The sequence below is a fragment of the Kryptolebias marmoratus genome, linkage group LG16 (genome assembly GCF_001649575.2).
Source record: "Kryptolebias marmoratus isolate JLee-2015 linkage group LG16, ASM164957v2, whole genome shotgun sequence".
Taxonomy (NCBI): domain Eukaryota; kingdom Metazoa; phylum Chordata; class Actinopteri; order Cyprinodontiformes; family Rivulidae; genus Kryptolebias; species Kryptolebias marmoratus.
The window spans coordinates 20,517,558-20,587,952 of NC_051445.1; the positions used below are offsets into that span (position 1 = coordinate 20,517,558).

At 38.4% G+C, this 70,395-nt stretch overlaps 5 protein-coding genes across 8 annotated transcripts in view; 3 read left to right on the forward strand and 2 right to left on the reverse strand.

Annotated features, from left to right (window-relative positions):
* The first annotated feature begins 2,209 nt into the window (after window positions 1-2,209).
* Window positions 2,210-6,025, forward strand: LOC108232260 (cholecystokinin). Its single transcript, XM_017409901.1, has 4 exons — window positions 2,210-2,275; window positions 4,179-4,258; window positions 4,402-4,585; window positions 5,526-6,025. Exons 1-4 carry the CDS (start codon window positions 2,260-2,262, stop codon window positions 5,657-5,659), a joined length of 414 nt encoding a protein of 137 aa, XP_017265390.1. The 5' UTR covers window positions 2,210-2,259; the 3' UTR covers window positions 5,660-6,025.
* A 2,333-nt stretch (window positions 6,026-8,358) lies between these two features.
* Window positions 8,359-32,599, reverse strand: mroh1 (maestro heat-like repeat family member 1). Of its 2 annotated transcripts, XM_017410013.3 has the most exons (45): window positions 32,449-32,599; window positions 31,620-31,698; window positions 31,345-31,490; window positions 28,437-28,568; window positions 28,126-28,288; window positions 27,367-27,465; window positions 26,980-27,131; window positions 26,309-26,449; window positions 25,999-26,091; window positions 25,180-25,258; window positions 24,729-24,842; window positions 24,506-24,579; window positions 24,278-24,400; window positions 23,775-23,882; window positions 23,534-23,678; window positions 23,316-23,356; window positions 22,878-23,019; window positions 22,709-22,761; window positions 22,445-22,552; window positions 20,705-20,824; window positions 20,493-20,615; window positions 20,240-20,386; window positions 19,859-19,885; window positions 17,969-18,091; window positions 17,800-17,879; window positions 17,356-17,497; window positions 17,082-17,177; window positions 16,702-16,806; window positions 16,406-16,541; window positions 16,106-16,218; window positions 15,582-15,734; window positions 15,420-15,476; window positions 14,270-14,367; window positions 13,989-14,154; window positions 13,543-13,712; window positions 13,328-13,465; window positions 12,496-12,610; window positions 12,259-12,405; window positions 12,111-12,177; window positions 11,837-11,958; window positions 11,496-11,645; window positions 11,259-11,393; window positions 11,043-11,145; window positions 10,819-10,884; window positions 8,359-10,737 (listed from the first exon to the last, which is right to left on the reverse strand). In XM_017410013.3, the coding sequence occupies exons 2-45, from the start codon at window positions 31,639-31,641 to the stop codon at window positions 10,661-10,663; spliced, it is 4,911 nt and encodes a 1,636-aa protein (XP_017265502.1). In that variant the 5' UTR covers window positions 31,642-31,698; window positions 32,449-32,599; the 3' UTR covers window positions 8,359-10,660. The 2 variants fall into 2 exon arrangements, with proteins under 2 accessions (XP_017265502.1, XP_017265503.1); XM_017410014.3 differs by lacking the exon at window positions 19,859-19,885.
* A 2,789-nt stretch (window positions 32,600-35,388) lies between these two features.
* On the reverse strand, window positions 35,389-41,865 carry ncam3 (neural cell adhesion molecule 3). Of its 2 annotated transcripts, XM_017409845.3 has the most exons (17): window positions 41,650-41,865; window positions 41,102-41,173; window positions 40,778-40,972; window positions 40,401-40,538; window positions 39,807-39,950; window positions 39,570-39,687; window positions 38,841-38,995; window positions 38,623-38,756; window positions 38,320-38,452; window positions 38,062-38,229; window positions 37,846-37,965; window positions 37,541-37,543; window positions 37,302-37,429; window positions 37,043-37,211; window positions 36,778-36,967; window positions 36,552-36,680; window positions 35,389-36,420 (listed from the first exon to the last, which is right to left on the reverse strand). In XM_017409845.3, the coding sequence occupies exons 1-17, from the start codon at window positions 41,714-41,716 to the stop codon at window positions 36,390-36,392; spliced, it is 2,094 nt and encodes a 697-aa protein (XP_017265334.1). In that variant the 5' UTR covers window positions 41,717-41,865; the 3' UTR covers window positions 35,389-36,389. The 2 variants fall into 2 exon arrangements, with proteins under 2 accessions (XP_017265334.1, XP_017265335.1); XM_017409846.3 differs by lacking the exon at window positions 37,541-37,543.
* Window positions 41,866-57,526: 15,661 nt separating this feature from the next.
* On the forward strand, window positions 57,527-61,780 carry tmem147 (transmembrane protein 147). The gene is made up of 8 exons (XM_017409847.3): window positions 57,527-57,636; window positions 58,070-58,172; window positions 58,585-58,654; window positions 58,778-58,843; window positions 58,971-59,107; window positions 59,223-59,307; window positions 59,506-59,627; window positions 60,964-61,780. Exons 2-8 carry the CDS (start codon window positions 58,096-58,098, stop codon window positions 61,082-61,084), a joined length of 678 nt encoding a protein of 225 aa, XP_017265336.1. The 5' UTR covers window positions 57,527-57,636; window positions 58,070-58,095; the 3' UTR covers window positions 61,085-61,780.
* Window positions 61,781-67,061: 5,281 nt separating this feature from the next.
* Window positions 67,062-70,395, forward strand: part of LOC108232169 (sulfotransferase 2B1) — a 5,056-nt gene continuing 1,722 nt past the window's right edge. The window contains exons 1-4 of one of the 2 annotated variants that reach the window (XM_017409785.3): window positions 67,062-67,336; window positions 69,609-69,817; window positions 69,903-70,029; window positions 70,220-70,314. In XM_017409785.3, coding sequence (XP_017265274.1) covers window positions 67,201-67,336; window positions 69,609-69,817; window positions 69,903-70,029; window positions 70,220-70,314 — 567 coding nt within the window. In that variant the 5' untranslated portion in view covers window positions 67,062-67,200. Of the gene's footprint in view, window positions 67,337-68,616; window positions 68,822-69,608; window positions 69,818-69,902; window positions 70,030-70,219; window positions 70,315-70,395 lie in introns of those variants that run through there. The other variant, XM_017409784.3, reaches the window with a different exon arrangement.

Sequence of the window (70,395 nt, forward strand, 5' to 3'; positions counted from 1 at the left end):
GACTTATATCCAATGATTAGTTTCTAAAAGTTTTGTTAAAATCCATTCAGAAGGTCATGAAATATTTTGCAAACAGACAGACACTCACACACACACACGTGCAGACACGGGCTGCCAAAATGCTAAAGGCGGTGATAATGAATGCAGAGAGAAAAATTTCATTCACACATTGCTGGAATTAAAGATGCCGATTGCAGACGTGACAAACGTGGATTTAAACTCCCCCCTGATGTCAGTCAGCGCCTGTTGCGCCACAACAACAGTATTCTCCAGGGACGTCAGGCAAAAGCACCAATATATAACATAATGTGGGCAACATCTGCATTACTTTGCTCATTCTGTTTCAAAGTCCAAAGCCGCAGCTCCGCTCTCTTTAATGGCATTCAGCATTTTAGAATAACTCCCAGCTCAGTTTTATTTATTCAAGCCTGAGGGTCAGAATCTCTCCTGGGAGGTTAAAGTTTCAGGTCCAACAGTACAAAGAGCTAAAGACAGGAAATGGTTTTCACAAAACACTTCAAAACCTTCCTGTGACCCTCGCAGCAGCTCAACAATTGAATAATAAAAAAAAAAATGATTCCAGCAATCAAGCAAATCTGGATTCAAATGAGCTCAAGAGGAACAGTGATGGACAGCTTTATCAGTTTGGGTTTGGTCCTACATCTTTTTAAGATTTATTTTACCTTTTGAATGCCGCTCTGACTCAAACGGAGGCAGCAGTGCGACTTCACAGTGAAACGTATGAAGTCCATTCATCCCGTTTTTCATGAAAGTCCTTCACGCTGCGACTTTGAGATCCAGAGAACTTTATTGTCCACACAAACTTTCTGTTATTCTGCGTCAACCTTGAAGCTCGCCGGAGCGTTCCTTTATTTCTGTCCAAGCTGTCGAAACTTTTGAGTAACGAGAGCGACTTTTCTTAAAAAACTGCCTAACTCAGACTCGTCAGTCTGTGTTGTCCTCTGTGGATGACAGCTTCACTTGTTGCTTTGTTTTTGGTGATTGGGATTTTTTTGTTATACCCTTCTTCACAATAAGAGCCCTTTATGATGGATTTATCAGGGCTTTATAAGAAGTTATTCACAAGTTCGTAAAGCATTACCAGTCATTTGTAAAATATTGCTCATACATTAAAACAGGCTAGCTGCTCAGCTTAATTTTTAAACTGAACAACTTTTGTTGCTAAAATGAAGTTTGCATCTAAAACTCACTGAGAAATGTTTGGTATTAACAGTCTAAATTATGAAGAAATTATTTAAAGCACTGCACATCATCTTGCCAAATAGTGAGCCTGTTTCGGTGCATAAACAGTGTTTTATAAATGATTAGTAATGCTTTATAAAGTGTTTACAAATGAATAAAGCATTAAAGAATCCTTTATAAAGGACCCTTAGTGTGAACCAGTTTATTTTACAACAAAGTGAAGTTTTTACTGTACTTTAAACACATTAAACCTTACAAACACCCAGAGAAACATTCAGATTGTAGCCAAACACCGAGGAGCTCATCGAACACTGAGGAGCTCGATGTTCGACACTCCTCAGCCTCGATTCGATGAACTGCTTCAGGCCCACAGGTGGAACTCCCACCAGGTCTCCTTGCTTCACATACGAACACGTTGCCCAAACTTCTGGACGCGAACGTAAAAGAAAAGGTTCATTGAGGCTCTCAAAGTTTGATTCTGACGCACTTCACGTTGTTTCTGTGAGAGTCCCACGAGGGATAATTGGTGGTTTGCAGAAAACAAACCCTCAGAAGGAGCCGTTCCTCTGTCATGTCGCTGTGGGGGCCTGTCAGAGGGAAACAAAGGGTTGGAGAAATGAGTTCCACTTTGGACTGAACGGTGCAGCATTATGTTGGAGCTCCGTTTAAAGAGCCTTTCAGCTCCTTTTCATTTGATACGCTGATTTAGTTCATACAGACTGAATGTGTGTGTGTGTTTTCTCACTCAGGTGTGTGAGGTGTGGGCATCACAATTAAAGCTGCCACAGCTGAAGTGAAATCTCTCTGCATGTTGGTGCCTCTGTGTGTGTGTGTGTGTGAGATCTGTGTGTCTTCAGCATGTGTGCACATTTGCGTCTTCATTGGCGTCAGTGCTGGCAGTTTCTGCGCCAGCAGCAGGCTCCTCCCCGCCCAGCTCAGGCTCCTCCCACTTCCTCTCAGTCAGAATAAAACAGGGCCTCCCCTCCCTCTCTGACTCCATCCCAGCCTCCACCTCAGAGCCCGGCTCAGCATCTTCAGATCATCTTCTCCTGGTTAATGCCAACAACTGCAGGTAAGACAAGAAAAATGCTCCACGGCGTCTTACTTCACTCAGTTTCTTTATTATTAGTTTTTAAAAATGATAACAGAATATGGATTGAAGACCTTTTCACCAGAATAATATTTGAGAGTTAAACTGAATCCTTCTTTATCATTTTTATCTATTTAACGGTTTTTATTTTCAAGTTTTATTGTACTTTTTTTTTATTTTTAACACGGTTAACAAAGGCTTTCTTTAGATTTATGAGCATAAAAACACTGAAATTGTAAGTTTCAGAAGGAAAGTTTGAACTTAATTCAGAAAGTCTGTAAAAAAATGCATTTTTTTAAATTGTAAACTGATTTAAAAAATACTTTTAATAAAAATAAGAAACTGAACATTTGAAATTAATTAATTTAAACAAATCTGAAAAAAATAATAACAGAAAAAATACACAATATTTATATTAGAACAACTCAGCTTTTATGTCTGAAATAAAGCTGGTTAAAGTATGAGTAATAATAAGAATAAATAATAATAATAGTAAGTATCCTAATTTCAACAGATAAAAGGCATTAGTGAAAAAGCGACAGACAAATAATTTTTCCATGTTGAGGGTTTAAATGATCACAATATAAAGACACAATATTTGAGTTGCTCTTCATCTTTAGAGGTAGAATTCTGTTTTTATTCTGAATTTATGTCTTATTATTGCTGTTTGTATGTTCTCAAGTCTTTATGAAAACTAAAATGAAAAAAGAAATCTGGTGTAGTTGATCGGAGGAGAGAGGAGAGGAGTTTTCCCTCCCACTGTATCACATCATAAATAATCAATGAGACACAACAACCAGCTGCTGTCAGGAATTATATTAGCATCAGAAGAATGACTGTTTACACCACTGGGCTGATTTCAATGATAATATTGTTAGGAATATTTGTTTTGGTGTGATAGTGATACAGAAAGTAATGTTTGATGTAATTTAGATTCAAACTAGACATTAAAATGGCTCCATCTCAGTTCCATATTCAGATGCTTGATAAGCTGTGAAAACTACCCAACAAGAAGCTGCAGCAGCTGTCTCATTCAGACATTTCAGAGCTGAAACAAAAACATGAAACTTCTGTCCACCAGTAAGAAGTAAAACGCTTAAATTACAGGCTGATACAGTGGAATTTCTGGACAGTCTTTACTTTGTGTCACGCGTGCACCCAGATTAGGTTGAAAACGACAAAAGAGCTCACATTTCTGAGCGTGTTCGCTCACAGGAAGTGTGCAGCAGTCTGAGCAGTAATAATAAAAACCCCTCAGACAGACGGAGACTTTTTCAATTACAGCAGCTCGAAAGCCTCCGAGCAGCTGCTGCTCTTGTTTTTATCTAATTGGATATTTTCCACTGGAAGAATTTCCTCATGTGAATTCATCACATCTTATGAAAAAAAAATTTTTTATTAGTGAATGTTAAAATGATCTGAGCATGAATTTTGTTTTGTCCTTCATGTGAGATAAATGTAAAATGAGAGAAAAGAGCAGTAATTTATCCCCTCGATGTAATCATCCGAATACAATCTGAGCCTTTAAGGCAGATCCAAATAAAGATTTAGAGATAATGCGTGTGCTTCTTTAATGACTTCTTTATTGCTGACCACAGGACTGTTGTGCAGGTGTTTGTGCACCTGTGTGCATGTTGAACCTGAACCCTGTAACGTCTCATCACTCTGTGGCAGATCACAAGTCAGACACACAAAATGATGTTTGCCGTAGGCTTCATCAAACGTTAATCTTCTCCCTGTTGCTACATGATGATTTATTGCTGCTTTCAGCAAAACTCTAATTACTTGTATTTTTTTTTTCTTGCTCCACAAGCTCAGATCAGCTGGAGGCAATTTGTTTTAATTTTCTTGTAATTTTTTTCCTCATTTTTCCCTTTCTCTACAGTCATGAATGTAGGTATCTATGTGTGCGTTATCCTGGCTGCTCTGTCCAACGGCTCCCTAAGTCTGCCTTCACACTCCATGGTAAGACACACACACATACACACACAAAGTAAGGGATGTTGATGAGTTTGTGTAACATATTTTAATGTCAGGAATTACATTCATTTATGACTTTTATTTTTACCCATTACAAGTTGTAATAAAGCCTCTGTTTCGTCTCCCAGAGAGCTGAGAGTGAAGCTCTTGGAACAGAAAGCCTGTCTCCATCGTCACCCCTCCACACACGCCAGGCCCGCTCGGCTCCAGCGCCCCCCTCAGACCAGTTCGCCCATTACAGCCAGCTCCACGGGGACCCAGACGCTCCCAGCAGCCTGAGCCAGCTCCTGGCCAGACTCCTCCCCAGAAAAGGTGAGGGGGCTGTGAGCAGGGGCGCCACTAAGGGGGAGTCACAGGGGGGCAATGGCTACCCCTAAAAATATGCTGCCCCCCCCCCCACGGCCAGACAGACTTACCCTCCTGAATCTTGAGCTTTTGTTTGGTGTGCAGTTTGAATTTTCCACAGCTATTCATGATTTATAGGAATTCGCAAACATAAAAAAGACAAACACTGATCTTCAACAACCAAGAGGTAAAATTGAAAGAAATATCCAAATATATAGATATTGAACAGAATAAATTTGTTGTCATATAAAGATGTAGGACATATTTTTAAATTAATTTAAGAGACAAGACAACAAGCTTCCATAAAAACCCAAAATAACCCTTTATCGGAAGTCGATTCCCTAACTACCATAGCATGGGGTCTTTCAAATAACACATATATCAGTAGAATAAAACTCCTGATGTTTTGTATTTTAAAGATTATTAGTGGCCCCCCTTTAAAACCTTCTGGACGCACCCCTGGCTCTAAAGTGTGAAAGCACAAATCTAAACAGGGGTAAATGTCCTCGCCCTTCACCCATGTCACGTATCATTCTCCTGGTGTTGTTTTTTCCTTTCTTTCGTCCGTCTGTGGTCTGCTGTCATTCACGCTGCGCCCGTGTCCCGCCATCTGGCGTTTCCCACCTCCCTCCTGCGTCCGCTCCCCTTCGTCCCGTGACTCCTCCCTGTCCCTTACATTTCTGTTTCCTCCTCCCCCTCCATCGTTGCTCCACTCGTCTCCTTCCACGCTGCTGTCATCCGTGTGACTGGGAGACCTGCTGAGCTCACTGGTCCTGCACAAAGACCGAAATAGAAACCAGTCAGAATAAGTTACTTCAAGCTCCAGGAAGTCATAGAGCAGCATGAACAGAACGAACAAGTGGAAGATGCTTTACCAGCATCCCATGATCTGTCCCATCTCTTCCAGGCTCTTCCTTCCAGAGCAGATCCTCCCTCAGCAGCAGAGCCGTGGCCCCCAGCCACAGGATAAAGGACAGAGATTACCTCGGCTGGATGGACTTTGGACGGCGGAGTGCAGAGGAGTACGAATACTCCCCGTGAAGGCACAGTTTGCTTTCTTCCATCCCTGATCTAACCTCCCCCCATAATGCCTCAGAAATCATAGCCGACAGCACCACTCAGCCCTTTTCACTCTGACTTTAGAAACACCAAGATGAGTCTCTCATCACCTCATAGGAAATCAGTGAACAGAGATGCTAAGATTGAACCGGCAAACCGTTTCTCACGGTGTACCAAAAACTTTACAGGATTAATGAGACAGTATGGAATATTTTTGTTGATAATGAGAAGTCTTGCAGACATTCATGTATTTTTTTTTTTGGTTTTAATCTCTCAGTGCATTCTTTCCTCTCCATAAAAAGTTAAAATACATCATTTTATTAAAGAGAAAAACTCTAACGTCTTGAATCATCCGAGTCCTGCAGTTTTTTTTTAAACATTACTAAGATTTGTGCATTTATTTGGGCTTAATTTGAGTATTGAGCAGATTTAGCGCTCTAATACATTTTTTCTGCAGCAGGAGGGCTTATTTAAATCTGACAGACTAAACCATAACGAAGTGACTGATGCTCACTGAAAATGAGCTTGAGCTGCACACGCAGCGCTGGAATGATTCATTCTTGATTTATTTTTTCCTCATGGGATTCATGACAATCAGATAAATGTTGCTATATTTAGTTTGTGTTAACAGATGAACAGAAATGCAAAAGAAATGTCCTGTTGTCCAAGACTGACTGTGAGAAAAGTTAAAGCATCTGATTTATCTCACATGAAGTACTGAGTTTTCTCCTTTTACTAAAAAACTTTGAAGCATTTTATCGGCTTACAGCCTCACTTTACTTCACACTAAAAACATCCTTTTATAGAAATACCATCAGCAAAATAATGTTGACAATATTTACCATCTTAGTTTCAAACAATATGAAAAGTCAAGAATGATGAAAAATGGGGTTAAACTGTTCAGTTTTCGTTCTGCCTCCAGAAAGTAAACCCTGCAGAAATGTGTAATGAGAAAAGTCCAAAATAAGATGCTGGTTTTTGTCTCTCAATCAGCACGAGGACATTCAGACCAGCATTACTAGTTTTTAAACATTAGCTGTACAGATTCAATGTTAATATTGTTTCTCTCTGAAAGACTTGGAAGTTAAATCTCTGTAATAAATTTACCCACATCTCTGCTGACTTTCAGATTAAAGATTGATCCAAAAGAAAGCTTGCATAGATTCCAGCGTGAAATGCCGAGGAACGTGTTTGATAGTTGTTCTCCGAAGGCAAAAAACACAGAACGTATTCTTTATGAGCATTAGGTTGTCTTCATTAGTCGCTAAAACATGAAAGCAAACACTCATTTTGTACAAGATGAACAAAAAGGAAGTTTTTCTGTTTTTTCAAGCACAACATGCTTCTGAAGGTCTAAAATCTTGGCTGTGAAAGACATCTGGGTCTTTTACTGGACTGCTGAAGAGGACTGACATCAGCCTCCATCATCAGAAACTAAAGTAAGGTTCTTAAAGAACATTATTGTCAAATAAACTTCATTTATAGAGTATATTTAAAACAACTAAAGTGCTGTACAATGAAACCATAACACAAATATAACAGATGTGAAGCCACAAACGTCAAAACAGAAAAAAAACGATAAAACATAAAACCAAATAAAAAGGAAAAATTACTGAAAAGCCCAAAACCATAAAGTGCAATTGAAAGCCAAAGAAAGAGACAGTAAGTTCAGGTGAATATTCTGGTGTTCCACCATGTGAAAATTTAATACATAGTTTTTAAAATCAGTAGTTTTTAACAGAAAGCCAGTGGAGCGATGCTAAAACTGGTCCCTGTTAGACGTCCAGCAGAGTCCTGAACCAGCTGTAGACAAGATAAAATATACCAAAATAAAGAGTTACAGTAATCCAACATAAAAGGTGATTAAAACTGTCTTTACGTTGTTATTGGAGAGAACGATTTTAATGTTTCTGAGTTGTAGCAAACAGCTTTTTACTGCAGAGTTACTGTTTATTAAAATCTGACTCTAAAATGATGCCTACATTCCTGATGTGATAAAGGCTTTTAGACAAAGATGCGGCTACAGAAATGTTTGGAGGAGCAAAATATAATCTCAGACTTGTTATTTAAAGAGAAGTCATCCAACATTTCACCTCTTTAATACGGTTCAGTCGTAACAGATGCTGGGTCGTCTGTATTGAAGGCCACATAAAGCAGCACATCGTCTGCGTATCGATTAAAGGGAAATGTGTACAAAGACAATAAAATTGGACCCAAAATGGCTCCATTTACTAAGAATGAAGTTTCACATATTATTGTGCGAGTGCTCTTCATGTAGCTGCCGCATGAAGAGTTTAAGATAATTACGTTTTAGTCTTTTCAGCTCTCATCAGAAAGTCCAGAGGGTGGACTCCTGTCATCACAAACACACGTTACAAGTCAGAATATGGACATTTATACTGGGAACATGATGAAAAGCAAACAATCTTATTAAAAAGCGTAACCTATTGTTCCTGTCCATTTAAATGTGGTGACATGAAAGGAACACCTACAGACTCAAAGTTACACAGAATTACTGATGTTTTAAGAGTCGTACACAATTTTATTCTTTTTTTTAACCTCAACCTAATTAAAGAGCCTTTTAAAAATGATAAAAATTAATTTTCCTTTTCTTAAACAAGCAAATCAAAGGATGTGATGTGCAATCAACAACGCAAAGAAACAAGAATTTGAAAACTGCAGATAGTTTAACCTGTTTTTTTATTTTTACAGACATGAAAGTATAGATTGTGAAGTTTGAACCAAGATGCAACAGCAAGTTTGTAATTTTTTTTGTTAAAAAAGAAAAAAAGGAAGTAAATGTAAAAAAAAAAAAAAAACATCAGTTAAACTTAAAAATGTTTATTTCTTTATTTTAAATACACCGTTTGCCATTCTCCTCACTTTCTTCTGGTTCGCACACATCGGCACATTTATCCATTTGAAAAAACTCACATCATTCTACACACATTTTACAACATTCATTAAAAAAAATTACATGAAAAAAAATCATACCATTAATTACAGATGTCAAAAATAAAGAAATACAATCAGTAATAATCGTTGATCGTTCATCCTGAAGCAGGTCATAGTGTTAAAAATATTATTAGACATGAGTCCCTGCTGGGTGAGCTTTAAGACTAATGCAGATTAAAGAACAGCTGCAAAAATAAAGGGTGGAAAAAGGGTTTGCCTCATAATTAAACACTGAATCCAGAGGTTTGCTGACTGCACGTTGGGGTCATTTGGACTCAAATTGTCTTCTTTTAATACAACTATTATTATAACGCTTTTATGAAGGAAATTCTTTCAGAGTCACATTTGATTATCAAGACTTTATTAGTGCAAGTGAACTTTTATTTTGTTTGTTTTTGGCCAAATCTGAAAACGTTTCCTCGAGGCATTCCTGAGATAACTCGCTCACAAGAAGGAGACGGATCCGAGAAGGAACAATCTCAGAACGTGACGCATTCAGCTGCAGCTGTGGCACGAAACAAAACCTACGACTGGGTAAGAAAGATGTTTGGAAGCTCTCAGATCAGGGACTGCGTGTCTGAGCTAAAAAGTGCAACAAAGATTTAGGAGGTATTATTCACAAACCAACAAACTTACTGCTGTATCACAATTTTTATATATTTTTTAAATTTATTACTTTTGATACCGTCGTTCCATCTAACTCGAAAAATTTCAAAATTCATTCATACACATAAATAAAAAGCTAAAAGGAGAGATGATCCTAGAAATTGCACCCCTCACACATATTTACACAAACACCCATGAAGCTCTTCCCTGAAACCACACACGCATTTCAATGTATCGTTAAATATTACCAGCATGAAAACATATTATAATCAGTGATAAACCACTTTTGGCACTGGTTAGAGCTTCTCACTCTCAACACTGGTAAGGATAGTTAGGTCTCATCTAAGCTGATTCAAATAATGACCACATTTACCTCTCTCAAAACAAAAACAAGCAAACAAACAAAAAGCCTCATGGCACTGGTACCAGATTTATGACACGGCCATTTCAAAGGGCTAAAACGAACTAATGGTAAGGATGTTTTCTAATCTGAACTTTACTGGTAACAGGTTGAAATGCAGAACAATTTGTAAGAAACCATCCTGCCTGTTTTCAAAATAAAAGTAATTATTGTTAAGTTCTTGCTGGAAGATGTGATGCATTAATGAAAGCCTTCAAGCACTTATACTTCAAGTTTTACTTTTGTTGTAGTTCTGGTGAAATTAATTTCGGCTAATGCTACGACTTCCACCTGGACTCAGATGTAAACATGTTTCATTCATTAAGTCTATTTTAAGACTAGATGAGTGTAAAGCTGACTGATTAAAGAGGGGATCAGCTGAAACCAGGCCAACTACACCAGATCCGTCTGTAACAGAGTGTCTTACACTAAACCTGAATCCACTGTTTTTATTTTAAAAGCTGATATGATCTCTCACTCACTCACTCACACCCATCAGCTACGAGCTACACTGAGGTGAGATCATAATGTACACCCGTATGCACATTAAATATTTAAAGAAGCTACATTTACCCTAAAACAAAAAAAATACCCAAGATTAATCGTATAACCTTTGTGATAGAAACTTGTAGATATATTGTATATTTAACAGAACACAGTATATTTCTGGCATTGACACACTGAACAGTAAGCTCTACAAACACAGTCGTTGGTCACTAAAATATAGCTAAGAATGACTTCTTTCAAGTAACAAAGTGAAATGTTGAAGAAGCTGGTCCAAGCTGCAAACGGTTCACTGCATGTCATTCTCATTGGTCTGATGCATTACGAATAATAAAAAGTGATCATTTGGCATGTGGAAACCATTTCTCCTGTCTTGGTCCATTTTGGTTTTAATCAATGTTGACAGCTGCACATTTTACCATAATGTGCTTTTTTTAATAAAGTCAAATTTAAATCAAACGTTTACCAGTTTATGTAGTGACTAACCACTATAGTTCCCGTGTCTGAAGGGACACGCGTCAGCGGAAGTGGCCCATCGCCTCGGCAGCCTTCACTCTCACCACAGGGTCTGGGTCTTGGAGCAGCATCACTAAACCTGGAAATGAGCACAACATTAAAACCGTCACACACAGACTACGATCTTCTTGTGGAAGAGAATGAAGGCTGTGCTTGTTACCTTTGGTGATGGTGCCCATGTTGAGGTGAGAGCGGTGCTCCTGTGTGAGGTTCCCCAGCAGGAAGCCTGTTGATGATTTGTCAATAACACCAGGCAACAGCAGACTTACAAATTCCTTACAAAATACTCAACGTCTACCATCATTTGCTCCATGAAAACTGGGTTTGTGTTTTAAATGTGCAAACAATTTATGGTGTGAATGAGGCTCCAAAGTGCTGTCGTACCTATAAACATGGCAGCTGCTGCTCTGACCTCAGGCCAGTTGCTCTTGAAGAACTGCATGACTGAGATGTGGTAGAAGTTCAGCATGCTGGGAAAGTCCTGAATCTGCAGCCAGCAAAACATTTACTGAGCATCTCACAAGAACAACATGTGGTTTAACACTAAATCTGAGTGGGTGAATTAAAATAAAAGAACCCATTCAAGTGGCTTTTTCTCACCAGGTATTTTGTGAGGTCATTGATAAACTCTCCATAGTGTAAGCTCTTGTCATCGAGCAGGTGGTTCTGAAACATGCCTGTTATCTGCTCAGATCCCACCACAGGAGCGCACACTCTCATCGCATACTTACACGCCTGGAAAATTCAAAACCAAAGTGCAGATTGGCACGACACACGATGGAGACTTAACAACAAAAGATGCTTTGAACGCTTGAACTCTCAGGTGTGCTCCTGTACCTTGACCACCTGTGGGTTCGGGTCCACCAGGTGCAGCAGTAAGCTGACAAGAACGTTGTGGATCTGATCTTTGAATACTTGTTCCCCTGAGCCAAACTTGGAGAGGTTCCCCATCAGAAGGATGGAAGCACATCGGATTTCATCATGATCCTGGACAAGCACAACATCAGACGGTGACGTTAGCCTAATGTCTGGATAAGAAAATAAACCTTCTCCTCTCTCAGGACTGAACATGACTATAGGACAATAAATAACCTCAGGTCTGAATAAAACATCAAATCAAACTCTTCTCCTGTGAGATAGAAAATATCCTGAAACTAAAGACTTCATGTTAAACTTACACTTTCCAGGAACGGTTTGATCTTCATGAAGATATAGACTACAAGTAAGTGGACGTTCTTCTTGTCCAGGTGGAGGAGAACTTTAGACAGACCAGACATGGCTTCAAGGGTAATCAGTTTACCTGCAGATAACGCCATCATAATAAATCAACTGTAACTTTTGTCAATGAAAACAAATTTAAGGTTTACAATAAAAAATTGTTGTTGTGAATCCCAAACCAGTCGACTTTTAGCCTATAAGAATCAACAGAATGAACGAATTGAGCTAATATACCTGGATCATCTTTCTCCTCCATTCCTGAACTCATGGCTGCCAGCAGCTCTTTGGCATATTTATTCACCTTAAAGGAGAAAGATGTGAGCGCGTGAACAGTGACTACATCTAGTAAGTTGTGTTATCTTTTAAGTGTGTGTGTGTGTACCTTCTCAGGTGATCCTTCTGCTATGTTTCCCAGTCCACGCACAGCCAACATGCGGACAGTGCAGCACTGATCCGAGATCCTCTCCATCATGTTGTTCATCAACACATCTATTAACATCAGCTCTGTCACCACATGGTGGTTCAACAGCTGGAGTCCGGGGATGAAAACAGAAAATAAACGTCAAATATTTGAGTTGTTGTCCTGCTGGTCTTTTACTCCGTACAATGCTTTTATCACCTCTGAGAAGAAGGCTGTGACAGTGATTCTCTGACATTCATAGATGTTGTTCAGGGATGGACAAAGACACTCTACGATCGCAGGCAACCTGGGACCAGCATGCTTTGCCATAGCCCTATAGAGAGGACAAACACACTCATATTTACATTCTAGGATATACTGAGTGGAATAAAATCCTACAGGTGGCATCTCACTGGGCTGTGACTGTTGGAAGACTAGTTAGTGAATTAAAACCGTGACAAAGCTGTGATAAAAAAGGCAGATTTTTCTTTGCAGCCTCACTGAATTGAGTGTTTGCAACCAAGCAAACAGCAAGCAGGGTGGCCACAATATGAGCAGCCAGTTTCTCAATTATTTATCATCAACATTGCTTTTTAGAGCTGGACATTCAAGGCTGTAGTCTCAGATGTTTTCTGTCATAGAGGAGCCCAATAAGCAGGTGTCAAAATACAGCTTTAGCACTCTAAACTTCACAGAAGCTAAACTGAGAAGGACTTGAGACGTCCAGGACAACTGACTAATTTGAGAGAAAATTTGTCGCACAAATTCCTTGAAGATGTTCAAAGTTCATGCGACGGGACTGCCAGCCTCTGGTACTTGCAAAGTAATCGAGAACCCCTGCTAACATTTCGAGACATTTTGGAAACTCCCTCTTGAATGCCATTTCCCAAATAGTCACAGCTCAGTGAGGTACTACTTAATTTTTATTGTGTAGAAACTTCATCAGTGTTTGAGTTTAATTCTCCATTCTTAATTAAGCTTCTTGGTTTCTGAGCATTTTCAGTATTTTAAATAGTATAGCATGTAGCTAAATTCACGTGTGCATCTTTACCTGGCTAATAGTGTTACTCCCTTTGTGTGTGTACTTTGTTCCTTTATGGCGTCCCAAGCATTCTCTTCATCCAGACTTTTCATCACTTCATCTAACTTAGCTCGCGCTAACAAAATTCTCAGAGCGTCACCTGCTACCCTGAAACAGAAAAGAAAATATCAGTACGTGGCTGAGCAAATCTATGTTATCTGAAACACTGAAACGAAGATACAAACCCTGCTACGTGGATGGAGGCAGGGTGTTTCTGAGTGTTGTCCTTCGGTGCCAGGACTCCAACACTCGCTCCCAGTCTGACGGTGAGACAGGAGAAGATCTGAGGGAACAGACTGACTGCTGGCTCCTGACTCTGCCCATTTAATAACAGCTCTTTGAGACCGCATGTCATCTGAAACAAAGAGTACACAGACACACAAACAGAAGCAGTCACGTGGCATTTATCTTCCATCCACTGAGACGGCATTAGCTTCCTCTGTAGTAAATCAAGTTTAACAGCTCCTAACCTGAGGACAACAGAAAGGAAGCTTCACTTTATAAACGCCAACCAAATTACTAACAATTTAAGTAAAATTACCACATGTCTGATGTAACTTACGGTAATGTCTGAATGTAATCTCACTCAGTTAATACGACTGACTCGAGTAAGTTAATATGAGTGACTCACAGCCAGCGGCTGATTGGTGGCCACCTTTGTTGTCCCTGCCCTCATCATTGACTCCTTCTTGTCCACATATGGCGTTGAGATTGCGAGTTTCTCCATCACCATCTCTATGATCTGACTGGCTACAATAGGATCCGCTCCCAAAGCCATCCACATCTCACTGGTCCAGCTGCGCAATGAAACAATATCCACCATTAAAAAAAGTGAAACGAAAATCAACAATAAGTAGACTGAAGGTGTTAGATTAAACATTTTGCGACCAGTAGGTGTATGTATTTATGTACCTGTCATAAGGAAGAGGCTGGTCAACTAGTGCATTAATAACAGTCTGCAGATGCTGAGAGGCCAGGATTAGTACAGTTTGTCCCACCGCTACTCTCACCTATAAATGCAATAAAAAAGTTATTTACCTGGTTATAACCAAATCAGTTAAAGGGGACCTATTATGCAAAATTCACTTTTTGCATTTTTTTGTACCTCCATTTGGGTATCTCCTGCTTCTAGAAACAGTCCAAGTGCAAAAAAATAAAAACACCCAGCTGTTTTTTGACAATAAGTAAATGTTTTCTGGTGTCTGCAAAACAACCTATTTCAAAAACATCAGGATTGTTGCATCACAATCCCTGTTACCTAGCAACTCAAAAACATTTTTGATGGCAATGTCTCTGTGATATTACCAAAGAAAGCTGTAGTTTGAACAGCTCACCTGTCTGTTAAAGTCTCGGCAGGTTTGTCTAAACTAACATTAGAACTATGTTAATAAAAGAGAAGAAAAGTTGGGGGGGGGGGGGGGNAAGGTGGTCGTCTGGACACTGTTTGGGTTTGGACCTGCTGATTGCCGGTGTCCCGACCCGCTACCAGTCGGGGTTCGGACCGCTGATAAAATTACCGAACACCCATCTCCTTGGATGTAACGCCCTTTAGACTCAGTAAAAACAGTCAGACACACAAAGCTTCGCAGGTTAACTCGGCGCCCATCCACCGTTACTTCCGGGGCGCCCGGAGGAGGAGGTGGAGGAGAGGAGAACTGTGGCGGGGCAAACTGCTGAGCCATCAGAGGCTGCGGGCCCACTGATGGAGGAGGAGGAGGAGTCTGACTAAACTGACCCTGGACCTAAAACAGTTTATTCTGACATGAGCTCAAAACAGACAGAACTGATCAGGTGAAATCTCAGTATCTGAGAATGATTTTGTGTATTAAATGTAATGAAGATATTTTGTACAGCCCACAGACCTATCCTGACATGTTCAAGTAAAGATAATAGGTCCCCTTTAAAAATAATAATAAACAGACGTGTTAGGTACATAAAATACAAACACTATGAACATTATTGGTAAAATAAAAGTTCCCAATGGTCATTAAAATCTGAACTACTTTACTATAATTATATTTATAAATAAATACATTATTTATGAATATTGTGGGTTTTGTACCTGCTCATCTGTGATGCTTTGCAGACGCACATGCAAGACCTCTAACATCTCTGGGACCTACAACATAAAACCAGATGAAATGAGAGAATCCTGAACCCAGCAGCTGCAACACAATGACCATGCAAACGCGCGTGTGTGTGTGTGTGTGTGAGAGAGAGATACCAGATCCTGTAGTCCTGCTCCTCTGTTCTTCAGCAGAGTATTTAAGATGACAGATGAAGCTCTGCAGCAGTTTGTCTGACTGTCAGCCAGCACTTCAAACAGCATGAACACCAACGTCGTGAGCTGCTGCTGAGGCAGACGCTTACTCATCACCTGACACACGCAGGAAGAGATGGAGTTGTTGTTCTTACACCCATTAGGTCACAGAACATTATGAGTTTATGATCATATTGTTTGAGATGAACGCTGTAAAATATGTTTGTTGTCGAGTACCACAAAAGTGAAAAAAATTTAGCAAATTCATTTAACCCAACCAAATGATAACATTCAACTATGGCGTGTTTTATTCTATTATAATTGCTGATATTTTGATTGTATGAATGTGTTTTTATCTTATGGTTGGAGAGCCGAAGGAAAATTTCCACCTTGGTGGACAATAAAGTTTTATCTTATCTTATATTAAAAGATGACAAACTATAAAACCTGCATTGATAACAGTTACAATCTGAGGCAAAAATAAAAACCTTGGTGAGGTCTGAGCAGGTCTTGTAAAGAACTGAATGGTCAGGGTTCTCCAGTTGATCTTTTAAATCCAGCAGACCTTCAACACCGTCATCTTGATAATCCAAAGAGAAGCCTGGAAAACATAAAACGGTAAAAACACATTAACCCTGTGAACAAATAGTTCGATGGATAGGCAGTTTTCTTATTCAAAGAACAGATTATATGCTGTGCAATCACAAAGTTGTTAAAAGAAGATTTTAACTGTTATTCATTAGAACCATTTCTCATGTTGAAAAGGTCAGAGTCGTGCACCAACATACCCTCATATCGTAGCTGTATGCAAAGTAGTGTGTATATACAGTCGACAGCAGCAGCACGAACAGCGGGGTGAGGGTCAGAACAACGAGGAGACAATCGACCCAGCAGAGCTCCAAGGTTGTGAAAAGACACCATACTCTGAAAGTTATAAATTGAGAAATACTGAAATGTGCAACATGATATCCACAACTAATTCTGCTCTTGCCAAGAAAATCTTTAGGAATATTAGTATTACTAAGAATTAACTTAAGACTTGTTTGATATGATCTGCAGGATCTGTGTTACCATGCCTGCGTACCTTCACACTGAGGTTATCCAGGTAGTAAGACAGCATGTGTGCGGTGGTTATGATGGCCCTCTCCCTCTCGTGGTCGTGTACGGAGCCCAGCCATGATTCAATGTGCTGCAAAAACCATGAAATCATCATCAAAGTTTTATAGCTGGATCTGCTAAGACAAAAAACCCAAACAAATCTAAACCCTAAAGAATCAGAAACCGCCCCCCCCAAAAAAACAACTACATTTTTATGGAATTGAAAAGAGGAAAAAAAAAAAAATTGTTGTAATATTTAAATTGGATGGCGATGACTGCAAGCATTTGTGCAACAAACATTCAGACATTTAAAACTGAACATTGGCCTCATAATAACAGCTCTCAGTTTTAAACACCAGGCCTCACCTTGAAGACACTCTGCAAGCCATCAGGCGTGGGATCTCTGGCCAGGATGCTCTTCAGCAGCTCCTGCAGGGCAGCCAGTGTGTCTCTGTACAAAGCCTGGACAGATACGCCAGAGTATATTTGGTTCAACACATCACTGTCTTTAAAAACTGTCATGCATGAGTTTATAAAAAATTTAAGATTTTCTATTTAGTTAAACAAGTAGAAGATTAGGACACAGAGATACTATATGATATAGAGCAGTAAAGCAGCAACACACACACACACTTCTCACCTTTCGCTGCTTGGGGTCAAGTACCTCTTCTTCTTTGGTTTTCTCTGGAGTGTGTGTCTCAGGTGGAAGAGAAAACACACCATTCACACACACTTTTAGCAAATCAAAGCTCTCATTCTCGCTCAGTGGTGGGTCCAGGTGTCTGAAGTACTCCTGGTCAAAGGTTAAAACTGTGGAAACGCAGTCTAGTGCTACAACAGAGTAGTGCGTGTAAAATGACTAGTAATCATTTTATTTCAGCCACATATTGGTGCCTCTTAATCCATCTCTGTGGTCCTTTAAATCCATGTGAGTTTGAGAAGTCATGGTGAAATAAACACTGGGCTACTTAGTGTTTCAAATTCAACGTTTTGTACATATTACATGAAAATGTGTATAATCCTTAAACCTCATTTATGTAACGATGTAATAAAAATATATTTGTTTTATTAGCAAGAAGGATACATAAGGTTAGCACAAGTGGTCATCACCAGAGGGCGCAGCGGAGTCCTCAATGAATCAGCTGGTTCGGACTTGATAAAATCCTGAAGTTTCCAAATAAGTGCAGGAAGAGAAATGAAGTTCATGATTGACTTGCCTGCAGAGGCATTAAATTAGAGATCGTGCCACTGACCAGCATGACAGTAATGAGCTCCTGCTTGCGAGAGAAGATGTAGCCTTGGTTCTTTCCACAATTGCTGATGGCTTTGGCGATGAGTCCAACACTCTGGATCAGACTGAGCTTCATCGTGAGGTCCTGAATCAGGACAACATGCAGAAGTGACGATGAACAAAAGAGAAAGAGGAAAAAAAAGACAAGATGAAGAGAAAAATACTAAAGAGGTTTTTTTTGTTTTTCGAAAGAAAGAAGTGGTTAACGAAAACAAAAAGGCACTTCTATGCTAAAGCAAACCGAATCACCCAGCTAAACAATCAATCCAGAAGTGATATTGTAGATTGATCCTCCATGCCTATGGATGGAGACAAAGTTACAGGATTAGAAAAAAATGGTGCAAAAGCTAAATCTCTGCAGGGACAGAACCAAAAAAAGCATCAGAAGAGCCAGAAACTTTAAGACAGTGTTAGAAATTAGTGAGAAATTACTGAAAAGCCCTTTCACACTGATTATGAGTCACTGGCGAGCATTTGAAGAAAAATCCACCGCAAAGCAACAAAATAAGACAAGGAAGAGCAGAACCTACAAGGAAAATCATAATGAGATATCTGAGAATGAAGACATCATTTTTCACTGACTGGACTATGAATGGAATGAAAATCGCTTTTAGAAAGCTCGGTTTTTGCACTACTTGCAGACAAAACTAAATTTAAAAACAGTAATAAATGGAAGAATAATTCATCACTGTTGTGTACCCCCCAGAGCATAATGTGGAGATTACAAATACTCTGAACATAAAGTAAATAAATAATGCTCCAGGTCTGATTGCTTTTTTTTTTTTTTTAAATTACCTGCCGACTCCTGGTGAAAGTTAGCACAAATGCAAATAATAGAAATAACTGCATTTATTAATAGCCAGAAGAAAGACCAAAACTGTAATGAAAATTTGGAAACTACACTTTCCAAAACCAAAGACACTGATGTTACCAGAGGAGTACAAAAATAAAACACCCAAAAACTAAAAAAGATGAAATACTCAGACCGTGTTGACTATACAAGTGCCTATACAATCCTTTCAGGTTTCTCATAAATAAAGTGATTTAAGAAACTCCACAGTAATTCTTTTTAATTTTGGCTGCTCTCAGTTATTGTTATCAATTAGATGAGCTAATGATCTATTGCTGCTTCCTGTAGGGGTCACTGAGCGGATTCTCTTCCAATCCCAGCATCCTCCTCTGTCACACCAACCCTCTGCATCTCCTCCTTCACTGCATCTATTAACCTCCTCTGTGGTCTTCCTCTTTTCCTCCTCCCTGGTGGCTCCATATTCAACATCCTTTGCCTAATACAGTGATTCCCAACTCCAGTCCTCGAGGAACACTGTCCTGCATGTTTTAGTTGTTTCTCTGCTCTTCAGCAGGTCTTAAGGTTCTGCAGAAGCTTGTTAATCGCTCACTCACTCAAAGCAGGTGTGTCAAAGTCTAATATATCCACCATCCCTCCTCTGCACACGTGCAAACCATCTCAGCCTTGGCCCTCTAATTTTGTCTGGTTCATTTCTAATCAACAGAATATAACCAGCTTCAATTATCACCCTGTCAGCTTAGTAAATAATAACTGTCTATTTGAAAAATAAACTGCATTCTCAAAATCAATGAAGTCCACAACTGCATTAGGTTCACAAGCATGAAACTTAACAAAGATGCAACTTAGCTTCAAAAGCTTAAAAAAAGATTCTGCTTGATTAGTCTCAGTCTGCACTTTCTTAACTTTAAGACTTTCCTGAAAATTTTGGTGACACTAAAACAAGTGTTGGGAACTGAGAGCAAAATTAAGTCAGAAGAGCAAGATGAAACTGAAATATGACAAGGATAAGAAACCCAAAGTCCCCTTTTCCTATAACAATACCTTTGTCTCTACTTTAATCCCCAGAACCTGTATAAAGAAAGAGGTGACAACGTAATGAGCTCCTATACAAACACTGTACAATCATGACATCTGTACGTTTGACAGTGACAAGGAGAAGACGGACATACGATGGGTTGAATTTAGTCCCGTTTTAAATTAAAATGTTGAAAGAGATCAAAGAGAATAAAAAATAAAAAGTACAGCTGTATGTGTGTACACAGACTGGTTTATCACAAACTGATCTATTCAAATATTCAGTAGAGACGTCAGCAGCTAACACAGGGACAACTGCATGTTTAATACAAAGTGTCAAACAGTGGGGAAATTATTTGCTGGTAGTATAATTGATATGAACAGTGTATGTAGTCCTCACACAGTTACCTTGGTATTGAAGTGTTTACTGATGCAGCGTAAGATGTCTTGATCAATGCGGTTCAGAATCTTTTCTGGTGGTGCATTCAGGGCCACCTGACCATAGCACAAAATTAATGTGCTTTTCACTTTCTCCACCTCAACTTCATTACGTTCCTGTGGTGAGGACAAGAGGAGAGGGAAGCTGTTTTAACATGAACTCCTGAAGAAACTGGGTATTTAAAAGGTTATACTTGAAATGCTGAAAAGCAGGTGTTTGTACCTTCAGCAGGTTGAAGATGCTTGGTGACTTTTTGAAGGCGTCCGACTTACCAAACTCATCGAGTTTGGCTAAAGTTCCCTCTAAATGACTGTTGGCACACAGACCGACGGCCATTGCAACTCCCTGAAGTCAGAAATTACAAGTTAGACCAACATAACGCACACAATATAGATTTTGTTTTTAATTTAAAACATGTTTTATGCTTCAGTTACCTCTCTTTCCACAGCATCATTGTGTCGTGCTGTGAGGAGGACTTCCTGCAGTTGCTTCTTTACAACCTCCTTATTGAAACAATGCTGGAGAGTCACTCCAACGCATTGGTACAGAAAGTTCTAAGGATGGAAACAAAACAAAACAATCATACTAGTATTTGTAGATCTATATTTACACTGTGTCAGAGTGTCCACAGCACCAGAGACATTGTTTACAACCACAGATGTTCGTCTCTGACCACTGGCAGTTCTAGCATTAATGGTGCTTAGGAATGATCCTCCTTCTGCACCCCTTTCCCCTAACACACACACACACACACACTCCCAATGGACACACTTCAACTACAAACACCAACCCCCTTATACGAGTAGGAAAAGTGGCATCAGATAAATCTTTGTGATTTCTGAAATATTTATTGTGGGTGGGAAGAAAGACATTCTGGATATTGAGATGTTAATTTTACAAAAAAAGCATGGTTATCTGCAAAACATTCAATTTGATTATTTAATTATACTTAAAAAAAATCCATCTACAAATCTTTCAAATGCTTATTAGTACAGCTGGAAATGTAGATATTTAATATTCCAATTTATTAGCCTAATAAAGTAATTGAAGACGTTTCGCTTCTCATCCGAGGAGTTTTATCAGTTCGTAAAGTCTTCAGCTACAGAACAGAAGTCCAGTTGTTCATGTTTTTTTTTTTTTAATCTTTTTAGGATTCACCATGTCCTGGATGACTGAGATTGCAGATATTTTTAATTTCAATCCTGACCACTGAAAATGTGACTGTCACCAAAAGGAACACCATTACTGAGATCTGAAATAGTAAGGAGAGCGAGCAGTGTGATTTCATTATAGGGTAAATTGGCCTGCCATAAACTTTGCCAACTCAAGCATGTTGAGTGCACAGGAGATGATATTGTTTGCTCAAATTAGTTGGCACAGGCACATCAGTTTCAGGGCCTGCTCAACTATGTGACACTAATATAACACTATAGCATCTCTTGTTTGTTAGAATGTAAATAAAGTTATTTTGATGTTAAAAGTGATTAAAATTACATTTATAAAACAATCTAAATATAAAACAAATGTTAAAATTTGCTTTAATTTAGGGATATTTGTTAAAGGTTTTATTTTTTGTCATGATTCTGCCTCTGCTGACCGCACATCTCTGTCCACTTCCCTCTTCACCTTAACCTCCTTCCACTTCTTGTGAGACACTTTCTGCAGCAAGTAGGAGCGCCCACACTCAAAATTAACTGGACACCCAAATAAGCGACAGAAAACCTGATTGGGTGCAAATGATATAATTGGATTGGAGGTCTTTATTAGTTAATTTGTGCATTTTTCTGACATTTTTCAAAAAAGCGAAGAACAGCGTACTGTCCCATGGGCACAGGAAATGGATTTAATTTTATTAGTTTTGTATACGATTAAGAAACATTAAATTATGTTAGATTTTTCAAAGCTAGGTCAAGTGAATTAAATTTGGTGTTTTTTTAGTTTACTTGAAGTAATTTAAGTTTCGTAATTATGAACACCTTTAAAAAGTATTTTTCAAGGCTGCATCTACTATCATTTCACAAATACTTATAAAAAACTATAAGACTATTATTCTAATAACCATTTAAGTTATCTGTTTGTAGTCTGGTTATTTACAGAGGGATGATTCAATCTCCTAATTACAGGGATGCTTAAATGAAATCTTGAGAAGCGCTAACTGTTAATAAAGCTCTTACCTTCTCCTCTAGGGCATTGTTGTATGTAGAGAGGTATCCCGTTGATTCAGCAGCCAGCTGACACACCCACTTGTCATCTTGAATTGATGTCAAGGTTTTAGACAAGAGCTGAGGACAATGACAGTCACATCCAGATTAATGTGAGCAAACTAACATTCAGACAACACAATCTTCTCTCTCTCTCCTTACTTAAACAGCCTAATAGTTGTAATGAACGTTTACACATAAATGAGAAACAGCTCTATAAAAAGATAAAAAGCTTACTTTCAGCAGCCTCTCATCCCACTCCTTCTTATCCAGACTCTCTGGTGTTGACTCTGATAAACAACAACACAAAGCCAGAGTGTAAACTCTGATGTTACAAGAAGAAAGCTAGGCTTCCTCTGAAACCATCACTTTATCAGAATGAACTCATAAAAATAGGTTTCCGTACCTTCTAACAGTGAAATCAGAGGAGGTATTTCTTTTTCCCAGACTTTCTCTATATTGGGGTGAATATTAATACTGAGAATATGGAGGAGAGATAAGGACGGAGCTCCGTGACTTCTGCTGTTAAACGGGAACGCTGCATTGACCTGCAGGAGTTTGTTTACAAACCAGGACAAAAAGGCAAACAATCACACAGCATGTCTTTAAATAAAGCAGCAGGAAATGGATAACACTTAAGTTACTATGTGTTACTGCTTTCTCCCACCTACACTGAACAAACCATAAAAATCAGGAATAAAAATTGTTAATAATCTTTAATTAATTGCAGAGATTTGCAAAATCCACTTAGGGCCTTCTCTTATCATAGTGGACTATATTTGGGTCTGACGTCAAATAAATTCCCTGTAGTTTGCAATGAGCCAAGTAATGTGAGTTTTCTTACCAGGAGTCTAATCATTAGAGTTTGAGGAGATGGCAGATTAGCTGATGGACAAAGATAAGAGAACAATGTGTTAACAAGATTATTTTAAACAAATGGTGACAAATAAATGTTATAATTTATTCCTCTTTATATACACCAGTTTGCTGAAGGATAGCTGATTCCCTTCATGTTTTAACAAATAACACAAAAGTCTCCAGTCTGCAAGGCATTTTTCTAACCTTCTTGTTTAAAGTTTATGCTGAAGCTGGGCTCCTGGTTACTTTTCTTCTTGTTTCCCAGCACGATGAGATTCTTACAGAGAGGTGTGGTGGCATTGTTGTATTGTGAAGGGGTCAGATAGTACAGCAGCTTGGGCCATAGTACCTTCAAACACAAAAATACACACATTAAATCCATTAGCCATTATTATCATCTGCTAACAAATCCCACAAAGAGACTGGTAGACACGCAGACATTTACATCAGCTAGTCGTCCAACAGTGGTGGTCAGGAGATGGAGTGTGTTGTCACACATCCCCCTTAGTGCCTCATTAGTTACTTCCTCTGGATCGGGGGGCTTCTGACCTCTCTAACACACAGGGAGAAAGACAACACATTTTACTGCCCAGATTGTCAACAGTGCAACGTAATAAAATGTGAGAAAATGCCATTTTGGGAGACAGAGTTGGCTTCTGCAGACATAAAACCAGCTTTAATCTCAGCTGCTGCTGAACTACAAGCTCCCCAAGTGTATTTTATACAACATATTGTCTGCTGACCTCATATCCTTAATATTACAGTTAGGGACATATGACTGCAGTTTCATACAGCTTAACTGTCTGGTTTTGGTTAAATAAAATATTAGTTTTATACATTACTGTTCACTATAAATACACAGCAGTACAAGTGATCAGCAAACAATATACATAAATTAAACTGAATCAATTAACAACCTTCATAAAACAACAACAAAGGATGGTTTACCTGATGTGTGTCAGGTAAAGCACAGTTCTGAACTATGAATCTAACGAGTAACTCTCCTCCCTCTAGCTCCAGGTAGCCATGATGAGCCATGGCACTGACTACTTGGACCACACGCTTCTTCACCTAGGAAACAGAAATATCAATATGAATATGTGATGAAATACCATGTTGAGGAGGAAACAAAGAGCAGACAGTCTCACAAACCTTATCTTTGTACAAGTGTGTTACCTTGTTACTGTGGTCAGCCATTGGCTGTCTAATGCTGGCCAGAATAAGAAGCTTTTTGCTCTCCATTGTAGAAGCTGAAACACACACACACACACACACACACATATCTTAAAAAAGGTGTATTGAACAGTCAGATAATTGAAAAAACAAAATCTCTGATGTGAACTCAGTAACTGATAAATTACAAAAAGCACATGTTGGATCAGTTATTGTGTTTCCTCACTGGAGGAGTTGATGAGGTGACGGAGGACAGCCAGGGAGCCCAACCTGCTTCGTTCATTACTGTTCTCCAACTTTTGAAGCACAAACATGACCATCCGGTCAGGGAAAGAATTGGCTAAAGGGAACAAGAGAGGAAATAAAACTGTGTGAACAAAAATCTAAGATCTGCAAGTTGCTGAATAACATAAAAAAATAGAAATCACAAGGTCAAAAACAGGAACAACAAGTAAGAAATGAGGTGGGGTGGGGCTGCAGAGCAGCTTTCAGACTTAACATGATTATCTTGAGGAGGAGACAGAGTCCAACACATGATCTGATTACTGCACATGTGACTCCATACAATTACACAAACTCTGTCCAACAGGCTGCTCTGTTACCATTCATTCAACCGGATTAACTCCTTTTCATTTTATTGTAAATACATTCACTAATGAACAAGAAAAAAAATGTACCGAGCAAGCTGAAGCAGCGCAGGACCTCATTGTGGTTCTTGACAGTAGGGGGGTCACTGTAATCAACAGGGGCAGACACCTGAAGGAGACGAAGGAAAGATTGTTTGTTTTTATAGAAACATTTTAGTTTGGAGAGGTTGTTGGGAAATGAATGTCATTTAAAGAGTGAAGCTATTCATTTGAACAAGATTTTCTACACATAAAGTCCTAAAAACCAAAGTCAATAGTACAAATGGTGTAGATCACATGTGGCATTTATGCGGCCTGACTCCTGCTTGGACCACATTCTAACTTAAAAAAAGCTTATTTATAAGCAGCTCTTTAGTAAATTGATCCTGCAACTCAAAGATATAATGCAAGTGATTTTTACAAGTGCAGGACTAATACAGGGCTAAGATATTCTTATTCCCCAGCAGGCAGATTTGCAAAATTTATAGAGAGCATGAAATATTAGTCTTTCTTTGGGAATTTTTGAAACATCAATTGTTGTGTAAAATGTCCACTAAGTCATAAGCTCTTGTGATAGTCATTTGACAACTCCAGGAAAGTGATGACGGTGAATGACACCAAAGAAACAATCCAAAGCAAAAGCTCCAAAGGTGACAATTAAACCCATCCTTTGACAATCACAACCAGAAAGCCACATCTAGACTAAAGTTTAAATGATCTGTTTTGTTTCACAGTAAATTAGAGAAATGTATGATCATGTTGTTTTTTTAAAGACTGGGTTTACTCTGTTTGCCACTGTTGCATCATAGTGTCAGGTGTCTTATTCAACATAAAGCTGCAGTATTTACTTCATCGTGTCATTAAGTGTACCTGCTGATGCAGGACAAACAGAAGGCCTTCCAGTTGTGTTTCCAGCACTCTGCTGCCCATGTTGACAGATGCGTCCAGGACTTGGCACAGGCTCTGGTCAACAACAAAACAAACTGATCAATTTTAAACAAAGTTCAAGCTTGTCCATGCTGCAATTATTAAGAAATTAAAAGCACTGCTGCAACATCAAATCTGACAGAAACAACAGTTTATTACTCTGAAACCAACTTGCAGCAGGTCAGAAACACAAGGAGAGTCTGTCTTTAATGTTTAACCTGACCACAGTTTGTTCTGGGCTGTTTTTACCCACCTTGCTAATGATGTAGTGCTCGGTGTTTTTCTTGTACAGGGACATGATGGCTGGGATGATTCTGGGGATCTGTTCTTCCAGTTTGTCACTGGGCATCAGATGACACATCGAGCCCACGGCCTCAGCCACTGTCAGCCTCAGCTGAAGGAGACGCAAAGACAGGCAGGATATGAGGTGACAGACACGACAAAGACTGAGTGATGTGCTGTAGCAACAACAACTATTTATGGACGGGGAGGAGAGCAGAAGGGAGCAACAACATTTTAACCATTTGATAAAACTTGTAAATAAAAAAAATGCTTAGTACTTTTTTTTTTTTTAAATAAAACAGAACAGCACACCTAACATTGATTCAGTAAACACTGTTTAGTGCCACTCAATACAAATGTTTAACATTAATGTTTCTCCATAGGTTTAAAACAACTTTTCCCATTTTTATCTCAGACGTGGACCATTTTCAGGAAATTTCTTTTGAATTCATTGTTTTATTTTAAACTCAAATTATCAGGATTTAAAAGAAATTTTCACCCTAACGTCACTACCAACTAAGTTTTCTTCATTACTGCCTAAAACACACAACTTAACAGATGATGAACTGTGTTTCAGGTTGTACGATCCACTGTATTCTGAGCCATCACATTTAACCCACAACATCAACAAAGTGACTTTACCTTGGACTCTCTGCTCTGTAGCCAGTTATTGAAGAGGACATCGAAAGCAGAATAGATTTCATTGGAGAATGTGTCTTTTCTGACGGTGGGATCTGGCGCTTTGTCCAGATTGGCCAAATACTCCAAGATGCTGTCACTAAAATGACACAGAGCTGGAGGGAGAAAGGCAAAATAAAAACAAAAAAACGGGGAAATGACAGGAGAGAGGAGAAAACCTGATAAATTAAAAAAGGATTGATAATATCTGTATATCATTAAACGTGTAATTGTCTTGTACACATTTATTTTTTAATTTTTCTCAACAAAACAAATTAAAACAAAATAGACAACGAACAAAATAATGTGTTTCAGAAAGAGGGTAATAAAAGCACTTTATGAGGTTCCTACCAGATGAAAAGACCCATTTCATGTTGTCCTGTTTGGCCATGCCCAGCATTGGCAACATGGTGCCCATGATAGCGTTCAGGAACGGTACCATCCCATAAACTAGAGAACAATGAGACAACAGAATTAGTGGCACTTTGCGGGTTAGAACTTCCTCTTTAAGTGAGAATTGCACACATAGCATTGAAAGTTATACCAGTGTATCCGTTTTTTCAAACACTGAAATAAAACTATGACTGAAAAACACCAAATAAATCTCAATGTTCTTTATTAACGCTTGAAGGCTTATCAGTGTTTCTTTTTTTATGGCTGGACGTTTGGACAAACACTGAGAATTTATGAACCAATAAAACTCACATCATTGCTTCTGACATGCAGGCAGGGCACACTGCGAGGAGAAAAGGCTTCAACTAAGATTTCTGAGCCTGCTTTGCTGCCCAACCTACAGTCTATATAGGTTAAGTTTCTTAAATTTCTTACTGATAAATCAAAATAACTTCAGTTAGGGTAAAACCCCACGTGTAATCATGCAAAAATGTTGACAGTTACTAAGGAAATACAGTCTTTGACCTGCAAATGCTGTCTGAGCAGGTTTATCAGGTTCCTGTTTTTACTCAGCAGTTACAAACTTTCTAAACCACATTTGAACTTCCCGGTCATAATGTGAGCATGTTCGGTGTGCGTCCATGTGGTCTTTGCCTTGTTGTAAAAATAAATGCAGGTTTCCTTTCTTTAGCTTGTTAGTAGCATTGGTTTTCTTACCGTTTGAGTCAGAGAGGTTGGCTAGTGTTTGAACCACAAAGAAGTGAGGCAGGACCCCTGGCTGGAACTTGCTTAGTATCTCCTCCATGATTTCATTGATGTGTTTGTTTCCTACAGCTACCAAGATGTTACTGGCTGCCTTCTGCCAATTAGGAATGACCTCCTGTGTCAACCAACAAGACAGAACAACAGTAAAACATTGTGCTGCAGGCGAAAATGTTACCACATACAAAAGATTAAATAGGTCACAACATCCAAAACTATAATAATTGGATACCATGTTCACAAAAACCAAAGTGGCATTGATTTACCTTTGATCGAGTCATTTCATCCGAGGCCAGAGAGATGATGCTCTTTATCTTGGGAGCGCTTAGATCTTCTATACTGCAGCTGACAATCAGCTCAATGGTCTGAAGAATCACAATTCTGTGGGTCACTACCAGCTACAGGAGGACGAGATGAAGAGCAGAACATGAGTGTTGAAAAAACAACAACAACGACAAGGAAAAGACAGAAACAATACCAGATTTAAAATGTAAAGAATTAAGTAAAAGAAATACATTTACACCTAAAAACAAAAAAAAGTTTTAGTTTTAAAGCTCTAAATGTTTTCAACCAGTTCTCAAACCCTCTGGTAAAGAGGAGACAACATCTCTTCTCAGGTGTTTTCTAAGCCAGTGGCTCCCAACCTTTTTCATTGGGAGCTCTCTTCTTGTACTGACAAAAACTCTCTACTCACAATCTGTGCCCACAAGCACACACACAATGACAATATAGCTATTTGCAAATGTATTTATTGCAAGATATTAATATAGTTGTTTTTTTCTTCCCACAGCTAGTGCTTGGTCTTTCATCCCTCTGTTCAGAAATGAGTTGTCAGGATGTTCGCAGCAGCTGGTTACAGTCTGCTGTTTTTAATTATACCAAGGAGCTGGAGACTCCGATGGGGCAAATAGGTTAAAAACCAGTCCGACTACATCAACTTGTCCTTTGAAATCCAAAACTTTAAGACAGGTGAGTTCATAACTAATGAAGTAATGTATGGTCTCTATGAATAAAAATGTAAAAATGCAACCCATGTAAACATTTTTAAAATGTGAAATAATTTCCTCCCAAAGCAAGTTCTATTGGCTGCTCCCTTCTTCAGGGGTTGCCACAGCGAGCAAACTTGCACAAACGATTTGGCAATTGTTTTACACCAGATGTCCTTCCTGCTGCAACCTGGGCTCCACCTGTAACCTCAGGATTACAAGACCGCAGCACTGACCACCGAGCCACCGCAGCCCCCAGCGGTGTGTTGAATTACTATATTAAAGACAAACAGACAGGACTATTTGATTGGCCCACAAATGTATAAAGAAAAAGACAATAATTAGCCATTTAATAATGTTACCAGAAAAGTTTTTGGCATTAACAAAAGACTGAAAAGATTTTGGGAAATTTGAAAATTGTAGAAAAATAAATAAATAATTGTGCCAGTCAAAAAACAAACAGACATGTGCTGACCTCTGAGTAGAAGTTACTAATCAGAGGTTTAATTAACTTCATCCACATTCACAATTTGTACAAAAGTGAACATAAACAAAAAGCAGATTTAGTGAAGTGATGAGTTTAACTTGAATAAAATAAACTTTTTATAATTTCTGTAGAACAACCAAATTTGTGATTTAGTTTCTATCCTGCTGTCGTCCCTGAAGCAGCTGTTGGAAACAGTTTCATTTCCCTATTGAAACCACATTATGTGCAACAGACACACACCAAAACCCAAGAGGCAGCTGATCTGTGCCAAAATTTTCAATACTGCTTAGAAATTAGTTCATGATGAAAGTGTTGAACATTGTGAGGACGGATACAGCAAAAAGTGAACATTGTTGAGTCATCATGAGCTAGATGAATACAGCTTCCTGTTGTGTGACACTGGGACTTGTCTGTATTAAAAAAAATGTCAGGTTGTAAACACGTTTTCTGGAACTTAAACATTTAGTAAACATGACTGAGGTAAAATAAACAATCTACAAAAAACTTCCACCACACAACACTAAACCAACTACAATTCATCATAATGCAATGAACATTCCCGTCATAGCTGGCATGTTAGATCTGAGATAAACTAGTTATTTCTTAGTGAGGATGGTTATAGAGCAGCCAAGATTCAAAAACTGGAATCCTTGTAGTTTAAAGGAGATTTTGAATAAAGGTTGCATAAAGTGTTAAGTGTGTTTTTGCGAGAGGTAAATGTTGGAACACTAACAGGGCTCTTAAATACAGATATTTTACGCAACTGAGGAAGACTTTCAAATCTCCAGAGAAAACTCTTGAGTGGAGGCAGCAACACTTGCTTATGTAATTGTGGATTATTCATAAATCAATGTGAAAATGCTCAGTTCACTTTTCTTTTTTATAAACAAAGTCTTAAAATCTTTCATCTTTGAGTTAATCAATTCTTATTTTATTAAAAGCCATTTCTGGAACAGGTCTGAGGAATTGTTTTGAATCCAGACTAGGAGCTCTGAAAGACTTATTTACTGCCTGGCAATGAATAAAAAAAAACAGACAAGAGTTACCGTGTATTTGAATTGCCTGATGAATTGCAACACCGTAACTGTGCAGAATGACATTATCTGTTTTGCAAACCGAATGTTCAAAAGAGCCTCAGTGAGATTAGGATCTGGAGTCGATCGGGGTTGATTCGCATGTAAAAAATGGTGTCTTGTGGTTCCCATACTACTCGGTGCCATCTCAAAAACACTTAGTGCCATCAGGGGAAAAACAAAAACCTACTGACCGAAAAGGCTGGCCGAACACATACAGTATTGTTGCGAAACTTCAACCGGACCAAGTGAAGCAGGAATGATCATTACTCTGCCTCCACAGGTCTGAATGGTAGCTACTAAACATAATGTCTGCATCATGTCTTTTGTCACTTTTTGAACTCTTAGGCATCCATCTCTATGGAGCAGACAAAATCTGGATTCAGAATAAAAGACTTTTCTCCAGAGTTCAATCTTTATAGTCCTTTGAATCCCCACCACCCACTTTTATATCTTCTTTCACTAAAGTAGTAGTTTGACACAACATCATTTTAGGTTTTAATATGACTTGTTGCACTATGAAACAGGATCACTGATAAAGAGTGATAAACCATGTATTATAAAGACAGCTCAGTGTTGTAGATGACTCTAAACTTGAGATAATCAAGGTGTATTGTGGCCTTTTTACCTTAGGATTCTTCAGGAGGTAGTCCTGACACATGGCCAACACTCGGTCTGGCTGCTGCTTTCCCAAAGTCAGCATAGACTTTCTGACCTGCTCCTGGACCTCCGAGTCCTTATCATTGGCTGCATCCAGTAGAGCCAGTGTCACTTCTAGAGGGGGGGATAAAAACACATACGTGTTTAAGAGGGGGGCCTAAATGAACAGTAGATAGGTGTAAAATGTTGGGGAAGCTTTTAAACAAAAGTGACCAAAGCCTTCAAGAGGAGAAGAAAACTCACGCTCTACATCCGAGTCATCCATGGCTGCTTCCTGATTCAACTTTTCTCCTGGGGACAGATCAGCAGAGGCTCCCTGGAGCTGAGAAACAGAGTTTAAAATGTGAACTCAATATTACAAAATAGTGCAAAAGACCTCAAACACTCATTGTCACATTCAAAGTGAGCTGTTTGTGTTGAATTTATGTATTTTACAGATTATTTCTCTGAGTAGTATATAAATAAGACTTTTTCTTCTATTAAATTGTGAATAGGTTGTGTTAGGATGCATCTAAACTGAGTAACTAGTTTGTACCAAAGCAGGAAAATCAACCTGAACAAATGTTTTTCCACAGGTGCTGCAAATTAGTCATCAGATGCCAAAAAACCTGCTGACAAGGATGTCCTGGTACTAACCTGCTTGGTAGCTTTAAAAAGCATTAAACACAACTATTATTATACATTCTTACTGAGATCTGGTGAAAACCTATCACAGTGTGCCTACAATTTTAATTGTCAGTCACAGCTGTCACACCTGTTTGTTTTCTCTGTTTAAACAAGAAGCTAACCTTGTTCAGTCATTTATCTCCTTGCCGAGGCTGAAAACATGCATGTCACTGGGGACAAAAACACCTTGCGGTGGCGGCCAACTAAAACAGACAGAATGCCGGCTTTTGAGGCTGAAATTATCATTCAGGATTAGTTAACTTGGTGGCGAAGGTGCAGCAGCGACCAAAACCCACTGAGACGCGTTAGCATGCTAAGCTAGCAGCTGCTGCTACGGAAGAGCCGCTAACAGAGAGCCAAAACAACACCACAGCTAATGAGGCTAATGAGGCTAATTCAGACTCACCGACTGCCGGACAGCAGTGTCTCAATAACAACACAAGGTCAGGTCTCGTCCTGGTTCGAGAGGCTGACAACGGCACAGCTGCGGTGTGAGTGCGTGTCCGCAGGTGTAAACACGCCTGGTCATGTGCTTCCTGTCAGCAGGGAGAAATCAGGCTGACTGAGATGGGGGCGTTTCCACCGAGCCGCACTGAGGCCGACAGACACAACGTGGGGCTGCTGACAGGCGAGGGGCGGGCAACACTGTTTTTATCATCCTAACCCGTCCTCAGACGGGATGTATGATGGCATGGCGCCATGCCACCGTCCGTCTGTCTGTAGGCAGTCTCTTGCCCGTGCTCTAACTCAACCCTGTCAATCTGCACAGCCAGACACCTCATGGGGCAAGGATGATCCCTATTAATTTTAAGGTCATGATGTTAAAGGTCAAGGCCACAGGTGATCCCTTTATGAAAACCTTGTCTATGCTCTAACTCAGTAATTGTGCAATATGACTGTCATTCTGCTTGGTTGGACACCTCATGGGTCAAGGATGATCCCTATTGATTTCAAAATCACAGGGTCAAAGGTGAAGGTCACTGGTGACCCTTTTTTGAAAACCTTGTCTCTATTCCAGCTCTAGACATGTGTTCAGGATTGTTGTGTGAGGGAATTCATGCTTTAGATTTTGATTATTCTGACAATTTTCTGACAGGCATATTATGTACCATTTACGTGTGTGTGTGTGTTCATGTGTCTTTCTTACCAAAATGTTTCATGAACCACTGAACAGCTTGTTATGAAACTTGCAGGAAGTATGAATGTGCATTTACAATTGACTAACTTTTGTAGCCAGCCTAAGTCAAGATGGCCACAACAGACAACTCACCTTAGAATACATAAATGTCTATAACTCCTATTTCTAGGCATCGTGCTAAAGGTTGATGTTATTGTAGCTGAGAGTCGTCAAACATCCTGCAAGTGCTGTGCAACTTTTATAAAATAATCAGTGGATATACATTTAGAACTGATTATCTTTTGGAGTCAATACATTTCAACATGGTTGCCACAATTAATCAACATTATTGTTAGGACCCAGCAGTTTCTGGTTAAAATTAGATTCCACTATAAACTATACGACAGACAAAACTTCCCTTTATGCCATGCAGTGAAATATGTTCTTTTGTATTGTGGTAGCCAATGTGTTATTTTGCCAGCGCTTGTCATTCCAAAATTGTTACAATGTTTTTGCGTTTTCTACCCTAATGAAATTAATAAAAATAAATTTTTATAACAAAATTAACCATTTATAATAAAATACAGAGCTGTTTTCTTGGACTTATTTCTGCACAAGAAAAACATTTGTGTATTCCAAAATATAAAATCTCATCTCTGAATCTTGAATAAAATACTAAAAGATCACTTCTTTTACATAAATTATTGTGTAGGAGAAATCAGGTACAAAAGAAAGTCGTGTTGGAAGATAAATCCAATAATGTTAAAGTTTTATCTAAAACTACATTTGGTCTATAGAAAGAGCATTATATTTAAAACTAGAAAAATATTAAAAGTGAACAAAACATGTAAAAGGCATGTTCTACACAGTATGGATCAATCAACACATTCAGAGTCCTGATTGGCACACTGTTTGTCAGCAAGCCTGTCATAAGAATTTAACTCAATAATCCCTCCAACTAAACACTCATTCTCCTCCTAGTGTTAATGTAAAATAAAAATAAAAAATAAAAACTGCCAAAAACTCTTTAAGAACTGGTTCATAATCCCCACATGTGAAACCACAATCTTGCAGCGTGAAAGCATTTGCAAACTGGAACATGACAGGATGTTAGATAACCTTGAGTCCCGCGTTCATTAATCTCCACTTTTATTCAGATGATAAGAAAAAGAAATAATATGTTTTTTTTTTAATGGAAAGAGACCTCCACCAGATTGAAACTCATCAGGACCACCGTCTGCGTCTCAAACTTCAACAACTTGTTTTTGCTTTGTTATTGTAAAGAAATGTAGACATTTAACTGTATCCATTACAAAATGAGTTTGAACCTGAAAAGCTCTGCAGACACATAGTCTGATTGGTTGGTTCATCTATAGATAATAAAATAATGAATATATCATTTCTTTCGTCTGTTTCTTGTAATTATTACCAATACAAGCATCTACAAGCAGTTTTGACCACATCCTAAATTCCTGTTTTGCTCTTTGTTTTCTTTTTGATGTCGTCAGATCCAACACACAGTTTGTGTGCAGCCCTTCCTGCACAGCAGTTGGCAACTATTTACGAGACTGATTTCATCTATTTCATGCTGCTCAAACACGATACGATCAAACCAAAACACTGTTTACCCAATTTGTAAGCAGATGCAAGGATTAACATTAGGACAAAAAAAGTTTGGTACAAGTAATTTCCTGAGGAAATTCAGTGCGGATGCTTCAAAAGGCCAACGTAAGCTCACTGTTCCTGGAATAAGTGTTGCAATTAGAGGTTTATATAAAAGTACAATCAAAACCCAGCCTTTGCTGCTAAGATCTGAGTAAATCTGAGATAAAAGTTGACAGCTTGCCAGTTTTATTAGATCTTAAGTAACTACCCAGTTTGAGTCATAGGTTTGGGTATTTTTGTTTTGCAGTCAGTGGAACAGAATTACGTGGGACAACACCTGACTTTCAAAATAACAAATATAAGGAACAGTGACTTAAATTTGTGTGATAGGTTTGACTGGATTTGGGTATGACGTGCAGTGAACCGTGAAACCACTGCGAGGCTTTGAATCACAGGTTTCAGTGAACATGATCAGAAAACGTCCCTGTACTGCATCGAAATGTAGCTTAATTTTACTGTTCTCACTTTCCCTGAGTAAAATGAATATAACAGGACTTCAATGTCTTTGACCTCGAAAGAAAAGGAAAACATTGTTTTTCCATTTATAATTTTACTGTTTGCCAGAGAAATCTAAAAACCTTAAAAAAGTGAGCAGAAAAACAACACGTAAAGTTATTTTACAAGTTTATAAAACACAAATATGAAAAATGCAGCATGTGTATACACACCCATGTACAGTGTGAAACAGGAACTTCAGTGATATAGTCAGAATCTGTAAGAACACATTTTCTTTACATTAAATCATGCAAAAACATAAAACATTTTACGGATAATTAGCTGATTTATTATGAAAACCATAGAATTGAAAAATATTTTACATTCTGTTAAATGTAATGTACACGTGATTGGTCGTAAATGCACTTTGAAGAATGTTCTCATGACAAGAAAGACTTAATTACAATACTCTTAAGTGGCCAGTGCTCACAAACTTTTAAAAAACATTTTCTCAAAAAGTGCTAAAAACTGCAAAATTGAATATAGTTTTAGATCGATTTCAGATCATTTTATGAGAAACATTTTTTGCTTTTGACTATGGTGTGGCTGAAAAACAAAAATGGGCACATATTTTACATTAAGATTCACTGTTGAGTGATTAGAAATTCAGATAATAGGTCATCAGTTTTAACTGGAGCTGCCATATGTAATGTTAGTGGCACTTAAATAACAGCGTAAGTGTGTCGGTAAAGCATTCAAACATAGCAGGTAAACCTTTGATGCGCCATGTATATCAACTTGTCAATGCCATTGTCACTGACTTTATCTTGTTGTTATCTTGGAACAACAATTTACCCTGTAACACACGTACAGTATATCAATATTACCCTGTAGAAGGACATTGGTGCAATCTTAATTAAATATATATATTTAAAAACACACTAAAAACAGAGGCTACACGCAGGCTCATGTTCCCTTAACAGCACGAAGGGCTGGATCAACACAGTTTAACACACTTTGACCAAATCTGTCCATTTCCTACAGTGTGCCAGCATGTTTGACCTTTCCCATGGCAGATAGTTGACTTCTTGTTTTGTCGTCAACTTTAAACTCTTTTTCAGTTTCAGGTCTCACGCATCAGCAGCAGGAGGCTGTATTTTCCTGTGAAAAAAGTAAATATGATGAAATAAAATGCTAAATATTACAATGTAAACAAGAAGATCATCAGGACTTTGGCTTCCACTCAATGGCGTATGTATGTAGAGTTACAGCATCTAGGAGAGTGAACGTACTCGTGTTTGGTGAGAGGGGCTTTGTCGGAGGTGACCTCTGTGAGCTGACCGCTCTCCTTGCCGAGCGTCTGAGTCCCTGTCTGCTGTAGACTGCCTCTTGGTTTGGACATACCCTTCAGCTTGACTTCTCTGCAGCAACAGTACACATAAATATTTGAACTATGGTGTCACATAAACAAATTTTTCTTGCAGACTGTTTTTTTTTAATTTTTTTCCAGCTGCTTACCCATTAGTGTTCCCCTCTCCCTCCTCCATCATTTTAAGGCCTGGAACCTTCTGTCCAAACAGTTTCACAGCGATGGACATGAGCAGACCACAGCGGTTTCTGTAGCAGCAGGTGGCATCTACCACCAGGAACACAACCACGAAGATAAACAAGACGATGCCAACCACGCTGCCTTTGGTCATGCTGCTCACTTCAATGAGAAAGGAAAAACTGGAATCATTTCATATTCAATCTGATATATAAATGTAGCAGAAGGGCACCTTACCAGGCTGTTCTGCAATGGTGAAGTTGAATACAGCAGGCAAGGAGGAACCATTTGCATTGACCGCTTTTACTTCCAGTTGATAGTCTGAGCCATAGGCAAGATCTTTAAGACTGACAGCATCAGCGTCAGACGGCAGCTCACTTTCCTTCCACTCAGACCCTTCTGTTTCCTGGTTACAGGGAGCCCAGGAAGGTAGAAATTAAATAGGAAGAAGCAGCATGATGGAGGTACACACAGGCTAATTCACATCAAGTCATACCTGTTTGTATCGGACATCAAAGTGCAGCAGGGGGGATCCACCATTATAGATCTGTCTTACCGGAACAGAGAAGGTGTTGCTCTCAATTTTCATCTCGCTAGTCGACAAAACTGGGCTGTCTGGTTCTCCTAAAGGCAGAGGGGGCAATTTACAACCAACATTTACAACAGGGGAACATCCATAGAAATATAGTTTATCTTTGTAATTTTTAGTTCTGTTACTGACTGTGAGTACGCTACCTTCTGCGAGTGGATGGCAGTGGATTACATGGATAACAGAAGCAGGATCAGCAAACAGCAGGCAGCAGAGAATGATGGCATGGAAATGTTAGAATGTCGATTGCATGAGAAATGAACAAGGGAAACTCAGTGATGGCGGATGAAAACAAAAGGTTCGCAGTTTTCTTGTATGAAAACAGAAATTTGTAAATTTCTTTATAACTTCTAAACACTCCAAGATGTAAACACACACACATCTTGTAACCACATAATGCATTAAAGGTTTTATGAGTGTCTCGTTATGTTTTTAGTGAGTTAAAACTTACGTATTCCCTCGGTGCGAACGCTGCTTTCTATTGAAAACTGTCCCTGTCCCACTACATTCAAAGCAGCCATACGGACTGTATAGGTTGTGTATGGCTTAAGGCTGGTGATGACCAAAGGATCTACAAAAAAGAAAAAGAAACAGCATCCTTTTCTGTGCTGTATTTCTTTAATGTTGATAGTTTAATCAACTGCAGAGTCTTGACCAAATGTTTTACCTGAAGTTGAAACAATGGTCCCTTGCCACTCTTCTGCTGGACTTGTCCTGCACTGCAGGACGAAACTTGTGATCGGCGTTCCTCCACTGATGGGGAGAGTTTTGAGTGAGAAAAGGACAGAGGTTGGACCCGGAGAGATTGTCAGGTAATGAGGTGGTCCAGGCGGGGCTGTGGATGGAGGCAAGGTGGGTGAAAAATATATTTTAAATGTGCATCAAAGACAACTTTTACTTATTTAGGTAAAGACAAAACTCTTACTATGCACTGCAACATCTCTTGACGCATTCCCAGAAGAGCTGACTGCCATGCAGGAGTACAACCCGCCATCAGAGGGCACTACATCATCGATCTCCAGCACACCATCCACAGAACGAACACGTCCGGTTGAATCCTGAAAAAAAAAAGGATAGAGGAGAGTTTAAAAAAAAAATACTGTACATCTAGATTATCATGCACCAAGTCAAAAAAAGTGGGAGAGTGTTTATGCAAAATCCAGCTTTTATAGCTGTATTTTAGGAGTCTTTAGAGTCTTTAGGAGTCTTTAGAGTCAGATATTCTTACCAGTGTCTGGCCATTTTGCTTGTTGAGCCAGTGCAGCTCAGGCTGAGGATGGCCAGTCACATTACAGGACACAGATACACGCTCACCCACTGTCACACACTGCTGATTGACTGACACAAACACCTCCGGGGCCTCTGAAGTAAAACATCACCATGTTGTCACTACTGTGCCATACAACAGGATAAACTAACTTGGACATAATGGAAAATCATACCAACCAAACACATGTAGCATGATGGTAGCACTGCTCTCTGCGATCTTATTGGTGGCGGTGCAGATGTACTCCCCATAGTCAGTCCTGGTGATAGACTGGATCAAGAGCTGGCTGCGATCTGAGTTGAACTGGTGTTGAGAGGGGTCAAATGTCACCGGCCTTGAAATGGAGAACAAAGAGTCAAATAGATTTAAGTCTTCCAGTAATCTGGTGCTTGTGTAGAATTGAAATATGCAACAAAAAGATGTAAACATTTAAAAGGACAGAAGAGGAAGACAGAGAGAAAGCTGGATGTAAACCAAACAAGACCACGGAACATTAACAAAGCTGATAAGGACACACACACACACACACACCAAGTTCCTCAATGGACACATATACATTGTTCTCCACCCACAGAGATTCAGACTGAATGTTTACATTAGAGATTCAGATAATGTTGCTGATAATAAACTGCCAAGAAATGGTCCGATACCCCACCCCCACCTGCCCAAAACAAAGAATTGTTTTAGTTAAAAAAAAAAAAATCATTAGATGAGCCCACTTTAAAAAAAAAACAAAACAAAGAAAAAAACAAAAAAACCCAAAAAGCTACACCCCGATGAAAAGGCATTTTCAACATTTCCTGTCGTGTGAATTTTAAGATTTATTGAGAGAACTGGATAATATCATCTCTGGTGTCCAAATTACACTTGTTCACTATTGAAACAATCTGTTTAGACATGTGGCTTACATGGTCCAGGTGATGTTGGGTTTTGGCAGACCGTCCACCAAACACAACAAGGTCACATTGGCTTCGGGACCGGCAATGACTTTTTTCACCTCCTCTCTAAGCCTCACAGTAGGAGGAGCTGCAAAAGGAAGCCAGAGTTGACTAAATTGAAAAGTAAAGAAAGTTCTAATTTCTTCTCATGACTTGTTTTTTAACTTTTGGAGACCACAAAACAACGGATGTGAGAAAGTTACTAACCATTGACAACAACAGAGACAGAGAGCTGCTGATAGATGGGTCTTCCTCTGATCTGGGCCTGACACACATATACTCCTGCATCGTCTCTCCGAACTTTCTCAATAGAAAGCGAGTTATCGGGCTTCTTACGAACACGCCTTCCTCCTTAAGAACAAACAGACAAAATCAGACAAAGTCGTGCTCCTTTTTAAGTCCATATTTCAGTGGTGAAAGTGAAGCTTAGGATGATAATGCACGAAAAAGAATTTGTAACTTTTATTTTATCTTCATTTATATATGGATTTGGAGATAAATATTTCAGCTTTTACAACATGAATCTCCTGCTTATTTTCCAAACACTTACACAATAATTTTCCACGGTTTCTACAAATGATTTTCCAGTGCACAGAATGTGTCTTAGATATTTGATTTGTTTAAATACATGCATTATAAACTAAATCATGCATAAAATAACTCGAAGGAAACTCGATCTGGAAACTGCATTTGTTGGACAGCACCAATCAAAAAGTAAACGAGTTTACAAAAAGCAGAAAACATTGTAAATCCACCCCTCATGATGTAGGGGTGGATGTAGGCCATGAACGCTGCTCTCACCAATAGAAGGGATGTCTTGCATGTCTCTGAGCCAGTGAACGTCCACCGCCGGCTGCCCTTTCACCTGACATGGCACCACTCCGTCCGTGCCCTCCAGAAACTCGTGGTAAGTGTTGGTGCTGCCAAATGATGGACCGTCTGACAAACGAGGACAAGGCAGGGACACCTACTTTTAGTGAGCTGAACAAATACCAGTTTTTGCTGTTTCTATTCAAGAAAAATGAGCACTAGACAGGTTTATCAAACCAAAATGTTTATATATATATATATATATATATATATATATATATATATATATATATATATATATATATATATATATATATATATATATATATATGATGTATTTAGTGTGAGTGTGACCAGTTGTTACTTACTATAAACATATAGAATGATGCTGGTGTCGGAGTTGGATCCGTTGTCATATTCACACTGGCAGGTATACTTCCCTGCATGCTGCATCTTAGCTTTCTTTATGTTTAGTTTAGAGGAGGTGTAGTCCACCTTTGTCACAATATCACTGTCTACTTCCTCTCCATCCTTGTACCACGTGATCTCTCCATCTCCTCCAGCTGCAGGAGACGAGACAAGTAAAAGGAGAAGGAAGGGTTAAACTTATGTCATCTTTGTTCATTTAAAACTACACATGGGTGAATACAGTGCACATTTATTCAGAAGCTATCAGATAAAGTGTTGCTCACCTTTACATAGCATTAAGATCTCTTCTCCCACTTGATAATCTTGTATACCTGAAACGATTTCCAGTTTTGCATCTGAATGGGACAAGAGGGGAATTATTTCTTTTACAGCTTAAATACATTCAAAACAAACTAGTCTGTGCATCATTACTGAATCCAAATTATTATTATTAAGAGTTTAGATTCCTAATAAAGCAGCAGTCTGTAATGTTTATGTAGCAAAACCATTTTCACAAAAAAACAAAACAACAAACACAAAACAAATATCTGTGACTAGTCTCAATTAGTTCACTAATTCTTTGTCACCTCCTGGTGTCTATTAGGAAAAAATGCTTAGGAAATTTCTCTTTATCTCTGTGTGACGGATTGATAAATTTGTGCTTTTTCATCACAGCTTTCAAATATTGGCTGTTTTGTAATTTTTTCCAACCTTACACCATATCAGCATGTGTTCAACTAAAAGTAATTTAGAATTCTGACACATACTGAAACATTTCCCTACAACACAATAAGTCTCTCCTAATTTTTTTTGGTTTGCGAGCAGGCCTTACCTGTGCCACACACGAGCAGTAGGACCAGTGAGGTAATCCTCAGGACGATGGTGGATTGGTTCAACATGGAGCCAGTTTACAGATCCTTTAAATCACAACTCTGCTTGCTGTCAGCTCTATTTAAATTTAGATGTTTGCAGTTAAAAGAAGTACACTTCAAGTCTTGGTACCAGATGGACACCTGCCGTTTCCTATCCTCCTCTGCTTGCGTCGCGGTCTGTGTCAGAGGTTATATAGGAGCACAGGAGCAGATGAAATGAGAGGAAATGAGAACGGGGTGGGTGGGGGGACAGAAAGAACAAGCTGTCATCCCCCACCCTTCCTTACAGCTTCTGTTGGTCATTCATGTAGAAAAATGAGAAGTGATGATTGAAAGATGTCCATCTCTTGTTTCATGCTCCTCTGTTTGTTTTGTTTTCTCAGAAGTAATCTCACTTTTTGTTTTCATTTCAATTCTTTGAAGTTTGTAATCTATTTTGTGTCACCTCCGTCTCCTCCCTTTTCTCCTTGCCACCCTCTTCACTTTGTCCCCAACCTCCAAAGGCAACTGGATAAATGCAAGGAAGGCAGCCTTACAGGGACTGAAGAGATAAGGATCGATATATATATATATATATATATTTGTCATTCTTTATTTTTGTTTCTTTAGCATTTTTTTCCTGTTTCATTTCCAAAAGGTCATATTCCTGTCAAGTACAGGTAGTAACCTTGTAACCTACATCATTACATGATGTAAGACTTAAATCAACAAAAGGCACCAATGCCTGCGTCACTTTTAATGAAAGGGAAAAAAAGAAAATCAGAACAGGTCTATCTCTATAATTGTGAAAGAAAAATTAATTGAACATGTCAGTTACTAGCAAAATATATTTAATCATCTAAATAAAAAAAGGTTTTGGGGCCAAATTCCAACCAAAATTGACTTTGGGGACTTTAATCAAAGTTGTACTTTTGTAGTTGAGCGAGAAAGCTGCTATTTCAGCATAATTTCAATAAATATGTTCTAATTAAAGAGATGTTTGTGAGTTATCATGGTAAAACACGCCGCTTAGCAAAATATGTTTGGTATAGTATAATTGTTTTAATCCAAGCTTGTAAACACTTTTGAGAACCCAAAGGAGTTTTAGTAAGCCCTAAAAATAAATGAAATAAATTAAATAAGTAAGGGAAGAAATAATTCTTGAACATAAGCATATTTAACACATTTCATGCCAGTTTTAATTTAGGATGATTCTATGTTGAGAAATTTCAGAGTTGTACGTATTTTGGTCAAATCTTGAAAATAATGTTATGCGTGATCTCAATTTGCAAGATCTTCTGCAATCTGTTAGCGCTCAGAGTATGTGTTGGGAATAACTCTCAGCTATCAAAGTTTAGCTCATTTGCTGAGTAATATTTATTTTTGTGTTTTCTATGGTCAGTTGACTGTGGCGACCATCTTGAAATGTGGTTGACTCCAAGTGTTAATCAGTTGTAGAAGAATCCAATGATATAACCACTGTTTTGCCTATAATGAGAATAAAAATAATAATTTTGAATAAAAAGAGCAAACATGAAGCCTACAGTATGTGAGCAACGGAGTAAAAACTAAACGTGCGGAGTCGTATGGAAAGAGGGAGTTTGGCACAGTGGACAAACGTCAAACAGAACTTTCACCCAGAAAACTAGGGTTCATGTCCTCACGGGGCCGCTCATTGTAGCTGTCTTTTCAAGCATTTATTTTATTTTTTGTTTGGGTTTGGAAAAAAGATCAAGATCCGGGTTCAGCCTAGGCCATAGATATCGAATCTCTGACTTTATCAGAAGGTGGTGTCACTATCATTCTATAGGACAAGCCTTTTGTCCGCTGTGCTAACACAAACACTGGACGAGAAGCACATTCCATGAGTGCAGACTCGTAATCCTAATGTTTTGCCTCAACAATGTAAATCGATGGAAAACAATGTCTCGAGGATGAAGTCATTTCTGGCATTTGTGTGGGACTGAGCTGGGAATTGTCTGCATATGGTTTGTAGTTTTTAGCAACGAGTCAAAATCTCTGTGAAAAAGACCTTTGCATGTCATTGCTTGTCTTTAATAAAATGCTTCAACTTTTCTTAGAATCAATTTTTTATTTTCTCTTTTACGAACGTCTCCCTAACATAAATAACAGAGGCTAACAAATTATCAACAAACTCAAGATCTGACCAGAGTGCAGGGTTTTGATGAAGACCATCCTATGGCTTACTGAAGTGTTTGCTATGAGCATCAAGGCTGACACAAAGATTTTGATGATACAGTATTAGAAAACACAACTGAACAGGCTGAGCAGTCAGGCCCAACTAAATCATCTGGTAATTCTTTACATAAAATATTAAAATGATATAGAATGTCAGTGTTTCACAGTAAGTTAAAAAACAATCAGATCATTTATCTGCTAGGATAAAAACCAATGAAACATTTTTACAAATATCTATGGAACTATAACACAATATATACCGGGATTTTCTTTACCTGGAAATTATGTAACCTAAAATGATAATTGATGTTTCACATGTAACTATGACAGAAGGGTCAACCAATTGACCTTCAGTTACTGAAACACCCAAACGCACACAGATTACCACCCTTTCATCTCTGTGGTGCAAATGTCCACCCCGCCAGTCAAGTTTCGTCCTTCTGGGTCTTATCACTTCCACTGGCGAGCTGCCAGCCCGCCCCTTCCCCCATGATAGCCTATCAGTGTCTCCACACCAACATCCAGGCAGCCAGTTTAAAGACTGGCAAGTCCAAAGGGTCCACCTATCAGGTTGTTCATCAGGAGGTGTTATTATGGCTCATTAGATCGGAGTGTGCTCTGTAATGAGGACCATTAACGAGGGTGGGCACACTCTGACAGAAGTTCTAGATTAAATATGTCTCAGCTCCCCCCCCAAATTGACAAATCTTTACAGATACCGCCATCTAAGCAGGCACAGGCTTTGACATATTGCAAATAATCACATTTAGACAGCGATCCAAAGACCAGGACACCAAAGTTTGATATTTTTGTTCTGTTTAAACATCACATAATTTGCATGTTTTCAGGCTGTACTTCATTTACAACCCCAATTGTAAAACATTTGGGACATTTTGTAAAATCTGAATAAAGTGGACCCAGGAGTGTTGAACAGCTGGAATCCTCCATCGGACAAGAATGGGACAACATTCCTCCAAAACCTCCAGCAATTTCTCCCCATGTTGTTAAAAGAAGATGGGATGTTTCACAGAAACACGGACCTGGAACAAATTTAAAGAGATGTGTTGCTGCCATCATGATCAAAATGATGTTATTATTTGACTAAATAAACTTAGTTTAAACATTTGATATGATTACTGTGTTTCAAAGTGAGCACAATATGGGCTTATGAGATTTGTAAATCATCGCATTCAGTTTTTTTTAATTTAGGTGTTACACAACATTTTAGTAATTAGGGTCGTATTTAAAAAATATATATAAATTACTATGAGTAGTGTAAAGCTAAAATGTATTTCATAAGTCTTCAACTGTAATTTCATTGGTCAAAAACAGTTCAAAATACTTCCCTTGATGTTTTAAAGTAAATGTAAGCAGAGGTCACAATCATTGTTTTTGTGGGAATAAAACTTATTACACATCCATGTGAGGTTTCAAAGAAATTCGATTTCAGTGTGAATTTTTTGTAAAAAAAAACAAAAAAAACAATAGTAGGTTTATTTATTTTCATGTTTTTGTTAACTGATTTTTTCAAACCTTATTTAGCAACATTTTATTTGGTAGAGGTCATAAGTCAGTGACTTTGGACAATATTACCGGAGAGCTGAATAAAAATGAAAATCGCAACTTTAGTTCTGTTGCATTTTAAGGGAAGAAAAGACATCTAACTAAGTCTCAGCAACACGATTGTGTAGATTATTGCAATTTCTTAAGTCATCTGGCTTTATTACAAAATATTACTGTTTATTATTAGTACACAAATAAAAAAAAACTTTTAGGTTAGATGTTGTTAAAGGAGCATATAGGAAAAGCAAAACAGGACCAAAAGCTCAGCCCTAAGGCACCCCACAGTTCTTCTCAGATTTCTCATCAACTGCTTCAAAAAAATGTGTGGATAATAAAAAAAGAAAGAAAAGAAAGAAAAACAAGATATTGAAGTTATTATTTCTTCCACCAACACATCAAAAAACGTTTTAAAAATGTTTAAGACAGCTAATATTTGACTTCAAATTTGTGAAGATTATGTTAACAGATCAGAATTATCCAGTAAGTTATGTATTTTTGTCATAATGTGCAGGAAAACACTCTTCAATCCAAATAACCTGAAACTTAAGTGAGACAGATTTAACATCATGTAGCACTTTACTTGCTGATTTATAAATATTACTTAGACACTACATTTTGTTTGTCTTTGACAGATTTATTTAGCCAGGATAACATTCCTTGTGTATATGAGGACACACTTTAAGTAAACAAACAAGACAGAAACACTCATCCATCTTTGTCTTGTCTTCAGAAATAAACAAAATGAGAACAATTGGCTGGATTGCTGATGCCAAATTTGAACATCACGCTTCGAGCTCAGGTCTGATTTTGATCACCTGCTTTTCAGAGGTGGGTGAGAATGCTTCTGTTTGTGTGTGTTTGTTTGTCATTTTAGCAAAATATCTTGTGAATAACAGGACATATTTTGATGAGACGCTAAGAAAGTAATAATTGGATGAACATCTACCACTGATTAGTTATTGGAGTAAACCCAATTCAAGATGGCAACAACCAATCAGCTTTATTTTACACAGAAACAGCTATATCTCAAATTTACGGATAGTGAACTACGATTTGGCGTGGTTGTAGCTGAGGGTCATCTGCAGCACCTCTTCTGAACACTAACACATTGTGTGAGACGTGAGACGTACGAGATGTTTAAAATACAGAATATGTGATGTGTCATTCCTTAGGAATGGGCCATATACATTTTTGTGTGTGATAACAAATCGTTTAAAGACAAAATACAAAGACACAAAACAAAGACTGACAGAAACAATAATGTGTCAGCTGAAGACAGGAGGACGAGACAGGCAGGAAGGACTGAGAGACAGAGAGGGACGCTCGTGACACGAGAAGACACACCCTCTCTCTCTGCCAAACAGACCTATGTGTGTGTCCTTGTCCTTATGTGTCTTATCACACTGATAAGCACGGCTTATAGTTTATTTACATCAAACACAAATAAACTAAGCTGTTTAAAATATTTCTTGTAAAATAGGCAGAAAAAATGGAAGTAAATATTAAACTTTTACATTTTACTTACATTTACTGTTACATTTACACAATTCACTCAATAAGAAAAATGACCAAGGCACAAGTAAAACAAAAAAATATTTATGCATAGTAGAAACATATTGATCTTTGGTTTGTAAAAGGAATCATATTTAGTGGCAGTAAATAAATCTAAGCGTTACATTTATTTTTAACCCTCCTGAATCCCTCGTAACTGAAGAGAGGAGAAGTCTTTGTAACTTCGGGTCAATTTGACCCGAAGGCTACGGAAGGGTTAAAGTCACTCATTAAATAAAAAAAGGTGACAATTTTTAAAACAAAATACAGTTCTGTCACAGGACTGAGAAGTCACAATACTGTATTGTTGTGTTGTTTCACATTTCAACACAACACTACAATAATATGTAGATCAACATATTATTTTAGGATTTTCTAAATGTTTGAGTCAAGATTTTTCAAGAAATAACAAAAATGTTCTTCTCTATTGTGTTGATTAAACAAATATAGCAAAATCAAATAAAAAGATTTATTAAAGTCAATTTGTTTGATTCACGCAATTCATAAGAATCCCACTCAGCCTTAGGAAAAATATTTAATCAGTTCTAGGAGATAATGTTGACCCAGCCTAGATATACTGAATTAAAACAACATAATTGCTTCATATTGAAAGCAAGCCTACAGAAGTCAAGAATAACCATAACTGGAATTATTAATTCTGATGAGATCACAAGTTAACTATTTCCTTATCTTGACATAACAAAGCTAGTTTTATCTTGTTACCTTGAATACAAGCTGTCTACAGAAAACAAGCCTTTTTTTTTTCTTTTTCCAAAATAACAACATAATTGATGCAAAAATGAGTGGTTATTGTGTTAAACCCAGGCTTGTTGTTTCGGATCACTGTTATTACAGAAGATGTTCATTAACATTAACACATTTTTTCTCTGAGAAACGTTCCTTCATGCTACATTTTCATCTTGAATCAGTTGCCAGCATGACTCTCCTGATTTCTGGTGAAGAATGTTCCTTTAGTTGTGATTTGGATTTCCAAAATAAATGAATATATTGAGCCACTATCTGGAGAAAACAGGGTGGATTTTTGGAGATAACAAGATAAATAACACGTTTTCTCAAGAAAAAAAAAGCGCTGATTTGAGATAATGAGATAAATAACTTTTTATCTTGAAAAAACATAGATAAATGAGTTGTTATTTCAAGATAGCGTCAAAAAAATATGTTTCTAAGCATGTCCTATTTTGGCTACCATAGAAAGCCATAGAACTGGGTGAAAAGTCATTTATTAAAACTTAATTCTATAAGTTTTTTGTCGCAGGGTGTGCATAGTGTTGAAAGACGGCAATCACAATCATTTATGTATGCTGTGTACATTTACTACATATGTAATGTCTGACTTCAGTGAATACAAGTACACATTAACCAATACTTGAGTCCAGTTTTTGCACATGATCCAGTACAAAAATGACTGCTGCTTCAAAGACAGCACAACACTGAGCTTCAGCTTTCTTTGCAGACAGCAGATGTGCAGGAGCTTTAAACTCTATTTTTTTATGAAGGTGTCCATTAGACACTGTAAACGTGAACGACAGCAGAGCAGAAGACATCGTTAAAATATGCAACTTCAAATTCTGCCGTTCCTCAAAAGTGCAGCTAAGTGTCCTCTAAGTCCTCTCTGTATAATCACTGTTACTAAAATAACAACTGTCTGGTCATCAAACAAAAGACACACTTCCTGTCGTGTCCATTCTCCCAATATAAAAGTGACAGCGGTGCAGACCAAGCTATATTTATCCCCCTGATATTTGTTCTCAGAGAATACAGCAGGAGCGATCCCCAAGGTCACCAAAACCTGTTTACGCCAACCATTGTTGTCCTATAAATAACACACAAACAATCCCTGCTGAAGATTGGCCTTGCGTAAATTGCGGTGCATTGTGCGTCTTGCTATTGTGCGTCTTGCTATTGTGCTCAGCATTTAATCTGACCCCTACAACTCCGCGTATCTCCAATAAATATAACAGGAGTCACCCAGACTATTTCCTGCTCCTCTCTTCCTGGCTTTTTGTGCCACACAGGAAGATCAGGTGGTAGATTGAGCCTTTTTAATCTGTTCTTGTCTTGGCATTCCTCGAATGCATTCAAAGTAAAACTTGGTCTTTGTCTATGTTAAAGCAGATTTTGTTTGGAGAGACCTCAAGCTACCCCTTCTGATTGTTAGCTCACTGAATGTCAGATACAGACATGATGTAGAGTCATGAACAAATCCTTGTAAAAGTCATCAAACTCTGTGGCACTAAGACAGATGTGAGCAACACTGTTTTTCCAAGGAGCACACTGAATTACTTGAAGTCATCAAGTAATCTGTTTCAAATCTGCACATCTTTATTTCAAAAGTGTACTTCAGCAGATTAAATCGTAAATGTAGGGGAAGCTGCCAAGGTGGGCACAAAACAAGCTGAGGTGGGTATGATGTGTGCCAAGGTTTGCAACCAAATTATGTGCATGGGCAAGAATGCAGTTTTTCAAGTTGTGCACATGAATACAAGCTGTGATTTTCAAAAACAGGCAGTTCAAAACACTCAGCTTAGTGGTCATTTGGCTGCAAATTCAGTGAGACTGCAAAAGAAAAAAGATTTTTGTTGCAGTTTTCCGACACTCACAACCCAGTGAGATTCCACCTGTAGTCGTCTAACTCAATTACACATATTATATTTCAGACAAGACATCCATTTCTAACAGAGATGCCATCCGTGTTGCCAATTTGCAGTCTCCAAAACTAAAAAAATACAAGCTTTTTTAATGGAGGCATGTGACCCAGACACCTTACAAGCTATGAAAACTCTCCATCTCACGCATGCATGACCACTGCAAGATGAGGCGTGGACACAATAAGACATTTTGCTAAAAGGGGAAGAATTAAACAAAGTACAGTGTGACTGGAGGAAAGCCACGTCTCTCTTCAAGCAGCGGCGCAGTCTAAACATTCCTGATGTCGCCTCCAAGTCTCTCCCCACATCTTTCATCTGAACATCCAAACCCGCTCTGGAAGATTCAGCTGCTGATGAGAGCAGAACGCTGTGAAATGCACCGGACGAAAGATATCATTTCACAATAAGATGTGGGAGAAAAGTTGAAGGGGATGAATCCTAGGACATTTGGCAAAACTTAAATAGTTTAATAAGTAGTCAAATTAAACCAGAACAAATAGCTATGGTCACAGTAGCTATTTGTAATGAAATGTCTTTTTTCAGATCCTTTTTTTTTTTTTTATTGAACGATTCTGGCAACTTAGGTCAGCTTCCTCCAAGAAAACTCAGAGGAAACTTTCATTTCTGAATACAGAATAACTAGCTGATAATGTTGTCCTTTCCAGATTTTCCAGTTTCCAGCATTTACAGTATAAGCCATGCTAATGGTGAATCTAACATGAAAGGACCATTCCCTCTCAGTCATTCAGTTCATTATCGGTCCACCATCTGAAACAGTGTGTAATTTGGTAAGACTACAGCTGGAACTGTCACTGTCCGACACCGAAATTCAAAACACAATTAGCAGCAACAATAGGAGGAAGACAGATGGTGGGCTGCTGTGCAGTCAGCTCATCTAAAATTAAGCTTCTATACATAAAGTTTGTGTGTAGACTAATCAAATATTTACAGTAGAAAAGCAGAGGAACATACCAATGTACAAAGTGCGTCTGGCTCCCAACACTTAAACTGATCAACACGTTTTTTTTACTGAGAAAACCTTCCTGTCTTTGCTGAGATGCAGAACAAATTTAATTAAATTTAGAATTTGTTTTGTTTGCTTTGTTTTTAATTAAAGGCAGCAATCCTTGAAGGAATGCATATAATCCGCCCACTGCCTGTCAAGCCAGAGTTTTATTCTAATAGCATTTTATTATGAAAAGTTATTTCTGTTTTGATCAAACTTTGGAACTGACATTATGTGTGATCTCGTGTGATACTACAAGACATTGCAACGTGTGTTAGTTCTCAGAGTAAATGTTGTGAATGACTTTCTGCTACTGCAGCGCCAAATTGTAGCTCAGTAGCCGTAAAATTCACTGTGGTAAAGACATTTTTGTGTTTTACTAAGGTTGCTTTGCTGTGGCAGCCATCTTCAATGGGGTTGATTCCAAAACTTAATAAACTGTATATGTGCATCCAGGGATTAGGTTCTGAGAGTTTCATTTAACCTGTCCACTGGTTCATGAGATATTTTGCTAATAATACAGGCAAACAAGCACACACATGTGGGCAGAAGCATTATCACTTTCGCCTTCAGTGACAGGTGATAAAAAAAAAAAATACAAAAATAACAGATTTGATTCACAGCATGATTTATTTTGCCTCCACCTGTCGTTGGTATTCTGCACCCAAGAACAGGTCTTTAATGCCCAAGCCGGCTCACCAAAGCAAATATGATACTTAACCAAAGTTAAGCTGTTTATTTGGCTCGTGGTTTTATTTTCCGTGCCATCACGACTAAATAAGTTTATGTCCAAACACTGCGATATGCTGGGAGCACTTTGCCAGCGGTTGATATTTCACTCAAACTTCCGTTGAGGATGTTCTCCTCCAAACATTTTCAGCAATCTGTTATTGAGCGCCCATGTAGAAAGAGTAAAAGAATAACAGAGGATGGCTTCAAAAAAGGAATGATTATCTTCAAAGCAACAGTGAGTATCTGTATGTGTGGGTATCATTTATCAGACACCTCTGAGGTTTTGGTGGAAAATTTAACCAGCTGAAATGGCAGAGGTAAGAAAAACAAAAAAAACAGACACCGGTTTTCCATGGAACAAGTTAGATATTGTTGGAACGGTTATCTGGAGTCATGATTCAGTGGTTCAGAGGCAAACCAGCTGGTATCTGTTCAGTTTTACTATAAGTTGTTAGTTTGGCTTATCTTTGCCTCTGCTGGTGATTGAGGCTCTTTTCTTTTGTTGAGCGGCTGCCTTGGGGAGAGGATGAAAGGAAAAGGGAAGATTTTACAAATAAACACATTCGATTACACATTTTCTTTATCCAAGTCATGCACATAAATTCACAATAAACTTCTCAAATCAACTCCGATAACAGCTCATTTCACACAAGTTTTCCACTGCAGCAACAAATCAGTGTCTACAGCACAGCATAGAGAACACGCTCACATGTTAGCACATAACTTATACAGTTTTTGTTCCATTTAAAAAACTAAAAAACAACATAATAATTTGTCCATAAATTACTTTTTTCTGTGATTTCAAAATTAAGGCTTCATGTGCACAAAACTTTATTTGAAATTTCATATCTATTTTTTTCCACCAAACATTTATAATTTACTCATGAACTGGATTTACTGTTGCAGCTCTTTGTATCTTTGTATTTGAAACTATTTGCTTATAGGTAATGGTGAAACTGTCTATGTTTAACTTGTTAGTTTATCAAATTTTATGTTGTGTTGTGGTAGAATTCTTGTATAATTTTAATATCATCACATTTTGTGTGCATTTACTGTTATTATGTGTTTAACAGACCCAAAGTGAGGACATCGTGGCAGAACATAAAACTGAAGACGTTAATAAAGGTAAATGCTGACAAGACACCAAAATAACAGAAACTATACCAAATCAAGGGTCTGGTAATGGGACATGAGAACTGGAAACAAATTATAGGATTCAACAAGTTTCATGAGTAACCAAGGAGTACAGTATATACAGTATGTGGTGGGAGGAGTGATTACTGAGTCGGTTTCTGGGGCTGATCAGCAGATGAAGGACAGATGTGAAGGGAGCTGGAATCAGGAAACACTGAGGGAGGCACATGGTTCAGACCAGGTACACAGGAGAACACTGAACAATTAAAAATACCTCAAATCAGAAGGAAAAGTATGACTAATACTAATACAACAACAACAAAAAATAATTATATAAATAAACTCAAACTGCAAACACAAAACCCACCAGCATCATGATCATAGTCATCAGCTATGGGTTGGTTTTGGGTCTGTCTGTGTCTCACAACAAGGCCACAATTCAAAAACATGAGCTAATTGATGATTGACCTTAGGTGTGAGTGTGTGTGTATGGTTGTCTGTCTTGTGTGTTTCTGTGTTGGTCCTGTGATGCACTGGCGTACCCCACCTCCCACCTTTTGACTGCTGGAAACAGAATCGAGTGAGTACAAAAAATAAGCGTGTCACCCATCCGGCTATTTAAAGCCCAAACTAAATTTGTACAGAAGGGTGGAAGAGGAGAAAGATACTTGAACATGATTTTATAAACATATATGTCAACATGACTCATGTCTAATTCAGTGTAGAATTGTTTTTTTTTTTTTAATGGACTGTTCAATTTCTGATTGACAACTGTGAATTTAGATAAGGAAAGAAAAGAATAACCTGAAACATCATGAGGACATCCTTATGTTTGCATGGTAGACTTGACTTTTTTTTTTTGAAAACAGCTGTAACTTTGCATCTTAAGGCTCCTCCACATTGGCCTGACTCAGATCACTTTGACAATCAGAAGTGCAATCAGTTGCTTCAAGCTTTACACTTGAGGCCAGTAGCTGCACAAATCAGCTCATAAACGGGCATCTTCAGGGAGGTTTTAGATGTAAACATTAGGAAGTTAGGGTGGCAATCACTATCTGATGTTACTTCCAGAATACAGACTCAAGGGCTCTCAGCATTTTTGGAAATCCTGCTGTTGGACGAGGTTCACCACTGATTTCAGTACAGGACGATAAGCACAGTAAAATGGAAAACGACCTCTGTTGTCTTACATGGCAGAAATTGCATAAACATAAAAAGCTAAAATTTTCTTTTTTTTTTGACTGAATTGAGTAAGAGTTAAAAGCTGCTATTGCTTTCTTTAATTCTAGCTAATAGAAAAAAACAGTTTATTGCACTGCAACATTCAAGGATAAAAAGCACAATCTAATCATTTGATTTGAATTAAATAAAGGATTTCACTTGCTTTACTCAATAAAAAAATCAAATCTGAATGACAACAGTGTATTTTGAGCTGCAGATTCTTTCAGCTTCATCAGGTTTTTTTTTTTTTTGTTTTTGAAGTGAAGCTGACAACAAGTACAAAGAAACAGCCGGATACAAATACAAGCAAAAACACAATTGGCTCAAATTCTGTCAGCTCTGAGCGTCTGCCAGTCTGACGGTGTGACCTGAAGCTGGTGAAACCTACGTGACTTTGTTGTGTCTTAGTCTCATTCAGGGATTTCTGTTGTTTATTGTGCTTTGGGTTTTTTTTCTGTTTTTTGGCCTCACTGTCCACATCCTCTTACGCTTTCAGCCCTACTCCTACCGTCATCCCTGTCCTCCCCCAAAACACGCCCTGCCACTCCTGGACATGTGCTCAGTGTCATGCAGACAGGAAGTGACACGCTCTGCCGAAACAATGAGAAGGGACAACATACACACAAGGAGCAGAGTTAGGGACGCATGTGAGATGTTTTCAATCCTTTTTTCTGTCAAAATAAATTTCTGACTGCAAAAAATTATATAGTACATTAATTCAGTTTCCTCAATGGATGCTACACAAACATTGTTTCCTCAAGCCTCGTTTGTAATTTCAGACGGAGTCCAGCAGATGTGTAACACAGACGTCCTCTCAGGCCATTTGCCTTGGGGGCTTTGGGGATGATCCCCCACCGTCCCCTTCCTCCCTTCCAGGCTCCTTGTCTCCGTCTCTACGTGACCGGTTCAGGGTCCGTCAGTGCCAGTGGAGGCCGCTGCGGCAGCAGATAACACTAAGTAGCTTCCTGCCATTATTGTTAATTGCCCCACGGCCTGGAACTGTGTAGACACCCAGGGTGGGGCGTGACTGAGTGGGATGGGGGTCTGTGTGCCTTTGAGAAACTCAAATGTCTAAAACCAAATGATTTAAGCTAATTTTCTGTTTCTTATAGCTTTAACAACTCAGGTTTAGCTTATTTAGCAAATTTCATCAACGTTATTCGGCTTTCACCATTCACACGTTTCCCTAGTTTACGCTTACATGACAGTTCTGAGCTGGTTGACTAAATTACAATATTTGAAAACCTAACCTTCAAGACAAAGCCTGAGTGATGGCTCCAAGAAAACATGCACATCATAAAAAAAACTCAGAAATATCGATATAAATAAAACCTATTGTAGTCCAAATGAAGCACATTCCTCAAACACAATGCTTTATAGCAGTGTGTTATTTTTTTTTTAATTAAAGCGTAAGTATTGAAGAAAAGCAGGCTCACAATGATGTAACAATGTGAAGTCATATAAAAGTGATGCTTCGTTGGTTTTCCTATGATACAGACAAGAAAGAGGACATTGCAGAGTAAGTTATCACTGGTGTATCTGCAGATGACTACAGTAGGATATATGACCCTGGGGAAGGCTTGCAGCTGGCTGAACATGTTCATTAAGAACAGCATTGGAAACATTTTACAGTGTGAATGAATTTGGGAACCTTTCAGCCATTTGCAGTCTTTGCAGCTGATCAAAATAATTTCAGTGGTCTCGACTCAAGCTATATTATGTAAACCTGAACATGGCTCTGGGCGGTGGAAGTCAACAAGAAGACTTTGCTTACTGATTGTTAGACTCTTGAATAAGATTACGGGATCTTCTGAGGGCTTACTGGTTTGCATCATGTATGTGTGTCTGTGCTGAGGAAGGCATCAAAGCAGCCTGGCATCCTGTGGGCAGCCCAGGGCAGGACCAGTGGGCGCAAAGCGGCAGCGAGGTGGGTGTCCTGAGGCCCATCGTCTGGACACACACACACATACATCTAAGTACAAAAGGCCACCACGTAATTGAATTGGTGTCAGGGCTCAGGGGACACACACACACGTACACACACCCCGCACACAGTTTCAATTTGTAACTCAGTCTCAGCCCAGCACAGACTCATGTGACCAATGGCCACTAATTGTTAGTTTTGTTGAGTAAGAAAACAAGGCAATGAAGTCAAATATACATTTTGTTGAGTTTTGAATGTGCTGATTGTTCAAAATGTAAAGCTTAGATTGGTGGCTTAACAAGCTTTTAAAATGGGAATTGCGTGATCATCAAAGAGTGGAAGCAACAAGTGTCATAAACTAGACACTCAAGTAGTTATTGTGATCTCTATCAACAATCAAAATTGTAAATCAGCTGCATGAAAAAAAAAAACAGGGTGAAAGATCTTACGGGAAAAATAAAATAAAAAGTAAGGAATGAGAATATCAAAATTAAGAAACTGACCCCACTGTGGTGGCAGTGAATAATGCAGATCCCTGGTTGACTTCTCATTAACTGGAAACCTCTGTGGTTCTAATACTGACACACATTACTTTTTTTATTTTTGTCAATCAATTTGCATGTTCTGGAAGGCTTTCCAGTACTGAATCTCAAATAGCAAACCTGTCCTACATTTAGCATACAATATTGTAGGAGTAGGACTTCAATTAGAAGTTAAATAAATATTACTCTACAAAAAAGTAATGAAACATATATATATATATATATATATATATATATATATATATATATATATATATATATATATATATATATATATATATATATATATATATTCACTGCCCACTTTATTAACAAGCAATTGAACAAATGTACTTTATCAGGTACACTTGTTGTTCAATTATTTTGTCAACACAAATAGCTAATCAGCAAATCACATGGCAGCAATGCCTTTAGGCATATGAATGTGGTGAACCCTGCATCAGAATGAGAAACAAAGGGGATTTTGGTGACTTTGGTTGTTGGTGCCAGACAGGATGGTCCTATTTCAGAAACTGCTGATCTACTGGAATTTTTACGCACAAACATCTGGGTTTTCAGAGACTCATCAGAGCAGGCAATGGTTTTCCAATCTTTTATTGTCCCATTTTAGTGGGCCTGTGCCAATTGTAGCCTCAGTTTCCCGTTCTTAGCTGACAGGAGCGGCGCCTTGGTCTTCTGCTCCTGTAGCCCATCTGCTTCAAGGCTGGACATGTTTTGTGTTCAGAGATGGTATTCAGCAGACCTTTTGTTTGTAACAAGTGGCCATTTGAGTTTCTGTTGCCTTTCTATCATCTCATGCCAGTCTGCTCATTCTTCTGACATTAACAAGGCTTTTTGATCACACAGATTCAACTCATTGGATTTTTAAAAAATAAGTTATTTATTTTTTACTTTTTTAGACCATTCTCATTTACGATGTCATATTAGTGCTATTGTAGATAGAAAAAAGGGAGTAAATTTCAAGAAAAAAAAACTCAGAAATTTGATCTAAAGAAAATTCCGTGTTTTTTGAGATTAATCTCACAGTGTCTGACTTTTTCTCGCAAATTTACTCCTTTTTTCTATCTACAATGGCACTAATACGTGGTCGTACTCTATAAACCCTAGAGATGGCTGTGTGTAGAAATCCCAGTATATCAGCAGTTTCTGAAATACTCAGACCAGTCTGTCTGGCGCCAGCAATATATTCAAAGTCACTTTAATTCCCTCACCCCCTACCGATAATAGTGCAGCTCTTAGAATAAATCTTGAAAAAAAAATCCCAAAGAAAAAGATGAACAAACCGGGAAGAATACGGCGGAACCCTTATTGTTTGTATCTTGTTGTTATCGGACGTATTTCGTGATGAATCCAAGCTCACTTCCGTTTGACATTCAGCGTCTCCAAGTTGCGGAACTGTGTCCCCTTTTCTCTACTATTTGAACACAGTAAGTCGTAACATTAAATCTCTTTTGTTTTTCAGGTGTCTCCATGGGGAATATATGTTGAATTATTAATTCAACTATTAACTTTGTTTTGTTGTCCTTTTCCGAGAGAAAAGCGGGGTTAGCTTTTAATGCAGCGTGTTCAGGCTTTAGCTTAGCTAGCTGATACACAGAAAATACTCTTTTTCTTTTCTTGACATTACAAGACTTCATTGTTCTGCAAGTACTGATGTGAAAATACATATTCAGACTTTTACACAGCTATAAAATACGTTTTTATATTCATGTATTCTTTTTTACATTTGTAGTGTATCTGTAATTGATGCCTTAAATCTATCTTGTGATTAATATTTATTCAGAGTATGTCATACATTTATTGTTTAGTTGTCTTAATGTGTGTGGTTTTTTCCCTCCTCTGTTTTTCACTTGTGTCTAGGAAGCTGATTTTTATCTCCAGAAGTCATGACACTTTTTCACTTTGGGAACTGCTTCGCTCTGGCCTATTTTCCATACTTTATTACATACAAGTGCAGTGGCCTGTGAGTTTCTGATTTTATTGTATTTGTAATGATTGTTTAGTAACAACAATGGATGGTTTAAAGGAATGTCTGAAATGAAAATATGCAGTTGTTTCAGAACACAAATTAGTCTAATGTTCATGTAGTAACATGTGCTTCTGGACCATAAACTATTAATCTGATTAGTAAATGTCAAAGGGTTTGGGTGAGGGTCCATATAATCCTTTTAAGTCTTTGGAGGTTGTTGAATTTGCTTGTATGTCGTGTTCATTAGAGGAAGTTTATTTCTCGTGTAGTGAACTACCTTTATATTTTAAAGCATCACACATTAAAGTGAAATGATCTTAAATCAGACATTGATCTGACATACTTTGAACTCTGTGTTTGAATCTAATATTTTACCTGTTTTTTTTATTTTTATTTCCATGTTTAGCTCAGAGTACAATGCTTTCTGGAAATGTGTCCAAGCTGGAGCAACATACCTGTTTGTCCAACTGTGCAAGGTAAACAAGTTTTCACCGTGATTTTCTGACTATCTTATGAGGAGAAGTTGGAAATTTCAAATGCCCTTTTGATGTCTGTCTGAGCGTGTGTGAACCAGGTTTGATTATCTCTCTGTTTTATAGATGCTGTTCCTTGCTACATTTTTCCCCACATGGGAAGGAGGAGCAGGGGTTTATGACTTTGTAGGGGTGAGTGTTAAAACTTTATCATAGCATCAGCGTCTGTAAGGAGGCCTATATTTCTGTCAAGTAGGTGAAAGAAAAGGGAGTGCACCTGACGCTATTTTGGGTGTGTCTTTGTTGATTTGTTTACCAGGAATTTATGAAGGCCACAGTGGACCTTGCAGACTTGTTGGGTCTCCATCTTGTGATGTCTCGTAATGCTGGGAAAGGAGAGTACAAGATCATGGTGGCTGCCATGGGCTGGGCAACAGCAGAACTTGTGATGTCAAGGTTAGCAGTGAATGTCCTCTCAAGGGGAAGAAAAACTCAGAAACCTCCCTTTTGGTAAATAATGTCACATGTAAACATGAAATCTTGCTCATTGTGTCTCATTGTGGTCCCTCAGGTTTCTTCCTCTCTGGGTTGGAGCCAGAGGGATTGAGTTTGACTGGAAGTACATTCAGATGAGCTTTGACTCAAATATTAGTTTGGTGAGAAGCTGCACTACTTTTTCCCTCTTTATTTCCTCCATTCCTTATCTTTGACGGCTTTGTATGTTGACTTTTAATGTTATTTATGGCAATATCGTTTTCTTTTCTGAATATACCATTTTTTACCTAAACATGAATGTTTATGTGATGTGAACTGCTTGTGTTTAAACAATATATCTAAAACATTTGTCTGTACAGGTCCATTACATTGCCATGGCAGCAGTTGTATGGATGTTCACCCGATACGACCTTCCTAAGAGCTTCAGGTTGCCTGTTACTGTGCTGCTAACTTTGTGTGTGTACAAGGCCTTCCTAATGGAGTAAGTTTCATACACTTTAAAGCAAAAAAAGACTCAGCACATACAGTAGGAACAGACAAAATTGGAATAAAGACAGAAATTATTTCAATAACTTGTGAAAATTGAGGGTTTAGTATTAAAATTCAGCATACCATTAAAAGCGCAGTCAATTCTTTAGTTTCAGAATATTAGTCAGAGTTACATCTAACAAGAAATATATAAGTTTTCTACCTTATCCTTGCTACATAACAGCCTCTTGAGATTTCTTACATCTCCAGCATTTATAACTGAAATCTAGCTTTAGTGCATAAAGTGTACCATTAATAATATAATACATCTTTTTATTGGTATAATTCAGATGAAGTAAAATGTTGCACATTTGTATCTAAACCAGGCAGCTGCACTAACAACCTGCTGGATCTTCTGACTGTAGATAAGTTTTTAAAGATCTTCAACAAAAATGGCTCAGCCCCACAAAAATAAACAAATATCAAAGAACCCTAAAAAAAAGGAAAAAGAAAAAAAAAATGTCATATTATATGCATTAAAGTGCCCTTTTTTTCCTGCTCAGGTTTGCAACAACAAACCATCAAAAAGTGGTAAAATAAAATAGTAGTGAGTGAAAACCACAGAGGCTGAATTCTTGGATGTGACTGAAATCATTAAAACACACCACTGGTAGGACTTTCAATATGGGGGACAAAATACAGCAACCAGGCTCCTCGTACTTTGAGTCAAGTGCTGTAAAGACATTTAGGCTTTTCCACAATACTTTGTGGGGGGTGGCGTGTTTTCTTACGACTGATTTGGCAAACCAAGAAGTTATTTGCTTTGCGGCAGGTTTTATTTCATGATGATACTGTCTGCTGTGTGCGGAGCATCAGCAGAGTGTGAAAAAAAGGACCAGTGAGTTAAATTCATATGGCTGAAATGTTGCCTTGACATTTTGTACTCATTGGTTGCAATATAGCCATTTAATACAGCTTGTGTAGAAAAAACAATTGCAATGAGTATATTTTGGACATCCCCCACTACTAATAAAGACATGTTCAGAGTGTATTAAAGCAGATTAGTCTGGTCTGAGAATGCAAAAGCAGCACTTCAGGACTGACTGGAACATGTTTCAGAGGCTGCCACACATGATGAGTTTCACCTCGACCTCAACGAGTTCCCCGACCTTCTAAAGGGTTAGATAGAAGTACAAAGTCAGCAAAAACTTCAACACTTGTGCCCAGATTTTTACAATCCACACATTTTTAGATGAACTTGCTTATCTTTGGAGATATTTTCTTTGTTGTTGTTGGTCATATAAAGTGTTTTATTTCTTACAAGATGTTCTTCCTCCTTCTGTCCTCAGGTTGTTCATCCATGTCTTCACGTTGGGCAGTTGGACGGTGCTGCTGGTGAAAGCTGTGCTGACCGGTGCCATCTCTCTCTGCTCACTTTTTCTTTTTGTCACTCTGGTTCACAGTAACTAAGTCAGACCATGCCTTTGACTGTCCAAGTTCAAACTGGACAGGGGTTGTCAGAAATGTGAAGCTGACCCCTGATATCAGTCTTTGTACCACCTACAGCTTGTAAAGATGAATATGATTGTTGGTACTGAGGGGCAGGAGGGATCTGACTGACACAAACCACCAGCTGGCACTTTTTCCAGGACTTCCACTTTCTTCTGGTCTGTATCTGTGGACCCATGAAAACAAACATGCTGAGGGGGAATTTTTTTTTCTACGTTTAGTCAATCAGTTGAAGTTATAAGACAAATAATGACATCAGTAGGCTTCTGTAGTATGATTTGACTTACCTTTAGGTGTGTTGGATTATAAAAATGTGAATTTTGTGTCAGAACAACTACAAATAATTTGAAACTCCATCAATACCATTTCTCTTTAGCATTTTCAGTGAACCAGTGTCAATAATTAGACTAATTAAGTTTCTTTAAAATATGATTCATGGTTCCAGGTCCTGGATAGATAATTGTGTGGTCACTGTTTTTTCTATTTATTTATATGCAAATAAATATTAGAACTGAAACATAGTTGCTAAGACCCATTTTTTAAATAAAGAAAAAAGATTTAAAGTAACTCAGTTTTTCTGTTGTATGAATGAACTAAGATTCCTTTTTTTATGATCAAGTGTGTGGTTTCTACATGAATAAATGTTTGTAATGTCTTGTTTTTGTTTGTTCTTTCTAGGTAGGTTTGTATACAGTATGTAGTGCTTTACCTTCAGTCAGTCAGCTCTTTTAATTTAAAGAATCAGGGTTGAACTCTGACAGGGAAACCTGTATAAAATAAGACCATCACAGGAGTGAGTTTCTGTTGGGCCTATTTCTCCCTCTGTCCAGACTAAGGTGCTTTTCACACTTGGAACTGTACATCCGTCTTCAATGATTCAGTTGATTCGTATTCAGACCTGGTGGTTGATGTTGACCCCAAAACGTTTTAGTGATCAGATGTCAATTCCCTTCACTGTATACAGATACACACACACACTCACACACACACACAGTGAGCAACAAACGGCGTGACAACAGACCTGCTGATGTTTCTGTAAAAATGGCACAACCTTCAGACATCTGAACTATATGATTTTGACATTAACACAGTTCAAGTCACATTTATGTTTAGTTATTTAGTAGCTACGTGAGAGACGTGAAGGAGCATAAAATGACCAGTGTCGGAGCAAAGACTGAAAAGTTTAAATCCACCCCAGTTTGTTGACAATGTCTGCTTTTTTTCGGTTACAGCTGTAACATCAGCTCTGTTTAAGTAGGTGACTATAATGAGACATAACACTTTTCAGGCTGTTGTCCTGTGATCGATACAGCACATTATATTGTAACTTTCGTCCAACCAGCTCTGAAAACAAAACGAAAACAGACATTTTCATTGAGAAAGATTCTCAAAGATTAGCCCCTCCAAAACACAAAATTAAAAAGGCCTAGCATTTCTTAAAGGAGTACTTAAGACAGTGAGATACCACGATGTCTCTTCTTTGCCTGTTCACAGCGTTGGCTTTCAAATGACCACAACTATGAACCAATGGTTAAACACATCCACCAGGAGTGCAAACACCAACGTGCTTCATTGGAAACACACCAGTCAGGTGTAAGCATTATTACTGCAGCATCTGTGCTGGGGTGGATTCGGCACAAGGAGGTTTTTCCCATGTTGTCTTGAAATGAGGATATGTTCTGTAATGTTCATTAAATCTCGTGGCCAGGATCCAACTAAGCAACAAGATGCTGCATAGACTAGAGATTTTCATTTTTTAGGATCTGACCAGAGCTGAGTAGCTTTCTTCACTTAATTGTAAAGCCTATGACAAAAAGCTTTACTTGGTTTTGATGTTGTGCAATATTTTTCATTCCAGAAATAATAGGGGCGCTACAGAGTCCTGCAGAGGTTTGCCACACTGACAAATATGAAACTGAAGAAAACCATTTTTGTTGTTGTTTTTAATAACTATTAGAGTAATATTTAGTCCATTCTGTATGGAGACATTGCAGTCGGAAATACTAAACACTGACATAGTGGTTAATAGAATGCAGCTCAAGAATTTAATTTAATTTAGTAAGTATAATTTTATTGATGTAGTGTAGTAATTTTAGTGATGTTGTTTAATTTTAATACTGTTTTGATCCTACTTTTTAAATGTGTTTTCTTGTTTGTATATTAGTTTTCAGTTTTACTTTGATTTAGATATAACATTTCCTGAAAAGCCTTAATAAAAACTGACACTCTTGTGTTTGGCGTTGATGTTGGACTCGCCATTATTCATTTGCAGATGATGTCACGGGTCACGATTGGCTCAGTCTCTGTAAATGTTGTTTGTTTGGTGGCGCTACTTAAAATACATTAATGCCAAGTATTCTTGAAAGTTGCACACATAAAGGCGCATTCACATTAGCCTGGTTGGTGGTCTTATGTTCCTGAAGGTACAAAGGTCATAATTTAATGGCTTTGCGTCTGCCTTAGTTAACTATCTGTGCTAAAAGTCAGCAAGAGTATATAATTTATTTTTTAACTTTTGAGCAAAATATCAGTTGCACTTTGAGTCTTCACTCTAAACATGAGAAACACAATTTTATCCCACTGTATTTTAAATGGAAGTAAAATGACCAAAAAAACTATACTTGAACGTAAAATTTAGGACTTGAATTTACTGAACTGGGTCTACAGTGACCTGCTCTTAGCAAAGGGGCTGTGATCTCGACCTCTTTAGAATACTGAAAATCTTTTATTCATTGTTTTGGTGGCTGGCACGATTCACTTGCTTGTCATTTCTGTTTGGGAGCTTAACTCTGCCAAATAAATCAAGATGAGTGCTGCTTTTTGCCCACAGAGCTTGTGATGTTGCTTTAAATAGACCAGCTCTTAGAATCAGTCAGCTTTTTTTTTTACACACATAGAAGAATCTGGCGAATGGTGGCAGCAGAGGTCAAAGGAAATATTTACAGACAGTGGTGAGAGCAGCCATGCTGTTTGGTTTGGAGACAAAAAGACAGGAGACAGAACTGGAAGTGGCAGAGCTAATAATAATAATAATAATAATAATAAATCCAATTTATACAGCTTTATATAGCTGAAGATGATGAGGTTCTCCTTGGGAGGGACAAGGATGGACAGGATCAGGAATGAGGTCATCAGAGGTACAGCACAGGTTGAAGGACTGGGAGATAAAGTTGGAGAGACCAGACTGAGATGGTTTGGACATGTGCAGAGGAGGGACAGTGGGTATATTGGTAGAAGGATGTTAGAGATGCAGCTCTCGGGAAAGAGACAAAGAGGAGATACATGGATGGAGTTAGAGAGGACATGGAGGAAGTTGGACAGAGGATGCAGAAGACAGAATTAGATGGAGGAAGAGGACTCGCTGTGGCGACCCCTGAATAGAGAACAGCTGAAAGAAAAAGAAGAATAATCTAGCTCCATCTGTTGGTGTCTCTCTAATAATGCAATTTACTACATGTGGATAAATACTGTAATATTGTTACTATACTATTTTTAGTATTCAGCAATGTGGTATACACCCTTGGTTCTGGTGGTGCTCAGGATCCCCCTAGTTATACTCAGAGGACTTTTTAAGAAGAAAAGTTTTTATTATCTTTGTGTGGTCTGGTACCAATAGATCCATGGACCTATAGGTTGTAATAGAAACAAAAGATGCAAAGCAGGAAGGAAATCTGGGTTCAGATGCTGTGAGGCAGAAGAAGAGCCACGACTACATTGGCACGCTTTAGAATTTGTTCAGATTTTCTAGTTATCTATAGGATCATAGTGGGGTTACAATAATGAGATCACCATCAGAAATAAACACCCACTTTCCTTGATCAGTTTAGCTTTTGCGCCATTGCACAATGTCCCTGTGTTTTCCTAATTTGATCTGCGACAAAATCTGGATTACTTACCTGTAATTTCTCTTTCCTCTGAGAACTCATCTGCCTTCCCACTCTCCACCAATCCTTCCCTTCCCTCTGTTTTCAGACAATCACCTCCTGCTTCCCAAACCTGTGGATGAAAACAGTAAACTATCACTATTTTGGATCCTAAAAAACATTTGAAAACTACCATTCCTTAAAGGAAAAAGGACACATATCACCCCCAGCCTGCATCTCACGTGATCTGTTACCACTGTTAGAATGTAATGGCGATGACTCCCATACTGAACTGTGTCGACTCCAAAAGCTAATTGGTTGTAAATAAGAGATTCTTCAAATTTGTCCACAATTTTATGAGATGTTTTACTTAATACTCTCATTTGAGTAGAGTGTTCTTTCTGTCCAAAAGCTTTAATTATGGCAGCATCTTTCTTTTCCAAGAAAAGAGTCTGAATAGGAAATTTGTTTTGATGAGTTGTGCATCTTTGTATTAAAATGTTGCTTCTGTCTGAAAATTGACAATAGGTTTTACATTCCACCAAATTTCTGCAAAAAAGACTGATTGTGATTATTAGATTAAGGAGAAATTCAATTTCCAGCAGGCTGGAACCTGGCTGTTTTAAATTATTTCAGAAAAAAGGTTACAATGGAGTCATGTGGACTAATTTAAACTGGTTAAACTCCACAAGGAGACAAAGCCAGGGGTAAAATTTTTAATTCTGTTACATAGTTACCCTCTCTTGGCACAACATGCTTCCTCTATAGGTACACTACCATATATTTTTGTCTGTTTTTTACCCATCTTTTTGTGTTGGTTTGGCTCACTCTGGCTGGACTTTTTTCCCCCCAGATGAGGCCTCACGATTTTAACAGAGAGCTCGTTGAAAAGACACTAGACTTTCTGTTACCTGATATACAGCCAGACAGACACGTTTCTGTGTGTACACTGCTGCTGCTTGTTGGTGCTTGCTGAATGGCATTATGATGGCTGCTTACAAGGCTATACTGACAGGATGAGTTAGTTTGACTTTAAGAGTTTCAGCAACAACAAGCATGTAACTGTAAGCAGAGTGGTATCACGACTGTGCAATGCAGGGGAGGTTACACTTTAAAAACTAATATTGTGGTGAAACTGCACTGGGATTGCGAAGTACCTTCTTAATATTCAACCCAGCAACACATTACAAACTAAAGCTTAGCATTCCTTCAAGGAATGCACATTGCCCCCCTACCTGTCATGCCACAGTGTTAGACTAAGATCATCTTAAGTTAAGAAATGACAGAGTTGGAGCTGTTTTCTGTCAAACCATGAAAGTATTGTGTGCATTCTCATGAGATACTGCAAAATGTTATGCTCAGAGTTTATGTTGAGACGATTCTCAGCTACTACCACATCAAATTTTAAATTTGAAAGCCTTCAACCCAGCTGAGACTTGATTTTATTCGATTTCAATTAATTTAATTGGCTCTGTTTTTCTCTGTTTATTTGTGTAATTTTATTGGGTTTTATATTGGCTTTTAATTTATTATTGTGCACTTAGTTTTGTCGCTTTATTTTTATGCATTGTTTTAATTATTACTGTTGTTCAGCACTTTGTTTCAGCTGTGGCTGGTGTGAAAGCGCTTTATTAATAAAGATGATGATGATGATGATAAAGTGGAGTAATTCCAAAAGTTAATCAGTTGTAGATGAACACCCAGTGATTGTTTCCTCAAAGTTTCATTAAAAACTGTCCAATGGTTCACAAGATATTTTACTAACAAACAGACAAAGTTGACTCCAAACTCTTATTGTCAACATTTTAAACAAAGATCCTGCACAACTAGTTAGCACTCAGAATAAGTGCCGGGCATCAGTCTCAGCTGTTACCACTCTAAAGCTGTAAAAACAACAAAAACATTTGTCTACTGTGGCTTTTTGACAGCAGGTGGCCTTCATACAGCAAAGATACTGAAAGGCTAAAGTAGGGGGTGTCAGTTCACGTAGACCAGCCTTAAAAACCTTGTCATCAGGTCTCAGCTCCAACCCACAATTTAGAAAACAATGGATGACAAAGCTGCCATTCAGAAGATTGTACAGGAGGTAAAACAGAAGTGGCTGTCAGCTGGAGCTGCAAATAAGGAACAGGGACTGTGACAACATAAACATTTCATTTCAGAGAGAGGTAGCTGTAAAGTCTATAGGCTACGATTCCTCTGAAAACAGTCTTCATGTCATCATCAAGCTACGTTGAGTACCATGGCCTTCTCCTGCCTCATGTAGCCCACACCGCAGAGAGCCTGGAGTACGCTCAAAACTTCTCTGTGGAAGATACTGATGTGTTTGCTGTGACCTATCCAAAGTCAGGTAAAGTCTGCTTGTGTTTTATCTGCTGTCTGTCTTTATAATTGACTCCACTCTATCTCAAGTAGATGTTACTGTTTCACCTTCTTAGTGTTAAAAAACCCAGAGCTTACAGTGTGCTGCTGAAAGAAAACAGCTGTAACCCTCTGTAGGGCTGTTGTTCGTATCAGATTTATTGATCATACATTGGTGTTTCAGTCAGTTTTATCGACTAGAATAAAATCCCTGAACTCAGCCAGGGCCAGATAATACAGTTTTTTTTAATGAAATGCCAGTTTAAAAGTAAAACTTACAGAAACAAATTTTAAAATAGTTTGTCTGGTCTGTTTGAGTCTATGAAAAAAGAAATCCCTTTTCTACTTTGTGCCATCTCTGTGGTCATGTTCTTATGACGTGATATTTCTCTGATACAGCAGCTGAACCGTGGAGCAGATAGGAGGTCGCAGGTTTGACTCCAGGCTGGAACCTTTCTGTGCTGAGTTTACGTGTTCTTCTTGTGCTTGAGTGGGTTTTCTCCAAGTACTCTGGTCTCCTTCCACAGACCAGAAACACACATGCTAGGTTAATTGGCTACTCTAAATTATCTCTAGGCATGAGTGTGAGTCCCATCCGGCCCTGCGTGGCCCTGTGATGGACTAGTGGCCTGTCCAGGGTGTACTCTGCCTTTCGCTCAGATAGGCACCAGCTCCCTGTGGGTAAAAATCTTTTTTTTTAAAAAAGAATGGATGGTATATTACTGTCTTAGTCTACTGATCTACATGTCTTGTCTATCTGAGGTTGGTTTTGTGAGCTTTGTCTGTTGAAACTGCATGGTTTGTTTGCAATCATGTAACAATTTCAAAGGAGTTTTCAGGTTGGGTCTGTTTTCTGTTGCCCTGGTATTCCTGCCTTCCCAAATGCTGGGTTGGAACAACTTAACAGTTAAGGAAAATATGTTCAAACTAAGATTATTGTGATGAAAAACTGACTGATTATTAAAACTGATATTTTCACGATGAAAAACGACCTAAAGAAATGTTTAGAAACGTTATAAAATGGAGTTAGTCCAGTTTTATAGACTTTCGCAACGTTCAGGAGAGAACTGATCAGGAAAGTGCCGTGCTGCGTTCACAGCACTTCTGGAAAATTACCCTTTATTAAATCCGATCGATAAATAATCGCCCTTTATTGGTTGCTTGTGGTGATTTCAATTCAAAAAACTTATACATAAAGATATTTCGGAAAGTCTGGATTAGAATTCAGCATTTATCTTTCTCAAAATACGATATCAGGCGCAACAAGTGTTTCTCCGCGTGGCCATGAAGGCATCAGCCGAGCTGTCGCCTCCGTGTTTTCCTCGCAGCGTTATGCCGTCTTCTGTGGAGCTGTACCTGCAGTATGAGGGACTTATTGTCCCCAAGGAGACACATTCCTTCGAGAGTTTGCAATATGCGCAGCAATTTAAGTTTAAAGACGACGACGTCGTGGCTGTCACGTACCCGAAATCAGGTCATTTTTTTTTCTTTCTCCGATGACTCATAGCCTTATTGTTGGTGAAGTGTTTAGTTTAATGTGAGCGACGCTTTTCTGACATGTTTACTCTTGAGTGGTACAGGAAAGGTGAAAATACCGTCCAATAACTTGGACATTTCAGGGGAAACTTGGAAGTGAAGCAGCTTCGTACTTGAAATACTAAACCCAGCACTAACTTGGGGCTTACTTTTGTAAGAAAGTAAGATGACAGAGGGCCACATTTCTTGATGCATAAACTGTAAAAGAAGAGTAAAGAGAACCATGATCGGAAGAAATGTTAAAGCTGCTGCCAGTGGGGAATTAAGGTCACCATGGTAACGGGAAACCCGTGTCTGTCACTCCCTGACAGCAGTCTGAATATGACAAACAAAAGTGGAGTTGTCACTGTGTAAAAACTGTTTTATTGAAGTATTTGTAATCCGTCAGTGGCAGAATATGGTCATCGCACATGTCAAGTTTTCTGTCAGTAGAAACTTGTTAATCTTCAAATCCTCAGTTTATACAAACAGAAAGCATTCAAAGTGAACAGGCTGAGTATTGAAAGCAATTAATAAAATACACGATCAACCACCAGCATGTGTGTATTCAGAACCGAAGGTCCATCGTTTCCAGTCCAGAAACCAGTTGACTTGTGCTATCTGTGAAAAGTTTCTTCCATCTGGCCAGTTTATAATTATTCTGGAGTCATTTCCAGCGTGCTTATTGGTAACACTTTTATGTTAACAATAACAAGTTGTTGCTTCCCCTCATTTGTCTCCTGCAGGCACAGTCTGGATGCAGGAGATCCTCCCACTGGTGCTGAATGGAGGAGACCTGACCCCGCTCAACACAGTCGTCAACTGGGACCGGGTCCCGTGGCTGGAGGAAACAAGGCTGGCAAAGGTCGTGGACCAGCTGACATCTCCACGTGCGCTGGTCTCACATTTCACCTACAACCTCATGCCCCCTTCCTTCCACACCTCCAAAGCCAAGGTAGCTGAGTGAACACTTTGTCTGAGAATGACACGCCCATTGTCCGATGCTGACACGTTGTATTTTCACACCGTGGTCCTTACAGGTGATCTACGTCATGAGGAACCCAAAGGATGTCTTGGTGTCTTCATACTACTTCCACCAGATGGCTTCTTTCCTCGAAGATCCAGGAACGTTTGATGAGTTCATAGAAAAGTTCCTAGAAGGCAGAGGTCAGAGGTCACATCTCACACACTGAATCTACTCAGAGCAGCGTCTGCATACAGTCTGAACCAAAGTGTAGTAACTTTCATTGACTGCCATGGGAGTGTTGAAGAATAAGGGGTTTTGTTGATGTTGTTGACCAGTCAAAGAAGAGCAGTTTTGTTTCTGTTTTTTTCATTCAGTCTTTCTCGTCTGCAGTGCTGTTTGGGAAATGGACAGATCATGTGAAGAGCTGGAGACGTGCGGAGCTGGGAGACAGAATAATGTTCATCACATACGAAGAAATGATTCAGGTGAATGCCTCTGAGGTTTTTTTTAAACTTAAAAACCAATGTTTCTGTTTCTTTAAGATCAGTATTTATGGATGTCCTTCT

Excerpts from the sequence above, each read along its gene's own strand:
- mroh1 (XM_017410013.3), bottom strand. The coding sequence starts at position 31,641 with ATGGATGACTCGGATGTAGAGC. Across the intron at positions 14,368-15,419 it reads AAAGCATCACAGATGAGCAG|GTGAGAGTAGCGGTGGGACA; the intron begins GTACAAAACCCA and ends TTGCATTTATAG. Across the intron at positions 12,178-12,258 it reads CAGAAGGATCACCTGAGAAG|GTGAATAAATATGCCAAAGA; the intron begins GTACACACACAC and ends TTCTCCTTTAAG.
- tmem147 (XM_017409847.3), top strand. The coding sequence starts at position 58,096 with ATGACACTTTTTCACTTTGGGAACTGCTTCGCTCTGGCCTATTTTCCA. Across the intron at positions 58,173-58,584 it reads ACATACAAGTGCAGTGGCCT|CTCAGAGTACAATGCTTTCT; the intron begins GTGAGTTTCTGA and ends TTCCATGTTTAG. Across the intron at positions 59,308-59,505 it reads TTGACTCAAATATTAGTTTG|GTCCATTACATTGCCATGGC; the intron begins GTGAGAAGCTGC and ends TTGTCTGTACAG.
- ncam3 (XM_017409845.3), bottom strand. The coding sequence starts at position 41,716 with ATGTTGAACCAATCCACCATCGTCCTGAGGATTACCTCACTGGTCCTA. Across the intron at positions 41,174-41,649 it reads ACTGCTCGTGTGTGGCACAG|ATGCAAAACTGGAAATCGTT; the intron begins GTAAGGCCTGCT and ends TGTCCCATTCAG. Across the intron at positions 40,973-41,101 it reads GATCTTAATGCTATGTAAAG|CTGGAGGAGATGGAGAGATC; the intron begins GTGAGCAACACT and ends CGTCTCCTGCAG.
- LOC108232260 (XM_017409901.1), top strand. Across the intron at positions 4,259-4,401 it reads GTCTGCCTTCACACTCCATG|AGAGCTGAGAGTGAAGCTCT; the intron begins GTAAGACACACA and ends TTCGTCTCCCAG. Across the intron at positions 4,586-5,525 it reads CAGACTCCTCCCCAGAAAAG|GCTCTTCCTTCCAGAGCAGA; the intron begins GTGAGGGGGCTG and ends CATCTCTTCCAG.